The 71677-nt window shown below is 46.6% G+C and overlaps 1 protein-coding gene across 1 annotated transcript; it reads right to left on the bottom strand.

The window, feature by feature from the left end:
- Window positions 1–21961: 21961 nt before the first annotated feature.
- On the bottom strand, window positions 21962–63802 carry ADAMTS8 (ADAM metallopeptidase with thrombospondin type 1 motif 8). Its single transcript, XM_060251223.1, has 9 exons — window positions 63155–63802; window positions 36825–37064; window positions 34887–35019; window positions 33103–33270; window positions 31996–32294; window positions 30403–30586; window positions 27608–27777; window positions 27031–27206; window positions 21962–23687 (listed from the first exon to the last, which is right to left on the bottom strand). The coding sequence occupies exons 1-9, from the start codon at window positions 63800–63802 to the stop codon at window positions 22958–22960; spliced, it is 2748 nt and encodes a 915-aa protein (XP_060107206.1). The 3' UTR covers window positions 21962–22957.
- Window positions 63803–71677: the final 7875 nt, after the last annotated feature.

Genomic DNA, 71677 nt, shown 5'->3' with positions numbered 1-71677 from the left:
TTTATTTGCAGAACAACAGTCATTTCTAAGCGAAACACTGAAGACTTGTTCCTCCTCTGTGTCAAGTGGGACTTTGCTTGAATACAGCATATTACCCAAGGGCTGCTTTCATACAGTTAATGTCAGATAATGCACTTTCAATATGCTTTAGTAATCGTTTGCAGCTTGCAAATAATTGCTAAAGTGCATTGCAAGTGTATTATCCAACATGTGTGAAAGCAGTTTCACCTTTATTTGTTGTCATTACCTTCATAAACATATCTTCATCCTTTACCTCTCCCAGTCATCTCCCAGTTTGGTGTAGTGGTTAAGTGCACGGACTCTTATCTGGGTGAACCAGGTTTGATTCCCCACTCCTCCACTTGCAGCTGCTAGAATGACCTTGGGTTAGCCATAGCTCTTGCAGAGGTTGTCCTTGAAAGGGCAACTGCTGTGAGAGCCCTCTCAGTCCCACCCATGTCACAGGGTGTCTGTTGTGGGGGAGGAAGATAAAGGAGATTGTGAGTCACTCTGAGATGCTGAGATTCGGAGTGGAGGGTGGGATATAAATTCAATATCATCATCATCTTCTTCTCCTCCTCCTCCTTCCCCCACCACGTGGTCTCCCCCACTGTAAACATTTCTCATGGAGTAGCCATCAGTCTTCTTGCCTTACTGAAGACCTTGCCCATGGAAGGCGTCATATTAATCCTAAATTATAAACCAAAGGGAAACAGGTTTTGCTTCTTGTATCAGGATTGCATGTGTTGTATTGATCATTGGCCAAGACAGCAACCAGAGACTTCTTTTTCCATGACGCAGGAAAGCATTAGTGCCTTCCCTGCATCTCTGTCCTTTTCCTGAGATGCTCAAGTAACATTGCAGTATTGGAACATGCCATTCCCTCTCGGATACTAGAGCATCTGCCACACTTTACTGTGTTTGAAACCTTGGCGTTATGAATTAGGTCTAGCAGTTGTTAATGTCAAAGACTATTACATTGAGGGATGATGAAGTTCTATTTGGATTTGGGTCCAGAGCCTCTTAGACAGTACATCACCCTTTGGTGAAAAAAAATAAATCCTGCTTCCTTTTAGGTGCAGTCTCAGCTTTTTCCAATGCCGTTTCCATCATAACAAACATCGGAGCCCTATGCAAGGATTACTGCTTTTTGTTGCTTCCCTTGAGGAATGTTTCACTGTTCCTGTGATTTATTCTGGAAGCTTTAGAGTCCACACGCTCCAGTTCACATTCCTGAAGGAGGATTAACTAACGTCAAACCAGCTTTCCTGTATCTTTCATGCATCCGTATTGATGGGTGGTGCTGGCAGTTTCAGGTTGGGAAATACCTGGTGATTTTGGTGTGGAGTCTGAGGAGGGCTGGGTTTGGGGGTGGGAAGGTACCTCAGCAGGGTATAATGCCACAGAGTCCACCCTCTGAAGCTGCCAATTTCTCCAGGGGAATTGACCTTGTTTGTTCAGAGATAAGTTGCATAGCAGAGGATCTCCAGCTGCCACCTGGAGGTTGTAGCAACAAAGAGCATTTCTTTGAATTATTTGAAGTGCAAGAATAAGCGGGAAGCATAGTGCTGTGGAATAAGTGAAAGGTGCATTAAGTTATGGAGAACAGAGAAGCCAGAAAAAGCTGATATGCAAAACAGGACATTAGACCGGTTTTGCCTGTTGCTATACAGGTTGAGTGAAATAAAATTATTGGATGTCAGTTGGATTAATATTATTACCTTTGATGGAATATCACTAAATTTGAATATGATAAACACCGGGATTGAAATTTCTTCTTTTTTGATACCTGTGTGCTTGGACACATTGAGGACAATAGTAAAACTTTATTATTGGCACTGAAGATTCCTTGGTGTATTATTGGAAGAAATTGGTTGATGTCTTTAAGAGGCTGTTTGTACGCGGAGCCTTTGGGTTTTCTCCCCAGTGTCACCTGGAGGTTGGCAACTCTATTAAATGATGGATGCCTTAATGACATCAAGAAATGCTTTGCATGCGCAAATGAGCCGTCATAACACCAGAGGTGGAACGTTCATATCACCCTCACCCGTAATGTTTTTCAGCAACATCACTCCATACACTAGGCAGCTGGCTAGTAACTAAGGGAGAGACATCGAATGAAGTCCATGAGAAAGAGAGAGGGTGTGTGTGTAGTGGTTAGAGCATCCTACTAAGAGAGCCAGTTTGGTGTAGTGGTTAAGTGTGTGGACTCTTATCTGAGAGAACTGGGTTTGATTCCCCACTCCTCCACTTACAGCTGCTGGAATGGCCTTGGGTTAGCCATAGCTCTCGTAGGAGTTGTCCTTGAAAGGGCAACTGCTGTTAAAGTCCTCTCAGCCCCACCCACCTCATAGGGTGTCTGTTGTGGGGGGAGAAGATATAGGAGATTGTAAGCCACTCTGAGTCTCTGATTCAGAGAGAAGGGTGGGGTAAAAAATCTGCAGTCTTCTTCATCTGGAATACCCAGATTTGAATTCTGGTCTGCCATGGAAACTTTCTAGGTGACCTGGGGCCAGTCATACACTCTCTGTCTAACCTACCTCACAGGATTGTTGTGAAAATAAATAGAGAATAGGAGAACTATATAAATTCTCTTGAGTCCCTGTTGGGGAGAGAGGCAGAGTGTAAATGAATGGAATGAATAACATGTGTGAAGCAGCTCTTGTGCCAAATGCCAGATTTCTTTATACTTTTCTTTTCATGTAATCCATTTGGATTGATTTTGCCCAGCAAGATATCCTAGCAAGTGACACTGGTTCCTTATAGTGGGATGGCTGACCGGGAGTGAGTGGGCTGTACCACTTCAGACAGGCATTTCTGAGTTCTTATGAAAAAGACACTGTACTTAGAAAACCAGCACTTCAAAGGGAAAGATTTATTTCTTTTGAACTCTGTTGGATTTATTGAGTAAACACACCTGAATTGTAGGTTTGCCAGGTCTGTATTGGAAAAAAAACCTGGAGAGTTTGGGGGGTAGATCCAGGAGAGGACGGGGTTTGGGGAGGGGAAGAGCCTCAGCATGGTACAATGCCATAGACTCCACCCTTCAAAGCAGCCATTTTCTCCAGGGGAGCCGATCTCTGCCAGCTAATTGGTTGTAAAAGCCGGAGATCTCCAGGACCCATCTGGAGGCTGGTAATCCTATGAATCATTAATAAATACTATACCTGTACAGAAGTGTTTACTGGCCATATGTCAGGGATATCGCATGGATCGATTCGGCTTTGGAAGGAGAATATCCTGTTCATGTTCTCTTTTAATTGTCCAGCTTGACGGCTCTTGATTAGTTCTCTGAACAAGATACAGCCTTGAAGAGAGACTAGTTTTCAGGAAGAAATGCATTTCCATGTATTGTATACACTAGTTATATTTTTACATTCCACCAGTGGAATCTGAGAAATCTCTTTGGCTCAGGATCAGGGTATAAATAGAGTAAAACAGACAATCATGTAATGGTCCAAAAATAAAATCTAGCCACTGGATGACCTGAATAATTTTGGGGCAATTGTGGAGATGGCCATGTTACACAAGTCAAGCTCACGTGATCTGAAATGCCTGCATTGATAAAATAAGTTATGTCCAGTGGGCTGATTCTGACTAAAGATAACGCTGCATAAAGGTTGAATGTATGAGCTAGAATACACTGATTTGTGGGCCAGAGTTTACAGCCATAATTTTTGTTGCCAAGTTGAGGTTTGTTGGCATTATTCATCCGTGAGCTTGCTACATGCATGGCTCTTCAAAGCTGGTTACTAATCTGTGAATTGCAATAGATGGTGCTAAAGGGTCAGCCCCTGCTGTTCTTTTCCTGCTGTCCTCTTACAGTTGGATAGTAAGATCTAAACAAGCATTTTCATCTCATCCATAAGAACATAAGAGAAGCCATGTTAGATATATATATATATATATATACACACACACACACATACACACTGTGGCTAATAGCCACTGATGGACCTGTGCTCCATATTTTTATCTAACCCCCTCTTGAAGGTGGCCATGCTTGTGGCCGCCACCGCCTCCTGTGGCAGTGAATTCCACATGTTAATCACCCTTTGGGTGAAGAAGTACTTCCTTTTATCCGTTTTAACCTGTCTGCTCAGCAATTTCATCGAATGCCCACAAGTTCTTGTATTGTGAGAAAGGGAGAAAAGTACTTCTTTCTCTACTTTCTCCATCCCATGCATTATCTTGTAAACCTCTATCATGTCACCCCGCAGTCGACGTTTCTCCAAGCTAAAGAGTCCCAAGCGTTTCAACCTTTCTTCATAGGGAAAGTGTTCCAGCCCTTTAATCATTCTAGTTGCCCTTTTCTGAACTTTCTCCAATGCTATAATATCCTTTTTGAGGTGCGGCGACCAGAACTGCACACAGTACTCCAAATGAGACCGCACCATCGATTTATACAGGGGCATTATGATACTGGCTGATTTGTTTTCAATTCCCTTCCTAATAATTCCCAGCATGGCGTTGGCCTTTTTTATTGCAAACGCACACTGCCTTGACATTTTCAGTGAATTATCTACCACGACCCCAAGATCTCTCTCTTGGTCAGTCTCTACCAGTTCACACCCCATCAACTTGTATTTGTAGCCGGGATTCTTGGCCCCAATGTGCATTACTTTGCACTTGGCCACATTGAACCGCATCTGCCACGTTGACGCCCACTCACCCAGCCTCAACAGATCCCTTTGGAGTTCCTCACAATCCTCTCTGGTTCTCACCACCCTGAACAATTTAGTGTCATCCGCAAATTTGGCCACTTCACTGCTCACTCCCAACTCTAAATCATTTATGAACAAGTTAAAGAGCATGGGACCCAGTACCGAGCCCTGCGGCACCCCACTGCTTACCGTCCTCCACTGCGAAGACTGCCCATTTATACTCACTCTCTGCTTCCTATTACTCAGCCAGTTTTTGATCCACAAGAGGACCTGTCCTTTTACTCCATGACTCTCAAGCTTTCTAAGGAGCCTTTGATGAGGAACTTTATCAAAAGCTTTCTGGAAGTCAAGGTAAACAACATCTATCGGGTCTCCTTTGTCCACAAGTTTGTTTACCCCCTCAAAGAAATGTAACAGGTTAGTGAGGCAAGATCTTCCCTTACAGAACCCATGCTGAGTCTTCCTCAATAACCTGTGTTCATCAATGTGCCTACTCATTCTGTCCTTGATAATGGTTTCTACCAACTTTCCCGGTATTGAAGTCAGACTGACTGGCCTGTAATTTCCTGGATCTCCTCTGGAACCCTTTTTAAAGATGGGGGTGACATTTGCTACCTTCCAGTCCTCAGGAACAGAGGCAGATTTCAATGAAAGATCCATGCTTTGCATATAGAAAGCCCCCAGGTTCAAATGTTGACATCTGCAGCAGGAAGGATCTCCTAGGCTGGTACAAATTACATGTCACCTTTTCCATAGTCCTTCTCTGGGATACAACTTGTGCCTGGTGTTCAAGAAGAGATTGGATTTATACCCTGCCCTTCACTCAGAGTGGCTTACAATTGCCTTCCCTTCCTCTCCCCACAACAGACGCCCTGTGAGGTAGTTAGGCCTGAGAGAGCTCTGAGAGAACTGCTCTTGAGAGAACAGCTCTGCGAGAACTGTGGCTGACCCAAGGTCTCACTAGCAGGTGCATGTGGAGGAGTGGGGAATCAAACCCAGTTCTCCCAGGTTAGAGTCTGCGCACTTGGCCACTACACCAAACTGGCTTAGTGCTGGGAAACTCCCAGGCATGGATGGGCTTGATTTGACAGGAATAAGCCTGGCAATCCTGGGAGGTTTTTTGGGGGGTGGGGTGCTGGCATGGAGAGGAGAAGCCTTGCCCAATGTGGAAATGTCACTTGCAGGTGAAGACCTGGAAGTGACATTGCTACATTGCACAACATCATCTCCTTCCCAATGTTTGCCCCCACTGCCACATTGAGTGGTGTCAGGGAACAGGAGAGCAGGAATGGAAGGTTGCCCCTCACAGCTGGCAATCAGGTCACCGAAGCACAGATCCAGTTTAGATCAGGATCATGTCATACAGAAAAGGGCATCAGCCCAACCCTTCCTCCAGCTTTTTTCCCAACCTACAAACCCAGGGTTGTTATTTGATCCACTGAGGAGAACTATATGTATAATACAGTGGGTTCAACGCATGGAAGAGACAAGGTGGCAGTGATCATAGCTCTTTTATTAAGTACAGCATGGCAATGGCTGAACTCTAAGACTGGAGAACTGGGCCAACGGGGCCAACTCTATACATTGCAAGGTTCCTGTACAAGGACGCCATTGGATCATTCAAACCAGCAGGGGACCTGTGATTGGAGCAGGGCAGCAGGGATTTGGATCCTACTGCCCATTGTTCCTGAGTCCCCAAGCTCAGTCCTAAAGGCTCCAATGAACCAGGCCGGAACATCATTCATTATACACAACCTTAGTCCCCATACACAACAATATGTACCCTATCAGTGCCTGTGGAGCCTTCAAGGAGGAAAATAGCACCCACCTCTGGGTTGTTTCAGGATGGGAAAACAGCACTGGTGGGAAAGGCTGAAGACTATGGGTGACTGTTAACCCTTTTCTTCCACTTTTGAGGCCATCAGGCAACTGAGTACTGAGGTGCTGAGTATAGCCAGGGGTAGGGGTTGGACCACTGCTCACCCTCCCATGCACATGTCTGATTCTTCAGACCCAAGGAGGATCTGGGAAAAGTGCAACCTGTCATTAGACCCTCTGTTAGACTTGCTGGGAAAGATTTCTGCCTGTTGCATCTTAGACAACCACTGCTGATCAGAGCAGACAGCATCAGGCTACACGAACCAGTGATTAGTTTCATCTCAAACGTCTACAGAGTGTTTGGGAAAAGACAAGGGGAGGTGGATGGCATGCAGAGAGAAAGTGGCAGGTGAGAGAGGGATTACAAGGCCACTGTCTCATGGCAACCAGGTGTCCAAGGCTACAATAAAACCTTTGAACATCTAGCTTCTCTCAACAAGGAAGGCATCTACAACTCTTTCATCTGATGTGGAGGAAGACAAGGGTATTCTGTGCTGTCAAGTCACTTTTGACTTATGGTGACCCCATGAATGAACCTCCAAACATCCTATCCTTAACAGCCTTGCTCAGGTCTTGCAAACTGAAGGCCTTAGCTTCCTTTATTGAGCCTGTCCATCTCATGGTGGAGAACAAAGTTGGAGTCCAGTGGCACCTTTAAGACCAATGTAGTTTTATTCAAGGTATAAGCTTTTGTGCATGCCAGTATCATAATGCCCCTGTATAAATTGATGGTGCAGCCTCATTTGGAGTACTGGTACAGTTCTGGTCACCACACCTCAAAATTACAGCACTGGAAAAAGTCCAGAAAAGGGCAACTAGGATGATTAAAGGGTTGACACTTTCCTTATGAAGAAAGGTTAAAGTGCTTGGGGCCCTTTAACTTGGAGGTGACATGATAGAGGTTTACAAGATTATGCATGGGCTAGAGAGGTTAGAGACATAAGTACTTTTCTCCCTTTCTCACAATACAAGAACTCATGGGGACTCAATGAAATTACTGAGCAGTCGGGTTAGAACTGATAAAAGGAAGTACTTCTTCACCCAAAGTGTGATTAACACACGGAATTCACTGCCACAGGAGGTGGCGGTGGCTACAAGCATTGCCAGCTTCAAGAGGGGATTGGATAAACATATGGAGCAGAGGTCCATCAGTGGCTTCTAGCCACAGGGCATAGATAGAACTCTCTGACTGGGGCAGTGATGCTCTGTATTCTTGGTGCTTGGCGGGGGGACAGTGGGAGGGATTCTAGCATCCTGGCCCCACTAGTGGACCTCCTGATAGCACCTGGTTTTTTTTTTTGGCCAGAGTGATGGACAGGATGGGTCATTGGCCTGGTCCAACATGGCTTCTCTTATGTTCAAAACTTTATTGGTCTTAAAGGTGTCACTAGACTCCAGCTTTGTTCTGCTGCTTCAGACCAACACAGCTGCCCACCTGGATCTATCTCATGTCAGGTCTTTCTTTTTTTCCTCCTGCCTTGAGTTTTTCCCAGCATCATTTCCCCAGTGACTCTTGTCTTATGATGTGACCAAAGTGCGGTGGCCCCCAAATGACCCCCTTTTTTAAAAAAAAGAAAAAGAAAAAAGGAAACAAAGTAATCTTAACTGAGGAAGTCTTTATTCACAGCGAAAGACTAGCATTATAATGGTTTCTAGAGATTAAAGGAGGAAAAGATAAAAGTTTTTATTGAAAAATAAAGTCAGAACATTTATTTTTGTCAGCAAAACTGGACTGGAAATCGCTTTCTGGTTGCCATGCTGGACTATACTGATACGCTGGCTGTACAATTAAGCAGTTGGGAAAAAGGCACAAGATTTCCCTACCCCCACAAAGGAGAAAGCGGGTGAAGCAGCTGCTTTGCCTATCAGAGGTACCCTCTCCCCCTCACCCTGCAAAAGGCAGCTATTGTACACAAAATAAATATCTTTTATAAGAGGCTCAGTACGATGCTACAATCCTTCATTGAAGGGAAACATATATACATATAAAATCCCATATATAACTTACTTTACGTACGTTGCCATAAATGCTACATGTTCTTAAAACCAGGGCAAAGGCTGGATTCACATGTGCCACTTGAAGGAGGGTTTAGCCCACCTCTCTGCTGCCAGTGCGCACATGTGAAAAAGAGAAAGGCACTTGAATACAAGCTGAGCCGAGCTGTCTGAATGAGGCATTCCAAAAGCAACCTGTGGTTAGAGCGAGGCTTGTGTCAGCGTAGGCTGAGTTGGGGCAGGGCCCCTGACAGGGTCCACAATTGCTGACACCCCCACAACATGTGCCTCCCCTATGACCTGTCCATCAGCCCTTCCCTGTGCTTCCTCTACGATCCGTACATGTGCCTTTCCCCACCCATTCATTTGCAAGCGTTCCACCAGCCATGCTTCCAGCTTCCCAATGTGGATGGGAAAGTGCACATGCCTGTTGTGCGACAGTGGCGCTCCTGAGAGCCACAGCAGCCACACTACAGCAGCACACACCAGCTAGTTCTGTCTTGTAATGGACCTGAATGTGGCACAGGCACCTGTGAGCACAGGCAGTGGGAGGATTTGTAGGAGAGAAACATGCTCAGTTAGATGGACACATGAACCTGCACAAATGAAGCCACCTTAAAGTGAATCAGACCACTGGTCCATCAAGGTCAGTATCATCTACTCAGGACTGGCAGCAGTGAGGGGGGCCTGTGGGTGAGTGAAAGGAAAGGGAAGCAGGAGAACGACCTCGTAGTGGGCAGAACGGGGCCCCTTGGCCCATCTAGGTACAGACCATGGCCAACCATGCTTAATTTCCAAGACTTGTTGAGCTTTAGGCCAAATTGGACTATTCAGGCTGTAGTGCAAAATGAGTTTAAGGAATGAGTGGCCCCATACAAACAGATAGAGGGGAGGTGTAACTTCTTTACTCAGCCCATCCATATGTTGAGGTCAGGAAGGACGTTTGTCTCCCTTAACAGTGACCCTCACTTTTCCAAGGGGGCTTTCCTTACATCGTGAGATCCTCATTCGTGTTTTAGTCAAGGGGTAGCTGCTGATTCTTTTCCTTCTTCTTCTGCAAAGTACAAGCAGAATTAAAGATCCAATTTGGTCTTTAGAAGATGCGGTTTGCAGATGGTGGTTAATTTTTTTTTTTTTTTAAAAACCAAGTGTGGGCTGGACCAGCTACCATGGTAGACACAGCGCTGTCCTCCCTGATTCTAATTCTGGCCCATGCTTTTCATAGGGTTACCATGTTTTGAAGAGCAAAAGAGGACGTATTTCCAGACCGACTGCTTCAAACAAGTGATCACCATGACAAATCTCCTTTTAAACACCCCTACTATTTAAATTGTGGCAATTGCTACTAACTTGGAATATTCCTAACCTTCCAACCAAAAAAGAGGACATTACACTGATAAAAAGAGCCCAAAAGAGGTTGGGCACCCCCCCACACACAAAAGGAGGACATATCCTCTAAAAAGAGGATGTCTGGCAAATCTATATTATGACATTAGCTGTATTTCTGACACAGCTTCAGGGAAATGTCAGGCTAAAATGCCTGGCATATTCCAAAGAGGTGTTAGTTACAACGCAGAAGAAAAGACGTATGCTGTGATCTTTGAGTTTGGAAGCACATTGCTGGGGAGACAAATGAATAAAGGAAATGACAATGATGGTATCCAGTATCCTCTAGGGAGCGATGAAATTTTGTTTCGCTATGGATAAGTGGACTTTCTATGTAGGATGAAGACCGGCATAACATCTTCAGCATGACAGAAATGGTTTAAATACACTACCTTGAAAGATAGAGTGTACTGAAAAGAGCTGGGGGGGGGGGGGGATTAATGGTTCTGCAGTTTCCCAGCAGGCCTGAGGAATGCTGGATGTGCTGAATGCCTATTAGCTAGCGCCTGTGAGGTCATTAACATACCTCTCTTCACCTGTCTGTCAGTCTGCTACGATTGCTTCCGCAACATTTACAGGTTTTGTTTCTTGTTTTACTGAAATGAAGGATGGACCTACAAAAATGCAGAACAGGCAGAGTGCTGCTTTGAGAAATAAAACAGGTAAGGAGACTGCATGAAGTTCAGTGGGAGGTGTAGGAGCTTGATCCAACTTTTAATGTACAAGATTCATACGCATGCAAAGAAAGCTGCAATGCCAGATTCACTCCCAGGGAAGAAGACTCCACAATAACTGCTCTTTAGAATGGTACGTTTGTCTTCATCTTCCAATGTATTGGGATCCCAATTATCAGAACCTTGGTTAAACAAACCCACTCGTTATTAACAGATTGCTCTGTAACCTAACTTCAGTGAGTATAACTAGCCATTGCTCCCCAGCCCATTCTGTTTGTGCCAATGTTCCGAGATTCCCTCTGCAGATAAACGAAATCTTGCTATCGTTATTAGAGACAGTCTGAATTTCCTCAGGGAGGAAAGGAAAAACCAGCTCTACTCCAAATGTTTCATCTGGCCTTGAGTTTCTCGAAAGGGGTAAACCAGAGAAAATCTGGGTTAGAACCCCCCCCCCCCCCACCCAGTTCAACCATCTCATATTCCCAAAGAGACATTGTGTGGTTTGGGTTCATCGTTTGTTTAACTGAAAATGTATTACACTGATAAATGATATCTGCTAAGAAATACTACGGTTGTACTTGGAAATGTTCTGCAACTCACAAGCAAAGGGAAGGTAGTTGAAGACAAAGTCATTGTTTCTTGCAAACCAGTGAGAGCATCCAAGGATTCTCTAGGATGGCCTCTCCAGGATATCTGAAAGAATGCAAACCACAAGTCCAGTGGTTTGGCTCAGCCATCTAACCCTCGGTCATCTGGAACTCTATCTCTTCTGCAGCTCCCTTCGTAGGATAAGGAATTCCCTTGGCTTCACAGGATTTATCCATATCCTGCTAAGAGGAGATTGGGACTTCTGCGGCTGGATGTCTTGGGCCCACAAAATTAAAATAGCTGTCTTATGAGGATAAGTTTTTCTGGCCACGATCCACGCCATTTCCTGTTTCTGGTCAGGACTGTCAAGCTGCCTCTTGCTGTTTCTTTTTGAAAAGAATTTATGCTCCAGGTTGTATGTAGAGCCTCGAAATGCGACACGTGCAGCCAAGTTTTTATGTCGAGGCACAGTTCAGATTTGGGGCAAAGATTTAGGACAGCCTCCTCCCCCCTCCTTACCTAAGCTGAAAACCTTCCGTGTGGCGTGGTTTTTACAGAAGTCGCCCACTCGAAGTTTTCTGAAGGGTTCAGAAATGACTTTGACGGGGGAGTGGCCATAGCTCTGTGAAAGAGCCCATGTTTTTGCATATGGAAGGTCCCAAGTTCAATCCCCAGCACCTCCAGCTGAAAGGATCTAAAATCTCAGGGCTGGGGAAGAAGCCCATCTGAGACCACAATAAGCTTTACAACTGTAATTTTTAAATTTAATTTAATTTTATTTATATGCCGCCCTCCCCTGACGGGCTCAGGGCAGCTAACATGCAGAGCAGACCAGTGCTGCTTGCCTAGAATTGCAAATCTCAGCAGCTGAAAGAGAAAAGCTTTTCATTTATTTATTTAAAACATTTCTTAGCTTCCTTTCTACCTTGCAGAACTTAAATGGAGCTCACACTGTAAACAGGCTTGCCTCAGGTGACCTGGTGAATTCCTAGCAGAGGCAAAATTTGAACCTGGGACTCTTAGTCAACATACCACATATTGGTTCTTCACAACTGCTACCAACATATTTTAGCCTATAGTCCTATCCACCACCAGGGCTGTTCCACTAGGGTGTCCTTTAGGCAATCGCCAGAACCATTGCTGAGCGGCCAGTCCTCAGGGAAAAGTTTCCCTTGGCATACAAGTGAAATTAAGTGGCATTCTTCATGCTAAAATGAAGCTGAGAACACCCTCTTAAATAGGGTTGCAAACCTCCTGGAGGGGGGAGGGGGGAGACTTCCAGATTGCATCAATCACTTATTATTTAAAACATTGATTCCACCTCTACTGGAGAAAATGGCTGCTTTGGAAGGTAGATGGCATGGCAATATACCTAAGGTCTGCCCACCTGCCTAAATCCCACTCTCCCAGGATCCACCTTCAAATCTCCAGGTATTTCTGAACCCACAGATGGCAACCCTACAACACACACGGAGAGAGAGAGAGAGATGGAGGGAGTGTGCAGAGCTGCTAGATTTGCCATCTGCAGGAAACGGTCGCCCTTCCCTACATCCCACCCTGCTGCAGGCTGCCAGAGCACATTCTGCACCGTTACAGACCCAGAGACGGTGGAATTCCATTGCTATTTCCTAAGAAAGTGCCCAGTCTCACAATGTCTCAGCAGCCAGACATGGAGTGACCTTCACTGCTTGGCCCCATTAATTCTACATGTGCTCCAGAAATATTGCTCTCAGTTCTCAGTTCCAGAGTAAAAACAGAGACAGACAGAGGAAATAGGACAGGGGTTCCAGCTCTATTCATAGTGGCAGTCTCTCACCATTGGACATGGTCCTGCACTGTTGCAGCTACGGTTGCCAACCTCCAGGTGGGGCCTGTTGTTCTCTGGGAATTACAACTGATCAGACTGCAGAGATGAGTTTCCCTAGAAAAACTGGCTGCTTTGGCGAGTAGACTCTATGACAGGGGTGGCCAATGGTAGCTCTCCAGATGTTTATTTATTTATTTACATTAGACGTTTATCCCGCCCTCTCCGCAAGCGGACTCAGGGCAGCTTACAACAGTCGTTTACGCAATTTAAAACAATAAGTCAATAAAATCTATAAAACATTAATACAATTAAAATTTAAAAACTATTCCACGGTGCTGTACCATTACTATGTTGGCAGTTCTGCTTTTCAGACGGTTGGTCACCGGGAACTCTAGCTGATGTCAGGTGGCAGCTCTCTCTCAGTTTAAGCATCGAAGACCTGTCGAAACAATTCGGTCTTACGGAATGTAAGAAGGTCCCGCAGGGCCCTTATGGCCTCCGGGAGAGCATTCCATAACTCTGGTGCTGCCACTGAGAAGGCCCTGGCTCATGTCAAACGCAACCTGGCCTCCTTTGGTCCAGGGGTGGACAGCAGATTTTTTGTCCCTGAACACAGTGCTCTCTGGGGGATATATGGGGAAAGGTGGTCCCGCAGATAAACAGGTCCCTGACCATAAAGGGCATGACCATTGGCCATGCTGCCTGGGGCTGATGGGAGTTGTAGGCAGAAAACATCTGGAGAGCTACCATTGGCCACCCCTGCTCTATGGTATCACGTCCCTGCTGAGCTCTTTCCCCACCCCAAAGCCCACCCTCCCCAGGCTCCATCTCCCAGATCTTCAGGAATTTCCCAACCTGAAGTTGGCAACCCTGTGGCCTGGAAGGCAGTGGTGGTGTAGGCAAAGTGGACTGCCCCACTTCAACTGCAGGTGGCAGGATGCATTTTAGAAGGGCTCCTTGTGCTAAAATGTGTCTTGCAAACACAAATCCAGCAGGGCAGAACTTTTTTTTCTTGCTGTGTTAGTTTTCTGTTTTCAGAGAGGTACTTCTTTCCTTCCTAATATGGAATGTTCCAAACTAGAATTCCTCCACCTGGAATCTGATGTGGTATGGCCCATTCTGCTCCCTCAGTTGCTTAAAAACACAGACCAAAGTCCGCTCCCAAAATCTCCTGGTATTTCCCAACCTGGAGCTGACAATGCTTTCCCCTTTGCAGCAGACCTCAAACTAGGGTGGTCAGTCTTCGGTCTGGGCAGGGGTTCCCCCAATAAGAACATAAGAGAAGCCATGTTGGATCAGGCCAACGGCCCATCAAGTCCAACACTCTGTGTCACACAGTGGCAAAAAATTTTATATACACACATACACTGTGGCTAATAGCCACTGATGGACCTGTGCTCCATATTTTTATCTAAACCCTTCTTGAAGGTGGCTATACTTGTGGCCGCCACCACCTCCTGTGGCAGTGAATTCCACATGTTAATCACCCTTTTGGGTGAAGAATTTTGGGGGCTCCAATCTGTTGTCCACCAGCTGACTGATGGGGAAGCTCCACCCCTGAACAGCTCCCTCCTGCATCAACATCAGCATGATGATGTCACCGAAAGTGACACCATGTGCTGAGAACGTCACTCATGGACGCTCTAGCATTTTGGTCAAAAACTTTATGGTTACCATGGAGCCTCCAGGAATGGACCAAGGAGCCCCCTACTGGTAGGAAGGTAAGACCTGGCAACCCTACCCCAAACCTTTCTTGTAGGGTTGCCAAGTCCCCCCTGGCCAGCGGTGAGGATGGAGGGGTAGGGTGATCCAGGCTGGGAAACTTCTGAAGAAGAACTGCAGATTTATACCCCACCCTTCTCTTTAAATCAGAGACTCAGAGCGGCATACAATCTCCTTTATCTTGTCCCCCCACAACAGACACCCTGTGAGGTGGGTGGGCTGAGAGGACTCTCACAGCAGCTGCCCTTTCAAGGACAATCTCTGCAAGTGCTATGGCTAACCCAAGGCCATTCCAGCAGCTGTAAGTGGAGGAGTGAGGAATCAAACCTGGTTCTCCCAGATAAGAGTCCACGCACTTAACCACTACACCAAACTGGCTCATTGGAGCTTTGGGGATAGAGCGTGAGGAGGACGGGAGCTCAGTGGAGTACAATGCCACAGAGTCCACCCTCCAAAGCATCCATTTTGTCTATAGAAACTGATTTCTGTAGTCTGGAGAAGAGCTACAATTCCAGCGGATCTCCAGGTCCCACCTGGAGGCTGGCATCCCTACTTCCTTGTTGATTCATGAGGAAGCACTGCAGCATATCCCTTGGTAGGGCAGCCCAGCTCAAGAACGTATATAATAAGCTGATCTGTTTACAGGTAGGTGGTCCAGCTACAGGGGAGAGGGAACAGGTTGGCTTGTTTGTCTCTTTGCCATGGATGCCGCAGCTACCTGCTGAGGAAGCAAACTGAGGCGCTATCTCCCCATGTGGCTCTAATTAGAAAAACATTTAATTAAAAATGACAGTGAGAGGCAGGCAGAGAGTCAGAGAAACAGCAGTAATCATTTAGAGCCTGCTGGCTTTCCGTCAAAAAGCCAAATGCACACAGAGCGAGGGAAGAAGACCAACATGTCGGAAGGGAGAAAGCATCAAACTGAAATTTCTGGACTATTCCCTACTCTTCGATTCCCAAACCAGTTATTCCTCAGGATCCTTGCAAACTAGGGAAATTCCTAGAGATTTGGGGGTGGAGCCTCAGAATGGTGGGATTGGGGAGGGCAAGGACTTCAGCAGGGTATATTGCTATAGAGTCTACCCTTCAAAGCAGCCATTTTCTCCAGGGGGACTGAACTATCTCATCTGCGGATGTTGTAATTCTGGGATATCTCCAGGCCCCAGCTTCTAAACTGTCCCAGGGCCCATGGGTCTCAGTGTCGGAGACAGCTTTGCTCAAAAAGGTGAAAGTTCACTGGCTGATTGGGTGTCTTCTCTAGGGCCAGACAGTCTGGGCTGGAGGGAGATATTTTGGCAGTTCTGCCTGGCTTTGGCAGGGATCCTTTGTTGGGAAGGAAGAGCCCCCGCCTGGGGGAGACCAGCCGCCTGCTCGGCAACCAAGAGCCAAATGGGAGGTACAGGATGGGCTCTCAGCCGTGCTGAAGATGAATGAGGAACGACAGGCAAGGCGAGAGGCAGAAACAGGATCCTTCTTAAGAGAGGGCTCAAACTTCAGTGGAACTCAGATCAAATACATCGTGCTTTTCTTAATGTCCAAGAGAATCCAAAATCAGATTTTGTATTCCCCCCCTCCCCCAGTAAAACCAGCATATTGTGGGGAGTTTCACCTCAACTGTGATATCTGGAGGGCTTTATTTTGGGATATCTGAGTTATTTTGTATTCTCCGGACAATAGGTAGCTTTCTACAGTGCCAATAATCCTAAGAACACCCTTTCCTAGCAGCAAACAGCCACTGAACAAAATGGGACTTGAGAGCAGGATTCTGTTTTCAGAGGACTACTTTTCCTGCTTCTGAACAGGATTACCAACAGGCAATGTCCTAGTTGTAAACCAAAGCCCAGAAGGCTGCTGGCAACAAGATAAGAAGGACGTGGTAAAGAAAAAAAAAAGCTTTAAATGGTACAATATGGGGTTTAAAGTAGGGTTGCCAGGTTCAATTCAAGAAATATCTGGGGACTTTGGGGGTGGAGCAAGGAGCAAGGCTGTAACAAGCATAACTGAACTCCAAAAGGAGTTCTGGTGATTACATTTAAAGGGACTGCACACCATTTAAATGCCTTCCCTCCATTGGAAATAATGAAGGATAGGGGCACCTTCTTTTGGGGCTCATAGAATTGGACCCCCTAGTCCAATCTTTTTAAAACTTGGAGGGTGTTTTGAGGAGAAACACCAGATGCTATGCTGAAAATTTAGTGCATCTAACTCCAAAAACAGCTCACCCCCCGCAGAGCCCCAGATACCCATGGATCTATTATCCATTATATCCTATAGGAATCTGTTTCCCCAGCAGACTTTTCCCTACCCTCCTCCCCTTGCTGATGACCCTGAAGTAGGGGGAGGGCCTCCAAACTGGGGGATCCCCTGCCCCCACGTGGGGATTGGCAACCCTTGGTTTAAGGGCTGAAGTGTAAACATAAAGGGTTCATTCATTTGGGACTTCAGGATAGCTAGCTTCTGAGGGGTGCCCATTTCAAGGAACTGCCCTGGAGATTTGGGGGCAGTGCCCAGGGAAGGCAGAGTTAGGGGATGGGCAGACACTCAGCAGGAATATGATGTGATGCCATAGACACCCCCCCCCCTTTTCCCCAAGCTACCATTTCCTTCCAGGGAATTGATCTTTGCAGCCGGGAGACCAAATGTAATTCCAGGAAACCTCCTTGCTCCATGTATCTCCCAACACTGCCAATGTGGTTGTAGAAGGCAAATATGGAGCTGAGACTTTGCTTTTCCATTACATGTGGAGTCTTAGTGATTTCAGGAAAAGTCGTTAATGCGAAGAAGAGTATATTGGATTTGTACCCTGCTCTATACTCTGAATCTCAGAGTGGCTTACAATCTCCTTTACCTCCCCCCCCCCCCACAACAGACACCCTGTGAGGTAGGTGGGGCTGAGAGAGCTCTTGCAGCAGCTGCCCTTTCAAGAACAACTTTGCGAAAGCTATGGCTGACCAAAGGCCATTCCAGCAACTGCAAGTGGAGGAGTGGGGAATCAAACCAGGTTCTCCCAGATAAGAGATTAAATTTAGATTTAATCAATGCCTTTTCACACTCTTTAGGGCTTTGGCCACTGGAATTGCTTATCATATCACACCTACTGCTGTAAGTGCTATAGGGAGGGCTGCAGAATCCAGCCTCGGTTCCAAATGTCCCTGGGGAGCTGGCAAGGCGTTCAGCAGGACAGTGCAGATACTTCCTGGAATTCAGCATAACTATTTCTGTCCTGAACAGAAACAGATGATGACAAGAATACTCTAGAAGGGCTGCTGCATCCTCTACCACACACCCTTAATCATGACACAGAGCAGAATTTTCCAGCAGGGAAAGGGAAGAGCTGGTGCAAAGGGAGCAGCTACACTATAAGGACAAAACAGAAGCAAAGCAGTCATCACAGGAATAAGAACCAGGAGGGGCTGTGGCTCAGTGGAAGAGCATCAGCTTTGCATGCAGAAGGTCCTGGCATCTGCAGTTAAAAGGATAGAATAGCAGGTGATGCAAAAGAACTGAAACTCCAGACAGCCGGTGCCTGCCGGCCAGAGGAAACACACACACATGAACACATGAAGCTGCCTTATATGGAATCAGACAATTTGTTTATCAAGGGCAGTACTGTCTACTCAGACTGGTAGCAGCTCTCCAGGCTTGCAAGGCAGAGGCCTTTCCCATTATCGACTACCAGACCCTTTTATCTAGAAATGCCACAGATTAAACCTGGGGTTTTCTACATGCCAAGCAGATGTTCTGCTCTGACCTGAATAGCTCAGGGTAGCCCGATCTCATCAGACCTCAGAAATTAAGCAGGGTCAGCCCTGGTTAGTGCTGAATGGGAGGCTACCAGGGAACAGGGTTGCTATGCAGAGGCGGGCAACGGCAAACCACCTCTGAATGTCTCTTGCCTTAAAAACCCTGTAGGGGTCACTATAAATTGGCACCGATTTTACACTAGACTTGTTCCGGGTAGAGAGCCCTTTTGCTCCCAGGGCTTCTCTCCTCCATTTTCGCACAAGTTGCCCCGGAGCTGCGAGTTGGCCCGCTGCTTTTCCACAGCAAGCAGAAACTGCTTGTCAGAGGATCTTGCTTGCTGCAGAAAATTGGCGGGCCAACTTGCAGCTCCAGGGCAACTTGTGCGAAAAAAGAGAGAAGCCCTGGGAGCAAAAGGGCTCTCTACCTGGAACAAGTCTAGTGTGAAATCAGTCTGGGTGTGACTTGACTGCACTTTCCACTACCACCACCACAAGATATTCTACCATGGACATCCCTCCCTCCTTAAGAAACCAATGCTCTAAGGCAGGTTTCTTGGGCTTAGGAGCAGTTTTACGAAGCAAGGGAAAATCAGTATGCCTTAGAACCTGAAACACAGACAGGATGTCCTTAATGTTTTGGTACAAGAGCATAATTCTTATTTTTAAACCCATTTTTAAAAACCCACTGCAGTTTAGCTAATCTTGAGCAAAAAAAGTTTGCAGAAGAACTCTGAAATCCGTGCCAGCTTTCTGCAAACTTGCCAGTCCCCTGTTTGTCTTCGAGTTACCCCGATGAGCCATCTTAAAACAGATCTGTCGGCTTCATCAAAACAAATTCCCTTTTACTGAAATGGAGGAGAGTTTGCAAGCTGCATTCTGTATTTGTCACTCTCGATTAAGCCAACAGCAAAGTCCTGATGGTCAGAAGCTTTTATTTCTGGTAGTAAAAGAACCCGCCTGAATTTCCAGCGCTGAGGCTTGGCTTGCTTCTTGAGCTCTCAGATTTGGAACCGTGCCATAGAAGAAAGAGATGAAATGAAATCTTGCCTTATTAACAAACTTCTTTGATCACTGGGATTAGCGACTGATGGATTGGAGAGTGTACAACACTCCTTTTATACTAAGCATGCTCACTATTAATGACGGGTGAGCTGTCTTGGACTTGACTCAGAATGGGCCCAGTTCAAATGAGTTAATTTGGGTTCAGGCTAAATTGTGCTCCAATTAACTCTTTTGTACCTGGACCCAATTAGGACTGGGAAAGCGAGGCCTCCTTTCCCCAATTTACAACAGCAGGAGGAGACTTCATAGAGGGCTCCTCTCTACTTTGCAAGGATAGATTTGGGAGAGGAGTTAGGGAGCTAGAAGCAGTGGAAAGAAAACCCCCAAATCGAGCTCACTGAGGATTGTGCCTGTTATTTGAGGGGGCTGGGGCTGGTATCCCCTCGATGGCACAATCTGGTTCTATTAGATGCTTTTATCCAACAGAGACCAATGTCGCACTAGCCTTCCCTCGCTCTCACTCTCCTCTTTTCAGTGGGGCTTTTGTCGGATTTCGCACAAGCTGATCTGAGGCTGCAACTTGCTCCATCTCTTTCACGCAACAAACAAGATCCTCTAAAGACCCGTTTCTGTTTGCTGCATGAAAAAGGCAAAGCTGTTTGCAGCCCCCAGGGCAGATAGTGTGAAATCCAACGGAAGCCCCACGGAGAAGAGGAGCGTGAGACTGGCATAAAGCTAGTGGGAAATCGGTCAGAATCTTGCAATGATTGGAGCTGCTATAATTCCATTTATCCCAAATATGGAGCAAACTCAGTTTGCAGAACATGTGCCATTTTAGAGCTGAGGATATCAAGGACCCCCAAATGATACAGTAATTTGTTTTTAAGGACAGATAAGCCAGTATTAAGAATATAGGTTGTGTAAACCGAAATGCTGAGCATATATAATTTTGATTTACTTCCAAGGAATATGGTTAGGATTGGGAGATAGTTTTCAGGAGCAAACTAGCAATTTTTAAGAGGTAGAAATGTGTTCCAGATAACATTTAGGTTATGTAAATTTTCTTATTGTCTCTGATCCTATTTAGCACCATTATTTCTCCTGACAGCTGCAATTTCAGATCCGTTTTTTAAACTTTGGTTGCTGCTTGTCACATAGGGTTGCCAGGTCCCATCTGTCTAAGTTCTAGTAAAAACTAGCACACATAAAATTGTTGTTACCTTTCCCCAACATATAAGTTGGATTTATTAATGGGGGAGGGAGTTTGCTGGAATCATTTTTGAGCAGAATGCTATCATGGCGATGGTAGCTATTGTTAACATTTCTTTGGTATAACAGCAGTAATAAGGTATTGTATTGCCAGTTCCCTGTTCTGTGGACCTCGAATCAGGTGAGAAAGCAGACTGAAGACACAAAGCATTTAGTAAATTTGCAAGCAAAATAAGTTGGTGGATTCTGGAACTATATGTATAAATACTGACACATCCATATGCACTGCTGAAACTGGACAAGCTCCTAACAGGTAACAAAGGACTCGATAGACAGGGGTCTAATTTCCTTTTCTTCTTCTTTTTGGAGAATAATCTGCTTATCTCAGTATATAGCTGGCTAAATAGACAATGGCTTGGAAGCAACAGTGGAGGTTGTATAGATAAGGAAATGCTCACCTGCTCTTAGCTGGAGCCAACACAAAGTGGCTCATGATTCCTTTCTTTGTGGGGGTGGGGTGCATTACACAACAGAATCAAGGCACCACACACTGTTTTGGATCAACTAGCCTCTGTCAATTGTGTCTTGTGGGCGGATTAGAGGAATTATTTGCTAACCTTACTTCCTGATCCATAAACCCCAAACACAAAGAGGGTTTCACTTGTAAGCTACCAGGGACGTTTCTCAAGGATGCTATCACCTGGGAATCACTTCAAAGGACCAAAAGCTACCCATAGTTAGGAGTTTCTGTAATTGAGTCCCAAATGTTGAGCAGAGAAGGCAAAAGGAAGACAAGGATATCCTACCATCCCCCTAAAATTGGGGAGGGAAAGCTGGTCTTCCAGGTGGCCCGAAAAGTACTCCAGTGTCTTCTTCCCCCTATGGTTTGCATTTACATCGCTTTCTACTAGACAAGGGCAGGATAGCCCATTGGGCACTGTTCTACAGTTGGACATTCTTGGTTTTTACAACACACAGCTGGTGGAGATGAATTTTGAAGGGGAAGACCAATGTACAGTGGAAGGGGCTTCTTCTTTCCTCTTATGCTGTTGTCCTGCTGAAAATTTCCACACCCGAGTTGTTGTTTTTTTTACCACTGCTGCGCAAAATTATGATGTGTAACTGCAGTGTGGTGGGATGGTATATTCAGCATGACAGCAAAAGGGGAAAAGGTTAAAAAAATGGTCCCCACTCTCATATACTGGTCTTCCCCTTCAGTCCCAGCAGAAAGAACTTGCTAAACACAAATTCTCACACACACACCTTGAAAAAAAGAATGTTCTTCACTTCCCCAAATGGTGGCCATTACAAAGCAAGAAACAGAAGGACGGATCACGCTCGCCATTTTGGATCTCCAAAACCCTGAGGGAACTGAACTGGCAAATATGAAGATACCGTTTCCTCAGACACGCTGCTTTAACAAAGAAGGAAAAAATGCCTGATCGATCAGCTTCAAATCTTTTGATCAAAGTTTCTCAAAGCACCGGCCAACTGCGGCCCACAGCTTAATGAACTCCTCACAAGAGAGACATTCTCGCATGTACCTTTGAAGCATTGTCTAAGCCTTCCTCTAATCCTCGTGAAAGCCTGTGGAACAGGTTTGCCTCAGGAGCTTTGTTTGGCCGCAGTTTAAAGTGCAGCAGCAAAGAGTTGGGAAATCTGTTATTTGGAAGGAGACCCTGCTGACCGGGAGGCACATGGAGTACTGCGACCAGACTAGGGTGAAATGACTCACACCAAGTCATCTAGAGACATTATTGTCCAAGACAAAGTCTGGCTCATAGGTCCGTGGTAGATCACTGCTTTTCTGGCAACTGGAGATGCAAACTGGTAACAATCAGACAGAGTATCTTTGTATCTGAAGACTGAATCGGTTTTCTTAGATGATGTCCCTCCAATAAGCCCCAGGGGAGGAAAAAAAAGACTTCCTGGAGGTGATCTTTGGGAACAGTCCAAGACACATTTCTATTTCTGCTTAGATGTTAAATATAAATCTGCAAAAAAATAACATTTTTAAATGTCAAAAATCCCATGCTTTACCCCCCCCCCCACCCCGCACTGAGGTAGATGTCTATTTGGAGGAAGACAAAGCAGAAAATGAGTGGTTGTTATTTGATACCTGCTACCCTTTCAAACAGGTCTACCCAATAAGGTCCTGTTCAGGTCTATTTGTGTACTTTTGCCTTTCACCTACATCCTTGCTTGGCAACACCAAGCTCGGTTGGGGTTAGGTTAGTAGTTAGCCTATCTTACACATGCCTCGGATCACGCCTTGGCCCACGCTGGGCCTCAGCACTCTTGCTGCAGCATGCAGACGGCAGTCGCTGACGGCGGTCGTGGGGACCTGCACTTCTCCAGGGCGGTGATTTTCCCTGTGTAGTCAATGCACAAGGCGTTCCGCGTCCGCACACCCTCTCCGCATGTTCGGGAACAGGGGGACCAAGAACCCAGTTGCCAGATGGGGCACGGGAGATCACTGCAGGGCTTGATACCCTCCGGCTTGAGGGCCTCGTCACAAGTCGATGAGGCCTGCCCTTCCACATCCAGGCATTCCACTGTTCGTCTCTGCCAGCCCGAGCCGCAGGATTTGGAGCACTCAGACCAGTCTCCCAGCACCCACTGTGAAGTCAGCATGGGCTTAATGACATTGGACGTGCTCTTCTCCTTGTTCTTCTTATTGTTGAAATGGACATCCTTGGGGATAAAGAAGGTGTACTTCACTTTGGGAGGGAGTGTCTCGCTGGAAACTGTCAGCAGTTGGATAATAAGTGGCTCCGGGAGCTGCTGGAAACTCTGGAGGCGTTCCACGGTGGTCAGGGAGCCGCTGTACTTTAGAATGACCCCCTTCACCAAAATGTCTTGCTCCATGGCCGAAATGGCTCCGTTCAGGAGGTATTTGCCATCCAGGGTCTTTAAAGCTAAATAGTTGCCGTCGTGTCTCATCCTGCGGTGGCTGCGCTGCTTGACATCAATGTTGGTCGCTCCAGCAGGGACTGTGACAATGTCATTATACCCGAACCTGCAAACAACAAAGAGATGGTTAAGGTCCTCTCCATAATCAGTCAGCAAACAAACTTGTGTTGTTCAGACTTTTACTCCATGCCAAACATGGGCTAGTCTATGTATTCACTTTTTGGAATCTAGAGCAGAGATGGGGAATGCCTTTAGCCTATATAGACCATTTCTGGGCCGACTAGTACTCAAAACAAGTACAGCCAGTGCCCATAATAGGCAAGCAAAAGAGGAAGCCATGTAAATAAACTGAGAATGCAAAAGCAGAAGCTCACGGCTGGATACTGCAAATACTATTTGACCACACCTGAAAAATCACTTGTCAAAAATACCATATCCAAAATACAATTTGAGTGCACACAAAGTTGCAAAAACAAAGCCTGACCCGAATAAAACAGTCATTACAAAATGCTGCTCCAATTTGAAAGGTGTGCGTCTCTCCATATTTAAAGAGCAAGCGCTCTATTTTGGCTCCTGCGCTCACGTGAAATTCAATGCGGTAAGCTGAAATTTTCTTGTAGATGACCAATAATTCCAGATGTCCCAAAATAAGTCCAATGGTCCAATGCAGGGATGGGGAATAGTGGCTCTCCAGATGTTTTTTGCTTACAACTCCCATCAGCCCCAGCCAGCATGGCCAATGGCTGGGGCTGATGGGAGTTGTAGGCAAAAACATCTGGAGAGCCACTGTTCCCCACCCCTGCTCCAGTGCAATGGTAGACTGTAAATGAACCATTTCCCAGAATATTTCATCAGGCACAAATATAATATTGGGACTAACTTTCCTTTGCATCCTCGGCTCCCCTTGGGAGCTCGCTCAGCCGTAATGGCCGCCGCCGAAGCCTTTCTTTTCCCACCTGGTTGGATATGGCCATATAATCAGCCCACCTCTCATCTCAGAGCATATGTACAATGTGGACTTAAACTGTTTTAAAGAATAATTTTCGCTTACTAGAACACCTAAGAAACTGTAGCTACATGAAGGGGATGAGCCATCTCTATAACAGAATGCTGAACACAATCAGGATTCCTAAGAAGGTGGGAGTCAGGAAGACATTAACATCAGTACACAGTGTTGCTATATACCTTACGTCTGTGTGTGTAAAATTCTGTCAAGTCACAACTTACTTATGGAGACCCCAGCAAGGGGCTTTCAAGGTAAGTGAGAAGCAGAGGTGATTTGCCATGGCCTTCCTCTGCAGCATCTTCCTTAGGGGTCTCCCTTCCAAGTACTGACCCCACATAGTTTCCAAGATCTGATGAGATTGGGCTATACCAGGGGTGGCCAACGGTAGCTCTCCAGATGTTTTTTGCCTACAGCTCCCATCAGCCCCAGCCATTGGCCATGCTGGCTGGTGCTGATGGGAGTTGTAGGCAAAAAACATCTGGAGAGCTACCGTTGGCCACCCCTGGGCTATACCAAGCCACGTTCCCTCCCATGCTATAGTATATACGATAAAAACCCTAAAAATACAACAGATGCTAGAAGCTCGGGAAAAGTTCCCCAAGAACATCAGAGCCCTGTGGGACTTGCCACAGTTCTGCAGGGCTTGCAAAACTGAACTTTTCTGCATAGCATTCAACAACTAAAGGGGAGACAGCTGCAAAGCCAAAGGTCTGGTAACGCCATTGCACCAGCATTACGAACACCAAGACCACCAAAGATTTGTTAAGATTTGTAATCTATTGATTTTATTGTATATTACTGTTTTAATATAGAGCCCTACGGCGCAGAGTGGTAAAAGCTGCAGCACTTCAGTCAGAGCCCTCTGCTCACGACCTGAGTTCGATTCCAGCGGAAGCTGGGTTTTCAGGTACATATGAACATATGAAGCTGCCTTCTACTGAATCAGACCCTGGATCCATCAAGTCAGTACTGTCTACTCAGACTGGCAGCGGCTCTCCAGGGTCTCAAGCTGAGGTTTTTCACACCTATTTGCCTGCACCTTTTTAGTTGGAGATGCCGGGGATTGAACCTGGGACCTTCAGCTTACCAAGCAGATGCTCTACCACTGAGCCACCATCCCTCCCCGAGCCGGCTTCAGGTTGACTCAGCCTTCCATCCTTCCGAGGTCGATAAAATGAGTACCCAGGCTACTGGGGGGAAAGTGTAGATGACTGGGGAAGGCAATGGCAAACCACCCTGTAAAAAGTCTGCCGTGAAAACGTTGTGAAAGCAACATCACCCCAGAGTCAAAAACGACTGGTGCTTGCACAGGGGACTACCTTTACTGTTTTAATGCTTTATATTTTGTTGTTTTTATTGGTTGTTAGCCACCCTGAGCCCATAATGGGGAGGGTGGGATACAAATTTAATAAAATAAATAAATAAAATATGGAAACAAAGCAACAAATTATAAATCGATGGTGTGGTCTCATTTGGAGTACTGCGTGCAGTTCTGGTTGCCGCACCTCAAAAAGGATATTATAGCATTGGAGAAAGTCCAGAAAAGGGCAACTAGAATGATTAAAGGGCTGGAACACTTTCCCTATGAAGAAAGGTTGAAATGCTTGGGACTCTTTAGCTTGGAGAAATGTCGACTGCGGGGTGACATGATAGAGGTTTACAAGATAATGCATGGGATGGAGAAAGTAGAGAAAGAAGTACTTTTATCCCTTTCTCACAATACAAGAACTCGTGGGCATTCGATGAAATTGCTGAGCAGACAGGTTAAAACGGTACTTCTTCACCCAAAGGGTGATTAACATGTGGAATTCACTGCCACAGGAGGTGGTGGCGGCCACAAGCATAACCACCTTCAACAGGGGTTTAGATAAAAATATGGAGCAGAGGTCCATCAGTGGCTATTAGCCACAGTGTGTGTGTGTGTGTGTGTATATATATATATAAATTTTTTTTGCCACTGTGTGACACAGAGTGTTGGACTGGATGGGTCATTTGCCTGATCTAACATGGCTTTTCTTATGTTCTTAAATACAGTTGTTGTTTTTTTAAAAAAAATGTCTTTCTGCATTGTACTTCTCTAAAACAAACAAATGCGCAATGTATATTGTTATCTGCTTTGGGAAACTGCAGTAGGATGAACTACATCAGAGGACGGCCCATAAAAATAGCCAAGATTGTCCTAAGGCTTAAGTAATGGTAGGTCATGGATTTTTGAGCATGTGGTACATGAAAGCAGTATGCTCGTTTAGGATCCCCATGTCCTTTGTCACAGAGCCAATGCTGAAGTAGTCTATGAACTCACACAAAAAGATCCTTAGAACTAGTTCCAACAGCTTCCTAAATAAGGAATCGGATCAGTCATCGATCCCCAGGGCATTCTACACCCCCAGCATCCTCCACTGAATAGCAGGGTCAGACTGAGCTGTCCCAGCAAATCTCTTACTTGGATTTGTTGAGTGAGCCAGATATCTTCCTGCAAGTTGAGCCGTTGCCGCCGCAAACTCCACACTTGTCTAACTTCTTGGGTGACCCAATGATGTGGTCACAGCCAGCTTTGATGCATTGACCATGTACGCAAACAGAGAGGGTCTCAGGTCCACAGAGCGTCCCATCAATCACCTGATACAAAAATGGAGTAGCATAAGGATCAGAAGTCTGATCACATCGCAGTTTTAATATACCATGACTGCTGAAAATCTGCTTTGGCTGGAACGAACATTCGGTTTTATCCTGCATTGTAATCCATCTGGAATTCTCAGCCGCTTTTCTCTGCAGTTTCTGCACAACTGGGAGAATATTTAAACCTTCCAAATTTGTGGGAGGGGGCCAATATCACGGCTCTAGACTACAGAATTGGCACCGCCAGGGCGGATAAGAGACTTCTGCATTTTGAGTAACATGCACGTACACAGACAGCAGAGGACTCCCAAAGGTGCTTACGAGTGCCATGAGTGAAACATTTTGTTAACGCTGCTCACAAAGGGAGACCTCAGCAGCAGCTACTAAGGCAGAGCTCTTACTTTTGTCTCAAACACTTTGAATTCGTTTCCCCTTTTCGCCCGGCAGAACAGTTTGCAGCGATCACGAGGCGACACCCCTGAGTACATGGGGACCCACTCCTGTCCATGCCCATCCAGCTCCGTGCTGTTGCTGTTGTACTTTTCACACTGCTCCTCTCGAAAACTCTTGTCTGCAAAGAAGAGCAAACAGATCCCAGAAAGGCTCAATGAAAAGAAGTGTTGCTCAGGTTCTCTAGGACAGTGGTTCCCAACCTTTTTGGCACCAGGGGCCGGTTTTGTGGAAGACAATTTTTCCATGGACCAGTGTGTGTGGGGGTGCTGGGGTTTTTGCCACCCCAGGCTGCCTGCCCACACCCCATCCCCGGGGGTCTTGAAATGAGGGGTAGGTGAGGGTTGCTGCCGCACCGCCCCTTCCGGGTGGATGCAAGAGGTGGTGCTATGGAGTGAGGCCATGCTGCCTGGGCAGATGAAAGGGGCAGTGGGGCTGCTCTGCTCACTCCAAGGCTGCCTCCCCTACAAGGGGGAGGTATATTCGGAGCGAGACCATGCTGCCTCTTCCATCTGCCTGGGTGGGTGAAAGGGGTGGTGCAGCACCTCTGCCTTGCTCCGCAGCCCATTTGCTAGCAGGCCACAGATCGGTACCAGTCCGTGGCCCAGGGGTCGGGGACCCCTGCTCTAGGACAAGAAATCATTGAAAGTTACAGGCTTGAAGCTTTGGAAAGCTGCCTATTGTTTGGCCCACTGCTTGTAACATTGGATATCTTACACTCCAAATGGTGTGTGTGCGTGTGTACCCAGAAAAGCATCCATGTGGTTGCACTACAGGGGAGTCAGCATGCATGTCCGCTACATCTGATCCTCACTATGCAAGTGGATAGAATGATTCAACCCCCAGCTATGCAACTGTGCTCCATGAAACCACAGTGCAGTGCTGTGCAATGCTGTGCAGTGCAGCTCTGCTTTGTGGCAGCAAACTCAGCGGCTCTAAAGCCTCATCGTTCTTCAAAACCTGTTTTGTGCACCCCAAGTTGCATTCTGCAACACACCAAACTAATTGAACGGAAAGCAGCCATCTGGATGCATGGCTTTGCCAAAGCTTAAGCATGCATAATTTCCCTGCTTTCTTACAGCTACTTGAAAAAAGAGGAATCCATATGGACTTCCATGGCAAAAGCAGCAGTTCTTATATTGCTGATAGTAAACGTTTTGGGCATATCTGCTACCCCACAGGCTTAAAATAGTTTAGAACTCAGTTGCTGGTCCCAGGGAATCCAGAGAACTGCAGTTTGGTGATTTATTTTCAAGACTTAGGTGCCACCACCACTCAACTGTCAGGTTCCTTAGGTGGCAAACAGCAGACATAAAGGGTGTTTTTACATTCAGTTTGATCCAGAGTTTTAGAGTCTTCAAATCACCTGCCACTGTTCCGCTTAAATTATTTTCCTTTTAAATTTAAGTGTTTCAATTTGGGGAGGGGGGGTGTCTCTGATCAGAGGGTAGCCGGAATATCAGTGCTTAGTTAAATGTATACGACTGCTTGGAAATCGTGTCAACACTGCAAAAACAATACAAATTTAAATCACTAGATGAGGCAAGCAATGATATGTAAAAATGTCAAGTGCTGTCAATTCTCATGCAAATCATTGCACCTTGTGGTGGCTTTTGGAGGAGTCTTTTAAAACGCAGGAAAACTTTTACGATACAAGTTTGAAACGCCCGTAGAGAAAAGACCAGACCAAAACTAGTCTCAAGAAAAACACTTTTGCAGTGGTGTCGAAACCCATTTCACTGAAACAAATGTAAATCTCTCGGGAAACAATGATGCAAAACAGTTATAAGAATGTTATGTAATGTAAAAGGTGAGTTTACAATGTGGAGATAGAGAGTCGCAAACTGCCAGTGTAAAAACACCCAAAATCTATTGCTTTTCAAAACAGTTTCAAACCAGAAGCAGGACAAGAAACGAACAGCCATAAATCAAGCAAAAACAGGATTCAAACTTATAAAACCAGGACCTGAAGGGGAAAAGAGCTGGAGAGGGGAAACTCCAGAAATAGATAGAAAACAAACCAATATAATAGATCAAATGTTTGGACAAATTAAGGAAGATTTGATCTGATGCCTGAAACTGAGAAGCCCAAACATCAGGCAGCCGGTCAAGAGGCAAATGCTCCGTAAGTGAGAAGCCAGTACAGGAAAAGCCCTGCCTCTGATAGATGTCCACCTCCCTTCCGAAGGTGGAGTCCCACAGAGAAAGATCTTGGCAAATACCCTGAGTAGTTGGGCAGTAACATACAGGAATAATAGAGGTGCAGAGTGCTTAAGTATTTCCAATGTAAAACTCTCACTATCCTCAACAAACCACAGTTCCCAAGATTCTTTGTGTGAGGGAGGAGAATGATGTGTTACATTGGCAGGGCGGTTTTTGCGCAGGAACGCAGCTCCAGCTGGCTTGGAGTCAGGGGTGTGGCCTAATATGCAAATTTCCTGCTGGGCTTTTTCTACCAAAAAAGCCCTGTGTGAAACAATGGTGCTGTCAGAGGGTGTGGTCTAATATGCAAATGAGTTCCTGCTGTTTTTCTATTTAAAAAGCCCTGTACATTGGTATAAAACTGACATATGTTTGTAGAGTCAATATGCCCTTACAGTGCAAGAACAGATGTCTGACAGCCAGATGTTTGGCTCTTTTGCAATGACTTCCTCCGCCTGAAGGGTTTGTTTTGTGTGTGGGGGGATTCTGGCCCTTCTTTCCGGAGCCAATAGGAAGCAAGCATAACTAGTGAATAGTTGATTACCATTGGGTGGGCATTCATCAGTGTGGCATGACTGATATTTGATCCTTTGACCCTCGCAGTACTTTCCTCCATTCCTAGGCATGGGGTTGTCACAATCTCTGTAGGAGAAATGGACCCCTCCATCACATGTTCTGGAACACGGCCCCCATGGGCCCCAGGAGCCCCAGTTTCCATCCACTGCAGGCTGTAAGACACAAATCATTGGGTTACCAAATCACTAAATATGCAAACAGATGTATATAACTTAAGAAGTCTGCTGTGGACATGCATTTGTTGTCATTAAACACAGGTGCCAGATTCTTCCCATGGTTGCACACAGGGAAGAACCTTTGTATTCCTTAATGGAGGAGAAGCACCTGGGTTTTGGCCACCGTGGACTGGATGGACCTCTGGCCTGATTCAACATGCCTTCTCTTACGTTCCTATGTCTGAGGCAGTGATGCTAGGTAGTCTTGGGAGTTGGGGGGGGTAACAGTGTGGAGGGGCTTCTGGATTTCTGGCCCCACTGGTGGGTCTCCTGATGTACCTGGCAATCATGTCTGTTTGTCTCTTGCCTTGAAAACCTTAGCCCTAGCTATGACTTGATGGTGCTTTCCACCATTAGGGCTTACATTATAAAAATAAAAGGTTCAGGAAGTCTCTGTTTTCTGACTTAGTGCCTTTAAAAATTGTCTCAGTGAGTCTTTTGAAACAGAGAATGGAAGATGGTGGGGTTTGGGGTGGGTAGGGGTTGCCTAACTCTCCCCTTTCCTGTTGGTCAGGTACTCAGACATTCCCTAGCCACCATTTGCTCAGCTCCCATGTGTGGTGGTGGCAATGATGAGGAAAGATTACTCCCTTGTACTTTTTCTTCTGTTTGTGGGAAAGCAGGTTGGGTGGGGTGATCATTTTGAGTTAACAACAAAAGGGAAAGGGTTAGGTACCCCCTTCCTCCAGACTCCCCAAGCTATTTTTCATTTAAGAACCATGGAACTATTATCATGTGCACTTTGCTCTATCAATGGTCTATAAGTCTATCAATGGCTACCAGCCATGATGACTGAGAGGAACCTCCACATTCAGAGGCAGTAAACCAGGAGGCCAGGAGGCAACCTCGGGGGAAGACCTCAGCCTCTGTGCCCTGTTGTTGGTCCACCAGAGGAACTGGTTGCCTTTGCGTGAGTCAGGATGCTGGACTAGATGGACCACTGGTCTGATCCAACAGGGCTCATCATGTTTTTATTGAGGAAGGCCTTGGCCTCTCTGCCCTGTAGTTGGCTGTCCAGAGGAACTGATTGGCCACTGTGTGAGGTAGAAGGTTGGACTAGATGGGCCATTGCTCTAGTCCAGCAGAGGTCTTCTTAAGGTCCTTAGCAGGGCTTTTTTTTTTTTTTAGCAGGAATGCACAGAAACGCAGTTCCGGCTGGCTTGGTGTCAGGGTGTGGCCTAATATGCAAATGAGACCTTGCCAGGCCTTTTCTACAAAAAAGCCCTATGTGAAATAATGGTGTCATCAGGGCTAATATGCAAATGAGTTCCTGCTGGGCTTTTTCTACCCCCAAAGCCCTGGTCCTTAGTCTGAGAAAGGATGTCCGCTTTTCCTGGTGAGGTTACCTGGCGTGTCGCTGTGTCTCCTGCCACACAGTGGCCATCCAAACACATCTTGCCTGCTCCGCAGGGCGTCCCATCTGCCCAGGGCAAGCTGCCATTTTTGGTGTGGCACAGGTGCTCCCCAGCCTCCACCTTGCACCAGAGCTGAGAGCAGATGTCCTCATGGGTGGTGTTTGGGCAATGTCGAAACTCTTTGCCGAAGATCTGCTGGCACTGATGGTCCAGGTTGTACAAGGGTACCTGTCCAGGAAGGTCCGTGGGGAGGGAAATGGGCTTGGCAGGTTCATCAAGCAGACAGTCACCTGGAAAGGGAGAAAGGAATGAGAAGGGTGCCGGAAAGGCATGAGCAGGATGAGAAGACTGGAGTCCAGTGGAATCTGTAACCTAAATGCGAACAGCAGGCCAGATGCTGTGGGTAGGCGACAATGAGAAAGGCCAAGATCCATTTGTACAGGGCAGCTTCAAACAGTTTACTGCAAACTCTACAGAGCACAAACAGTCCTCCATCTTGATTTCCATACAGTTGCACAATGTTCAGCATGTCTGAACCTTGGGATGTCTCCGATATTTATGGGAGAAACATGAACACATCCCAGCAATTCATATATGGAAAGCACCAAGGGATGGGCTGTAGCTCAGTGGCAGAGTCTCGCTCGCCCGGGACTCTCCTTTCTTGTCTTGGGTTGTTTTTGGCTGGTGGGTGGTGGCATATGCTAATGAACATAAGAAGCTGCCTTATACTGAATCAGATCTTCAGTCCATCAAAGTCAGTATTGCCTACTCAGACTGGCAGCGGCTCTCCAGGGTCTCAAGCTGAGGTTTTTCATGCCTATTGCCTGAACCCTTTTTAGTTGGAGTTGCCGGAGATTGAACCTGGGACCTTCTGCTTACCAAGCAGATGCTCTACCACTGAGCCACCGTCCATAATGAGTTATGCTAATGAGTTTCACCACCTATTTTTTTGTACAAAACGACCCCTGGTTAAAATACATACAAAACCTAAAACACTCCTTAGGAAGGACATGTAAATATGTCTGGACTGACCATGGGCTACAGGCAGCCTTGGACTGGCTGGCAGATATTTTGAAAGAGTACCAAGACCATGCCTACCATGCCCTCCATCCAGAAATTCTGTGATGTACATGGCACTGCACGGGGACCAAGGGAAAGTCTTGTTTAAATGGATAAAGAGAGAGGCCATCATGTGGTGCTTTCCTAAGTTGCCAAAGAGCCTCTCGCAGATCTTGGAGTCATCATGGGGCATGCTGAGAACGTGCCCTGAAACAAAGGAAGAGAGAAATTTTGGAGGTTACCAGATTCTTCTTTCCTGAACCCATCTTCAGAGGAGAGTCAGTTTGGTGTAGTGGTGAAGTGTGACCTGCTAAACCCCAATCTCATTAGATGTCAGAAACTAAGCGGGGGGGGGGAGGAGTTGATACTTGGAAGGGAGCCCACCAAGGAAGCCTCTGCAGAGGAAAGCCATAGCAGATCACTTCTGCTTCTCCCTTGCCTTGAAAGCCCCTTGCTGGAGTCTGCATAAGCAATGCTCCCTCTAAGCTGTGGAGTCTTGTGAGCAAAAACTCTATTTCGTGAGCTATTGGTATGAAAGTGGTGAGCAAGTGATTTGGCTGCTGCATTAATTAGTTTGCTCTGGATTCATTCTTCCTGAGCTAAGATAAAAAATGTGTGAACTGGAGGTTAAAAAACTGTGAACTAGCTCACACTAACTCAGCTTAGATGGAACACTGCTCATAAGTCACCTGTGACTTAAGGGCACTTTATAGACAATATGCTATCTTAAGGAAGAAAGGTGGTATGAAATAGCCTGCTCTTGTTAGATCTCAGAAGCTAAGTAAGATGATTACTTACGTGGGGGATCTAAGTAAGAAGACCCTGCAGAAGAAGATCATGGCAAACCACCTCTGCTTCTCACTTGGTGGGTTGCCATAATTTGACTGTGACTTAATTGCATTTATGTACATGACGTGCTATTTTACAACCAAACAAGGAAAAAACTTGAAGATATTGAAAAGTACACTATTGCCTATTGCTTATTATGGAAAAACTGCAGTGCTGCAAAGGAGCTCCAGAACTCCAGAAATAACAGAGCATGCTCAGTCCCTTCTATTGTAGCTGCTGCCCTTCCATGCCCATAACAGCTACCATAATGACTCTGGGTTGGGAAATATCTGGAGGTTTGGGGGTGGAGCCTGGGGAGGGTGGAGTTTGAGGAGGGGTGGGACCTAGGGTTGCCAAGTTTGTGTTGGAATATACCTGGAGACTTTGGGGGTGGAGCCAGGAGAGGGTGGGATTTGGGGAGGGGAGGGGCCTCAGCATGGTACAATGCCATAGAGTCCACCCTTCCAAGCAGCCATTTTCTCCAGGGGAGCTGATCTCTGCCAGCTGGAGATCAGTTGTAAAAGCGGGAGATCTCCAGGCCCCACCTGGAGGCTGTCAATCCTAGACTGGGACCAGTCCTTAGATGGGAACAATGTCATAACAGGCTGCAATCATACACACTAAATACTCCACTTTCAGGACACTTTCCAACTGGATTTTACTGTGTGAATGGGCAAAATCCAGTTGAAAAGTGCATTGAAAGTGGATTATTTTGTGTGTGACAGCAGCCATAGACTTTCCCCTCCAAAGCAGTCATTTTTTTCCATGGGAACTGAGCTGTTTAACCTGGAGATCAGTTGTAATACTGGGAGATCTTCAGGCTCACTTGGAAGTTGCCAACCTCTAACCCAGTGAGCAAATGTTGGTGCTTATGGATGGTTTTGTTGCCATGAAAACTTGTGATCTCTCAAACCAACAACCTTACAATTCGGGATAGGGGTTCTAGTACAGTGAAACTGCTATTTGCACTGTTCTGGGCCGAGAATGGGAGTTACCTAGTTCATGGGCTAAGGTATAGGCAGCCTGGAGGCCCTCGTCTTCGATCACAGAACAGCTTTTGTTTCTGTCACACATGGTGCCGATCTCAGCCACTCCAAGGGTACTGCAGCTCTGGTGTCCACAGAAGTCCTGGAAGGAAGGGCAGTGATAAAGATGAAGGAAGCTGCAAATTAATATCAGCAATTGAAGGTTTGTAGTAATCAGGACTGGCCCATCTCAGGATTTAAGGTATTTAAATAGCAGCAAATGGTTATTATTTCATTCTGTTTGTTTGTTTTTTAAATTGTTTTTTTATTGATAAGTTTTTACAAAAATCAATTTATCACATCACAGCACAGTATAAAAAACTGTAACAGGAAATAAGGTTAAAAAATTCAATATGTTCTATTCAGGGTTCCTTCTAAGCTGAGTGAGCGTGAGCTAGCTCACAGAGTTTTAGCTTCCAGCTCACACATTTTTGACTTAGCTCAGGAAGGATGACCCCCAGAGCACACTAATTTATGCTGTAGCTCACAACTTTAATGCCAGTAGCTCACAAAGTAGAATTTTTGCTCACAAGACTCTGCAGCTTAGAAGGAACATTGATTGAAAAAGCCCAGAAAGAACTCATTTCCATATTAGGCCACACACCCTGTTGCCAAGCCAGCCAGAACTGCGTTCCTGTGCATTCCTGCTCAAAAAAAGCCCTGGTTCTATTACATTTTCAAAAAGTTATTGAGGAACAGCTTCCTATTGAAAATTAGCTCCTAAATTTACTACGGGTCATTTTAAAGCACTGGTGCTTCCAAAATGCCATTACACGAAAGTAATGCAAAGCTAGAGCAGTAAAATACAAATTTCAGTAATATACAAATTTCACATAATTGGAATGACGAACCGAAGCTCTTGGTATTACTGGATTTGGGGTAATCCAAGCTTTCAGCTTGGTGCTCCTCAGATGTAATGACAGAAATCATTTCCATGGGATTGTAAAAAAAAGTTAGGTCCAGATATCAGATTCTTTCTCAGATATTTAATTTAATAAAACCCAGGATATACATTTGAAGATCAGTCGAAGCCAAGTTCTTATTCTAAGATCGAATGTGAGAGACCCTCTAAATTGGTCTGTGACCTTCACTTCAGACAAAAATTAGAGGATGCTGTACAATATTAATACAGCAGAGTATGGTAGAGTAAATAAATGAATGAATATTTATAAATATTTATAGATAATCTCAATTTTTAGATGAAAGATCCTCTTTTAACCTTATAGACCCTACTCTTAACCCCAACAACCATCATTCTTCTTTTAATTTAAGAGTTTCTACCTATTAATAAAAACACATTCTCTTAGCAGGAGCTTTATTAAAATTTAGTTTGGTTTGGCCAAGACTCAGTTACAACAGTCAGTTAGATCTTAGTGCCTTTAATAATTGATGTTTTATGTCCTGTTTCTATAATTCTCTGTCTGCTGTCTTGCAGAAATCCAGGTCTCTAAGTAGAATGCTTGAATTTGATTTTGAAGAGATGGAATCAGATAACTGGGATACTTCTATTGAAGGGCGAGTGACAATCTGCCAGTTTGTAGATTTAATGGAGGGTGAGGCAAGTAAAGGACTTGCTTCATTCTAACTTGCTTCAGGTGCCAAAGGCTGTCTTTGGAAGACATACATTGGGTGTGTACTTGATAGATAACTCACACACATCAGTGTTAAAATGGAATCTCTCATTCCCATTTTGTACATCTTTTAGATTTGCAAATAGCCACTAGGTTGGTCACCTGCAGAAAATTAGGTTCACCTCCAGATGGCCATGTGGACTTGATACCTGATCCACTGAAGAACAAGACACAGAGCTGGCAGTAATTAAACTGGACTATCAATATGTTCCTTTCTGCCTCCCCCCCTCCAGTTCAGCACTCAGGATGACTTTGAAGGAGTCAAGCATTACCACACCTGTCTGGTCAGCAGAATTGCTGTGTCGTAATGTTCTGGATGACGATCACTCGCAGGGTTGAAGTGCTGCTGCCAGTTGCAGAAGTTCCGTAGTGTCAGCCCTCCATTGTCAGACACCTCCGGTCCAGCCTTCTTGTCTTCTACCACCAGCACCTTCACCACTACCAAGTTGATGGAGTTCTTAAGGCTGGGGTGTTTGTAGATCTGAGCAGCCACTGACATCAGGGTGAGTATGTGATTCTGAAGAACAAGGAGAGGTGAGGGACGAAGGAAGTCAATGTTTCTTGGACAAAACGTCTAGCAGATATACAGCAATTCATTACAAAAGTTATGATTTTCACAATCTAGGCCAGGAGGAACCTTGAGAAAGTGCAGTGTTATTGAATATGCGTTACAAAAAAAGAGAGAGAAAGAAATAGCTTTTCAAAGAAAATCCTTTGCATCCCCATAGAGTACACTGAGCACTCTGTTTTGACAATGTTAGGTCTCAAATGTGGAGCAGCCAGTTAGATCATTTTTATAAGTTATTTCTGGTTCCAAGCTATTTTTATAAGGTTTAGTCTACATTCTAGCCAAGGAGCAATTTAAAGTTCCAATGCATTCAAACACACACACACATGTACACACACACCCTGAAGTGTCATATATATATTTATGCCAGAGCTGAAAAGGAGCACCGCTAGAAGTAGATGCCAAGGCCAATCAGAGGGGGTGCCAAAAGGGCCATTTGGCCAGGGGTTCAGGCTGAAAGGAGGGCTCACTGCTCTCACTGCTTAATATGTTGGCATTTGACAGCTCGTTCTTATGCTCATCCCTTTCAGATGAAAATATGACATGCTCTCCCAGTTTAGAGCTACAAATTTAATCATAAGCCGAATAAATAATAAATCATTTCATCATTTAAAACGTCTGTCATGGCTAAGAGTCTCAAAATAGGGATGCCAGGTCTGGGTTGAGAAATATTTGGAGATTTTTGGGATGAAGCCTGGAGATGGCAGGGTTTGGAGTGTACCTCGGTGGGGTGTAAAACCATAGTCACTCTTCTGAAGGTGCCATTTTCCCCAGAGGAAATTATTTCTGTAGGATTGGAGACCAGCTGAAATCCCAAGAATTTTAAGGCCCCACCTGGAGGAACTTCGTGAAGTCTTTCAATGATGAACTTTGAGTGTTTTTTAATGAATGGTGTATTCTCAGGGGTCATTTCATAGAAAAAGAGGTGCTGGAGCTCATCAGCACAACTCATTTGCATAACTCATTTGCATATGCCACACACCTCTGACATCACCGGAAGGTGTACTAAATTATATCAGCTCATCATCTACCATGACACGCTTCTCAAATTATAATTGTCATAATAAAACCCTGCTCCCATCATCCTGTTAAAATTACTTTCTCCTATGTGACCACAGTGGCATGAAGAAGATTTCCACCAATCTGCTTTATATGTTTTGATTATCTCCCCATTTTTTGTGCAGGAAAAATATTAGAAAGGTTGTCAAATCTTATGAGTTCAGCAAAATTCTCACCTGGGGGGGGGGGCGGGGTTGAACAATGGAGCCTATGGCGGGGGGGGGGGAGAAATAAAGAGCACAATAAAATTTAGAGGTTTCGGAGCTCTGCTCCTATGAGTTCCTGCCCAAAATGAGGCCTGTATTGGTTTATGCACTTTAGCATTAAGAGGTGTACTATGAATCTTTATAATATTGTAAATTGCATTTATCAAGTATGTTGTTGATGTGACTTAACCTCAGTATCTGTAAATAATATATAGGAACTGATGTTTCAACAGCTTTACACTGTTAGTATATTTCGCTATTATTTCCAGTTTGGATTGTTGCTAGCCTCCAGGTGGGGCCTGGAGATCTCCTGTTTTTACAACTGATCTCCAGCTGGCAGAGATCAGCTCCTCTGGAGAAAATGGCTGCTTGGAAGGGTGGACTCTGTGGCATTGTACCATCCTGAGGCTTCTCCCCTCCCCAAACCCTACCCTCTCCTAGATCCACCCTCTCCAGGTATTTTCCGACACAGACCTGGCAACTCTACACCACAGTTCTGTGGGGGGAGAGGTCTGTGGGGGAGTGATGCTCTGTATTCTTGGTGCTTGGGAGGGCAGCAATGGGATGGCTTCTAATGTCCTGGCCCCACTGGTGGACCTCCTGATGGCACCTGGTTTTTTTAACCTCTGTGTGACACAGAGTGTTGGACTGGATGGGCCATTGGCCTGATCCAACATGGCTTCACTTATGTTCTTATGTCTGATGATGTTAGGGAGAGGAGTTTTCGACATAGGAAAATGGGGGGGGGCAGTCGATGTTTGCTTGTGACCACTTCTTTGCTAAAGTGCTTCTGAAATAAAGTCTTGGCTAGAACCCTGGTGCTCTGGTACTTTCAAGAGTGCTACGATTTGCTCTGGAGTTTTGAATGAAACAATGGAGGGCAACGATTGGCTGCTGGTGTTGGGCTGCCTAGTGGGAATGTCTGTTTGTTTCAGCACAGGTGCCCTCATGCTCTAAAATCTTTCCATGCTGGCATGCAAAAATTTTAAAAACACAGGTGAAACCTGCCCTTTCTGGGTGGGTTTGGGTGGTGGTAATCCTCATGGTGGAGGAAAAGGAAGAGGCTAACTTGTGAATTAATTTCTCTATAAAGAAAAAAAAAAGGATGGGGAAAACTAGTTTTATCATGAACCACTGGGGGGGGGGAATGGGACCAAAGAAGATGATGAAGAAGATATTGAATTTTTACCCTGCCCTTCACTCTGAGTCTCAGAGCGATCACAATCTTCTTTAGCTTCCTCCCCCACAACAGACACCCTGTGAGGTAGGTGAGGCTGAGAGGGCTCTCACAGCAGCTGCCCTTTCAAGGACAACTCGTACGACTATGAGAGCTATGGCTGACCCAAGGCCATTCCAGCAGGTGCAAGTGGAGGAGTGGGGAATCAAACCCAGTTATCCCAGATAAGAGTCTGCACACTTCACCACCACACCAAAATAAAGCACACGATTATATCATCCCAAAACCATCCCCCCTCCCCCTGCCTGTCCGTGGAAAAATTGTCTTCCACAAAACCGGTCCCTGGTGCCAAAAAGGTTGGGGACCAGTGCATTAGAAGGTTGGAGCACCTTCTCTTTGAGGAAAGGCTGAAGAGTCTGGGAATTTTCAGTTCAAACCCGGTTCTCTCAGATAAGAGTCCGTTCATTTAACCACTACACCAAACTGGTTCTCACAGCACTGGGATGTTAACAAAGTTGTCTGGACACAAGAAAGAAAACCCAGTAACATCAGGAAATGAAAATGGAACTTTAAGGCAGTCTGGAAAATGCCAGGCTCTGGGCAACTTCTGATTAGTATTTGTTAATACAGAAGAGAGGCATTTGTACTGGTAATAAGCATCCTTGCCAATGTTAATTTCCAGTTCTACATTCAAACATCTGAAGCAAGTCCTTATTTAAACCCTGGCTTGTGGAAGCGGGGGTGGGGGCTCCTCTTTAAGAGATGCCGCAACCAGCAGTGTGACAGTGTGTTGACATTCTGGGTAATGCGCAGGGGATACACACCGATGACATATTTGTGAATGGGACGTGTTCCTTCAGCCCATTTACGCACACTTGCCAGTGTTTACCCCACTGCACCTTCTGCTTGGATTAAGGAGACAGAATGGGGATGACCTCATATGTCAGCCTTTCCAGCAATGCTCAAGGGCTGATGTTAACATCTTATCAGCGAGTCAAAATTCCGGCTCCGTTTGGCACCGGCTCGTGGAATCATGTTATGAGACAAAAATGCAACAATTACACAACGACAAGCGATTGAGAAATGGCCACTTCGCTTTCCAGGCATGCTGCCCACCGTAGCCTTTTTGCCTCCATGACCTTAACATCAAGGTTTAATGAAGTTGCACAGGGCTGGGTGGAGGACCCAAGTCCTGCCTTTCCTCCAGCTACCTCCTGAAAGCCCACGCCTGCTGAAATCAGCCACTGCAAGAACAGAATCCGGGCCAAGTCATGTTATGCTCTTTGCTTTGCTCCAGAATGAACTATAGCCACCGCTAGGAAATTAATCATAAGGGTAAAGGCAGAGGGGAAGCAGCCTGCGGGTGCTGCCACCCAAGGGCGGGTGCCTGGCAAGAAGGTAGGATTTACTCATGGACAGGGGTGGAATTCTAGTAGGAGCTCCTTTACATATTACGCCACACCCCCTGATGTAGCCAATCCTCCAAGAGTTTACAAGGCTCTTTTTTGGTAAGCTCTTGGAGGATTGGCTACATCAGGAGGTGTGTGGTCTAATATGCAAAGGAGTTCCTGCTAGAATTCCACTCCTGATCATGGAAGATAGAAGTTTATACCGTATTTCCTTTCAGCAAGCGGACTCCAAGCTGTTCACAGCTTGACAGGCAAAGTAGAAGAAGAAGAAATCAGATTTATATCTTGCCCTATACTCTGAATCTCAGAGTCTCAGAGCGGACACAATCTCCTTTACCTCCCCCCTCCACAACAAACACCCTGTGAGGCAGGTGGGGCCGAGAGAGCTCTCCCAGAAGCTGCCCTTTCAAAGACAACTCTTGTGAGAACTATGGCTGACCCAAGGCCATTCCAGCAGCTGCAAGTGGAGGAGTGGGGAATCAAACCCGGTTCTCCCAGATAAGAGTCTGCACACTTAACCACTACACCAAACTCGTTCTCAAACAAAGACAGATAGTGTGAGTCTCCCTCCAGCTGACAGGGTTGCCAATTCCCAGTTGGCGGCAGGGAATCCCCTGGTTTGGAGGGCCCCCCCCACTTCAGGGTTATCAGAAAGTGTTGTGGGGAGGTGGTGGTGTTGAATGTCTGCTGGACACTCCATTATACCCTATGGAGACTGGTCCCAATAGGGCAAGGGTGGCCAACGGTAGCTCTCCAGATGTTTTTTTGCCTACAACTCCCATCAGCCCCAGCCATTAGCCATGCTGGCTGGGGCTGATGGGAGTTGTAGGCAAAAAACATCTGGAGAGCTACCATTGGCCACCCCTGCAATAGGGTATAATGGAGAATCAATCAGTGGGTATCTGGGGGTCTGGGGCCCCATTTTTTGAGGTAGAGGCACCAGATTTTCAGCATAGCATCTGATGCTTCTCTTCAAAAAAACTCCCCCAAGTTTCAAAAAGATTGGACCAGGGAGTCCAATTCTATGAGCCCCAAAAGAAAGTGCCCCCATCCTCCATTATTTCCAATGAAAGGAAGGCATTTAAAAGAAGAAGAAGAAGAAGAAGATAGAAGATATTGGATTTATATCCCGCCCTCCACTCCGAAGAGTCTCAGAGCGGCTCACAATCTCCTTTACCTTCCTCCCCCACAACAGACACCCTGTGAGGTGGGTGGGGCTGGAGAGGGCTCTCACAGCAGCTGCCCTTTCAAGGACAACCTCTGCCAGGGCTATGGCTGACCCAAGGCCATTCCAGCAGGTGCCAGTGGAGGAGTGGGGAATCAAACCCGGTTCTCCCAGATAAGAGTCCGCACACTTAACCACTACACCAAACTGGCTCTCCAGTTTGGTATGCAGTCCCTTTAGATGTGTTGGCCAGAACTCTCTTGGAAGTTCAATTGTGCTTTTCACAGCCTTGTTTCTGGCTCCACTCCTAAAGTCTCCTGGCTCTATCCCCAAAGTCCCCAGATATTTCCTGAGTTGGACCCAGCTACTCTACTCGAGCAGAAAACAGCATGGGAGTAGGTGAGAACACAGCTACACCCCTATTCTTGTACCTGCTCTCTGCCCTTCCTACTTTCCCTGGGTTGTACCTAAAAGCACAGGTGCAAAGGGAATTTCTAGGGTTGAGAAATTCCTGGAGACTTGGAGGTGGAGACTGGAGAGGGAAGGATTTGGTGAAAACAATACAGCAGATCACATCTAATTACTAACTCTGGTCAAACAGTTTCCCCAGTGGTCATCTCAAGCCAGCATTAAAGCATTTCACAAGAACCCCTTCTCTGGCTTATCCAAAGGTTCTCAAGAAAGATCCCCCACTAGGTTGCCAATCTCCAGTTAGGGGCAGCATTCAGAGCGAGGGATTAACACAGAGCTAGTATAAACCTATTTGCATAATTACAGTTTAGTATTATGGATAATTGACACACTGATAATCCATAAAGTTTCTGCATTTCAAAAATTAGGTGTTGCAAGTCTTTTGTCACACACAGTGTCACAGAAGAGGTCCTAAATAAACCTAGGGGCTAGAGTAGCTCGGCCTATGCCCACAACCTCCAGTAGCTGTTGGAGGCAGAGCCTGAGAGGGTCACTTCCTGTTAATCACCCAGAAGTGATGTCACTTCCTTAGGGTAGGGTTGCCTTCTCTGGGTTGGGAAATATCTGGAGATTTTGGGGTGGGGCCTGAAAAAGGCATGGGATTTGTAGAGCAACTTCAGTGGGGTATAATACCATAGAGTCCGCCTAGAGATACCATAGAGAGGTATGATACCATAGAGCCATTTTCTCCAGCTGAACTGATTTCATGAAGATCAGTTGTAATAGTGGGAGCTCTCCAGCCATCACCTGGAGGATGGCAGCCCTACCTTAGTGCCATAGGTTTGGCACCCAATATATAGAGAAGTGATTCCTCAAACATGTGGACCCCAGCCTGTGAAGGATTATAAAAATTAACACCAATAAGCAGTGCTTTTTTTTGTAGCAGGAACTCCTTTGCATATTAGGCTGCACACCCCTGATGTAGCCAATCCTCCAAGAGCTTATAGTAGGGCCTGTAATAAGAGTTCTGTAAGCTCCAGGAGGATTGGCTACATCATGGGGGTGTGGCCTAATATGCAAAGGAGTTCCTGCTACAAAAAAGCTCTGCCAATAAGAAAGCTTCAGCTTATTCAGCCAACATGGCATAGCAGTGTGTTAGAAGGCAGGAAACCAAATTTGAATAGCTGAGGTGTAGCGCTCAGCAGGTGACCATTCCAAAGCACTGGGCCACAACCAGGAAGCCCCAGATTGAACTACTACTCCTGACCTGACAAGCAAAGCTGATGCATAGGCTAATATGCAGCAGGGGTTAGCAATCTTGTGGAATCAAAGAGCCAAACTACATCAACGTTCAGAGCAAGGGATTAACACAGAAGTCCCTCTCTCTTGGTGTAGCCTACCTCAGAGGGTTCCGGTAAGGAACAAAATGGAGTCCCTGTTCTCTACGTATGCCATTTTGGCTTCCTTGAAGGGAAGACAGGATGTAAACATGCAGAAGGAACTAAATGAAGAGGTGTAGCTTGGCAACCCAGATTGTAGGCACAATGCTGTCTGGATACTTCCCTTGACTGTGAGGGTTCCAACTATCCATGCAATAAATTAAACACAAGACAGCAAAGACATAAACCAAATGGTGCAAACAGTTATTTAGTAGAAACGAAGAGGTCATGTTCACTTGTTACGCCATCTGGTGTCTATTTAACCTCCCATTTTCCATCACTTGCTCCTTCACAACACAAGACAGGAGGTTGAGCTAATGCCACAATAAGAACCTTGCTGTGTTGTGATGAAAAACAGCCACCCAGGTCAAGATGTTCATTTGGCCGGCATAGCTGCATACTTTACACTGCGCTGGAATCTTGAGGGCTCAGGAGATTGCACAGCCATGTTTTCTTAGATGAGCTGGCTGGTCGCTGAACTTGTGGTGGGGCAGGCAGAGCCATACAAGGCAACCATATGGGGTTCTGGATCGTTTTATGAATCTAATTTTTATCCCCACTTTTCCCCTCAAGGAGCTTGGGGGTGGTACACATAGTTCTCTCCTCCTCCATCTTATCCTTGCAATAAACTAGGGTTGCCAGGTCTCCCCTAGCAACCAGCAGGGGGCGGGGAGGCTTACTGGTGGCAAGGGAGACCTTCCTTCCTTCCTTCCTTCCTTCCTTCCTTCCTTCCTTCCTTCCTTCCTTCCTTCCTTCCTTCCTTCCTTCCTTCCTTCCTTCCTTCCTTCCTTCCTTCCTTCCTTCTTCCCTCCCTCCTGCCCGTCAAACATCTGATGCTCATGTCTCTCAACTCTCAAACATCTGACATTTATTCTATGTGGCTCTTATGTTAAGCAAGTTTGGCCACCCCTGAGCTAGAGACTAGTTCTATGTACTTAGCATCTGACAATGGGAACTTTGATTCTCAAAAATTATACCCCGGGAATCGTGTTTGTCTTTAAAATACTACTTCCCCCCTCCCCACTTTAAAGCACTACTGAACTCAAAACCATTCTCTTCTACTGCAGACCAAACATGGCCATCCACCTGAAACCAATTTCAGGTACTGTTGCTTGCATTTTTTTCTCGTTAACTGGCAGTGGCTTGCAACAATAATATGAAGACTTTCAGTGACTCAGTTCCACCTGATTAATAGTCTGCAGTGTGTATATTTCTGCACAAATCATGACTCATCAAATGGTTCTCGCCTCCTTGGCATCCTCTTGGACCTCCACTTTCCCTTTCTGTAAAAGTCAATGGAATTAATTCCCTCGGCATGTCTATGAACTGTGTCCCGAGCCTGCTGATGACCAATGGCTGAAATATTCTTTGCAAATGAGCCTATTATTTATAGCTCAGTGGTGGTGCAGATGTTTGGCATTCATTTGCAATATTTAGTCCTTGTTATCTCCAGTTTCTGTGGGTTGAGAAAGATCTCTGCTGGTGGGTCCAAAGATGTAGACTGTTGTAGGTGTTCAGCACACCGCATTTTGATCATCCCAGGAGGATCACTTTTGAGAAAAACTGGTTTGAATGGCTTCCGCTTTCAGCAGAAACCACCTGTGCACTGCTCTGGTTGTTCACTCCCCATTGGGGGGCGTTAGCAGTAGCACAACTAATATCAGAAACCTAGTGATAGAATAGCATATCAGAAAATAGCAGCAGCTGATGACCCTACAAAAAAACAAGCTAGACTCAGAAATTTGGACCTATTGATTCCCCCCCGTCACCACATCATGGTCAAAAGCAGGGGTGGCCAAACTTGTTTAATGTAAGAGACACATAGAATAAACGTCAGATGTTTGAGAGCTACAAGACACGAATGTTAGATTTTTGAGAGCAGGCAGTCCGGAAGGAAGGAAGGAAGGAAGGAAAATAGATGGGGAGGGAGAAGTAGGAAGAAAGCAACTTTAACTTTAAATATATTCTCCAAGCTGCTGGCTGTCTTGGCTTGGAGAAGTGATTTAGAAAGAGAAATGCCTTCTCCAAGCTGGCTGATGGGGTGGTGGGGGCTCTGAGAGCCACACAATATATGTGAAAGAGCCACAGCTTGGCCACCCCTGGTCAAAAACATGCTGAAATAGCACTTGACCTGACATCTAAAGGCGTCAGGAGATTTTCTGAAACCCAAAGCCAGCCACCCCATGAGAACCATCAAGAGCAATTCTGAAAAATAGATTTGCAAAAAATTAAGGCGCTGAATAAACTTTTGGTCAGAGAAACCTGCAACGAGGTGGTTGGGAAATTAACGCTAAAAGGGCAAGGGGTGTGTACAGGGAGACCCTGATCCAGATGGCCCAGGCTAGCCTGATTGTGTCGCATTTTGGAAGTTAAGCAGAGTTGGTATTTGGACGGGAGACCACCAAGGACGTCCAGGGACACACACTATGCAGAGTTAGGTAATGTGGCAAATCACTTCCAAATGTCTCTTGCCTTGAAAACCCTACAGGGCGGCCTTAAGGTAGCTGTAACTTGACAGTACTTTACACACACTTGTATGGAAGATGGAGGCAAGAAGGAGTGCCATTTAGGCATGGCTTTTTTTTTTGCAGCATGAACTCCTTTGCATATCAGGCCACACACCCCTGATGTAGCCAATCCTCCAAGAACTTACAGGGCTCTTAGTACGGGGGCTACTGTCAGCTCCTGGAGGACTGGCTACATCAGGGGTGTGTGGCCTAATATGCAAAGGAGTTCCTGCTACACAAAAAAGTCCTGCATTTAGGAAATAAGGTGAGGGGAAAAGAAAGCTAATTTCTTAAGAGAAAAAAAAAGTAAAGCCACACTAACTCCTTGTGTTTACATCAGTCTATATGCACCTTGGCTGAGACTCTAGAGCGGGGGTGTCAAACTCATTTGCTATGAGGGCCGGATCCGATATAAATGAGACCTGGTTGGGTCAGGCTGTGTCAGGCCAGGCCATGCTTATACCTATTTAAGATTAGGTTAGGGTTGCAAGTCCCCCACAGCCTCCGGCGGTGGACTGTTTTTGTGCGCAGAGTGTGCACAGCATGAGTGCGCATGGCATGCACCAGCAACTTCGCATACCAGCTGCTCTAGGAGCTTCTGAGAAAACTCTATGGTTTTCCCAGATGCTCTAACAATTTGGGATGGAAAACTCTATGTACCACCAAGGGAAAACTCTATGGTACTACCAAGTCTATGGTACCATAGAGTTTTCCCTTCTAAGTTGCTAGAGTGTCCGGGAAAACCATAGAGTTTTCCTGGAAGCTCCTAGCATGGCTGGTATACAACGTTATTGGCATGATGACATCAGTGTGAGTGATGTCATCATGCTGGCGACATGCGGGCTGGCGGGTTGGGAACCTCCAACCTGGAAACTTGGCAGCCCTAGATTAGGTAGCAAAGATATAAACTTTATAGAGGACACAGACAAACACAATTATATATATATACACCCACACACACACACACGGCTTTTTTTTTTTAGCAGGAATGCAGTTCCGGCTGGCTTGGCATCAAGGGGTGTGGCCTAATATGCAAATGAATTCCTGCTGGGCCTTTTCTTAAAAAAGTCCTATGTGAAACAATGGTGATATCAGTGGGTGTGGCCTAATATGAAAATGAGTTCCTGCTGGACTTTTTCTACTATATATAAAACCCTAAAAACATGCTTAAAAAGTTAGCACTTGTTGGTATTAAAGGTGCTTTCTTTGTATCTCTCCCATGGGATCCAGGGAACTGGGCAAAAGAAGGTCCGGCTCTTTCCTTCCTTCCCCAGGGGATCAGGAGAGCGAAGGAAGAGAAGCTTGGCTCAGTAGATCTGTTGTGTGATTGAGAGGGACTGGAAAAACAAGCTTTGCTGTCTCCTCTTCCTCTCCAAGGGAGGAACCTCAGCCAATGGAGAAAATAGATGTTTTGCTCTGTATCTCCTGTGTGACTGAGCAAGCCTTGCAAAACAAGCTGTTATGCAGATGGAAGCAAGAGATAGGGAGAAGGGAGCAGATGACAGCCAGTTGCTCAGGGGCCTGATAGGAACCCTCCTGTGGCCGGATTCGCCCCCCGGGCCACATGCTTGACACCCCTGCTCTAGAGAGCCACCAGCAGTCCAGATGGACCATATTGGGCTAGTCAAGGCACAGTCTAAGTCTAATTCCATCCTTATTGGAAACAGAATTAATGGCTCTTGCTGAAGTGAGTGATGCCATAAACACACAGCCTTCCTGTCAGGAAATCCAGCCGGACTAAGTTGCAGCAAATCAAAATCAGGCAAAAATTCAATGTTGGAGCTGCACTGCTAACAAAACAATCATGTGCAGGCCAGAAAAGGGTAGAGTTTTGCAATCAAGTTTTAAAACACACACGCACGCTGGAAAGGCTACATTTCATTTTGCTACAAAACGTGTATCTTGTACCTTTCTCTGAACCAGCTACAAATCTTATTCTTCTAGTACACTGTACTGGTAGAAAGCATCCAGGCCCACTTTCTAAAGATGCTTAGTGGGTGTGGTGTCTATAGGTACCATGTGCAAGGGCTCTGTCATTCAGAAATGATACAACACTGATGTTATACACAGAACCACATCCGGTGCCTTTCTGTAGATGCCTTTATCAGTCATGAGTGTGCCTGAGAGAAGGCTAGGGGTCCCAACCCCCCCGCTCTACCGGGGGACCCCAGGTTTCCGAGCCTCTTCCCCCGCTCCCCCCAAAAACGGAAGCGGGGGGAGAAGCAGCGTCCTCCTGCTGCTGCTGGCGGCGTCGGGGAGGATGCTGGGGGTGAACAGCATCACCAGCGGGGGTTGAGGGGGCGAGGCCGCCGCGCCGCTGCACTGCACGCCCAAGCGCTTGCATCCGAGCAGCGCCCCCTGGGCATGCAGCCAGCAATGCGCCCTCACCCTGCGCGCCCCTGCTCGGCTCACCCGCTACGGAGGCTCCAGCTCCGCTCCCGACCGCTCAGGCTCCAGCGCGGAATGCGGCCCAGCCAGGTGACAAAGGCAGGCGATTGGACCCCCGCTCGGCCCGCCCACGGCCACCTCTTCCTCCTCCTTTTCGCGCCTTCCCCGCCGGCCCGTGCCAAGTTCCCTTGTGCGCTGCCGTGCCAAGTGCACCCTTTGCGCACTGCCCGGGGCGAGCCCCGCGTGTGCCCGGTCCGGAGCAGGTAAGACCAGCTGGGCTTTCCGGGGAGAAGGGGGACACCGGGCCTGGCTGGAGGCGGCCGCCAGCTAGCGATAGGTCTGCCCGGGCCACGTGGGGGGTGGACTGGGGCTGGGCGCCTGGCGTGTAAACAGAGCCTCGGGCAGAGGAAGAGGAGGAGGTGGCTGCAGGCTGCTGTCTCCATGCGGGGTTGCCAAGTCCCACTCAAGAAATATCAGGGGATTTGGGGTGGGGGGAGCCAGGAGCAAGGGTTTGGCAAGCACCATTAAACTCCCAAGGGAGTCCTGGCGCTCACATCTGCACGGACCTCAACGCCTTGGAAATGCCTTCCCTCCATTGGAAAGAAGGAAGCAGATAGGCGTGCGGAGAAGAGGCAGCAGCGCTCGCCACGCTCCCCGGCGCCGTTTCCCCCTCCCCCTAGCTCCACCCCAGTGTCTCCTGGCTCCACCCCCAAAGTCTCCTGGCTCCACCCCCAAAGTCCCCAGATATTTCTCGGGTTGGACTTGGCAACCCTAGAGAAGGCTGGATCTTAGGGTTGCCAGGTCTGTATTGGAAAATACCTGGAGACTTTGAGGGTAGATGCAGGAGGGGGCGGGGTTTGTGCTAGGATTGCCAATCCCCAGGTGGGGGCAGGGGATCCCCCAGTTTGGAGGCCCTTCCCCCCACTTCAGGGTCGTCAGAAAGCAGGGGGAGGGGAGGGAAATGTCTGCTGGGAACTCTGTTATTCCCTAAGGGGATTTATTCCCATAGAAAATAATGGAGAATTGGTCCGCAGGTATCTGGGGCTCTGGGGAGGCTATTTTTTGGGGTAGAGGCACCAAATTTTCAGTATAGCATCTAGTGCCTCTCCCCAAAATACCCACCAAGTTTCAAAAAGATTGGACCAGGGGGCCCAATTCTATGAACCCCAAAAGAAGGTGCCCCTATCCTTCATTATTTCCTATGGAAGGAAGGAATTGAAAAGGTGTGCCATCCCTTTAAATGTGATGGCCAGAACTCCCTTTGGAGTTCAATGATGCTTGTCACAGCCTTGATCTTGGCTCCACCCCTAATGTCTCCTGGCTCCACCCCCAAAGTCCCAGATATTTCTTGAATTGGACTTGGCAACCCTAGTTTGTGCATGGTGCAATGCCATAGAGTCCACCCTTCCAAGCAGTCATTTTCTCCAGGGGAGCTGATCTCTGCCAGCTGGAGATCAATTGTAAAAGCGGGAAATCTCCAGGCCTCACCTGGAGGCTGGCAACCCTACTGGCCGCACAAAACTGATCACTGTAGTCTGGTAAGGTTCAGGAGGGATGGCTCTGTAATACTAATACGATTCTGCTTGTTTGGAATCACTGCCTTGGGGAAGGGGAGCAAAGCAGCCAGCCAGCCCTGTTTACCAGACCATCTTCCCAAGCCCTGGTGCTTTTTCTTTTTTTCCTGCAGATGTCTTGGCTCCCACCTCAAATTTAGCACCTCCTTCCATGGTTTGAAGTGTGAGCCAGGAATCTCCTAACACCAATCCAGGTGGCAGCCCCAGGACGCTGCAGGCAGCGCTTGGGCATAAGGCAGCTGGAAAGGTTGAGGACTCCCCATCTGGCGCTTGATGTTTCTTTCCTGATCAGGATTCTGTCTGCTGATAGCCTCCAACATTTCACAGATGGAAATACAGAAATGCACACAACGCCTGTCTTCTCAGACTGAGCGCGAGCGCCCAAGCTTCCCGCAACTGCAAAGTGCTGAAGGCTCTGCTCCATCTGGTGCAGCCCGGCCTTCCTTCAGTCAGCAACAGGACTGTTTGCAGAGTCATTGGGAGCATTTCATTCAGAGCTGGCCCTAGACTGTCTGGCATCCTAGGCAAGGCCAACTTCTGCAAGTGCTATCAATCATCTCTAGGAATTGTCAGAAAGTCTATGGTTTTACCATAGAGAGGGATGGCATCACTTCTGAGTTTTTCCTGGAGAGACATCAAGCCACTGGTGAGAGTAGGGTTGCCAAGTCCCCCACATCCAGTTTTCCTTTTCAAATTGCTAGAGAATCTAGGAAAACCATAGAGTTTTCTTGGAATCTCCTAGAGTCGATGGTGCAGTGACATCATCGCGCCAGCGACATTGGGGGAGGATCCCCCTGCTGGCCCAATATGGGCTGGCGGGTTGGGAACCTCCCAGGTGGGGGAACCCCCGCCCAGCCCAGGAACTTGACAGCCCTAAGTGAGAACCCCCCACCCATGTCCTTATCCCTTTGGCCTCCTGCTTGTGGCCAGGCAGGGCCCTGTTTCTACGCTTCCCCTTTCAAAGGATATGCTTCATTTAAGATGATTGTTCTCTCCTGCTGTCTTTAGAAAGGCAGGCCAGATTGCGGAAGCAGGCTGGAAACTATTTCTAGGTAGGAACAAGGCCTGGGCCAACTAGACATTACAGGGGAGAAACAAGCAGCAGTCTCCCGAAGCATTTTTGAAAATGGAAAGCTGTTGCTAGTTTGAGGTGAGATGCTAGTCTGAGGTGAGAAGCAGAGAGGGGAGGTGCTGTTTCTTCTGCTGGCCAGCTCCCTGCTTAGGGTTGCCAACCTCCTGGTGGGGCCTGGAGATACACTGCTATTAAAATTAAACTCCAGATGACAGAGATCAGTTCCCCTGGAGAAAATGGCTGCTTTGGAGGGAGGACTTTATGGCACTGTAACCTGCTGAGGTTCCTCCTCTCCCTTATCCCTGCCCTTCCCAGGCTCCACCCCCAAATCTCCAGATATTTCCTCGCCGAGAGCTGGCAGCCCTAGAAATCTTCCTCCTTCCCAGTTTCTTCATTCACTGGGCAAAGAGAAATTCCACACCCTGCCCACCTCTTCCGTTTTTTATCACAGCTTCCTGAGCTGTTTTTCATTTTTCAAAAATTGCTGAGAGATTATTACATGTATCTTTGGTCTGGACAGCAAAATCCAGGAGGTGAATGCTCACAGTAGCACAATGCCTAGCGATGTGCATGGCGTCTTTGTTTGGTTTTTCAAGAGAAAATGTCCTAGCAAGGGAGTCTAATAGAGTAGAACACATTACAGACTCCAATTTGTTGTTGCAATGATTAATTCATTGATTCTCCCCCCAAAAGAACTGACCATAGATATCTTATTTGTAACCTACTTTCTTGTAAAGCTCCCTAAATTCAGACCCAAACTCATTTGCCTCCTAGATTGTTATTGTCCCCAAGAATCTCCTCTGTCACTCTGGTGAACAAGGTAGAAAGATTTCTCAGAATCCGCTTCAGGAGTCTGTCTCACCATCTAGAAACCCAGATGTCTGAAGCAAGTAGAACGCTCCAGCATAAATCATTGTTTAAAACATGTAATTCCCAAAAATAAAATTCTAGTGTGCTGCAAGCAGCAAATTAATTAAGGCTTCTGGTTGGCCCAAAGTAACCATCCACAGAAGAGGTTGCCTGCCACATCTCTGCCTGATCAGTTGCCTCCTTCCAATATTCCTGTGCTGTGGGTGGGTAAGCCTGCTCTATCTTGGCATCAGCTACGAGTAGAACATCCATACACTCCTGGTACAGAGCAGAATTAGGAAGCAATCCCAAGCATGTCTGCTCAACAGTAAGGCCCATAGTATTCAATATGGCTTACTTCCAGGAAAGTGTTTTTAGTACTGCAGCCCTAGCTACCTCCAGAAGATGCTGACTGTTGTGTCTCTGTATGCATCATGGTTCTGGCCATGTCTCCTTCCAATTAGAAAGCTTGCCTGGAACAGTGACTCCTGTGGAGAGGTGGGCTTTGTCAAAGTGTGGGCTGTTCTTACTCAATCCAGCAGTATGTTTATTTTGAGCACAGCAGTGAAATGTTCCACGGCTAGTCTGGGCAATGCTGACGTAGTAAATATTTTGTCTTGCACGTGAAGCGAAGTCACCTGTTTGTTTTAAATGTGAGACGTGAGCAATTGTTCGACAACCCGACAATACTGTTGCAAGGGCCCGCCTGCTGCTTTCCTCAGTCCTTGGAAATTACACACAGGTCCCTGGCCTTCGCTGTCGGCATAACAATTGCACACTTGTGCGCTGCATTTTTCATACCAGAGCGCTTCATAATCAGTGGCTGCTTCTGCCAGCAGACGCTTCAGAGGCGTATTGCGGCAGCTGTTTAACATTACATATATCTTCAGGGAGGAAGTCGAGAAGAATCTTGCATCCACTTGTGCGGAGGGAATTGGTTACAGCCAGACCATAACTGTTTTAATTGCAAATGTGCCTTTTAATCTGCATATTAATTTTGGGTCTCTGTCGTGAAGCCAAATGGCCCAAGCAGATGCAAGAACAGGGTTGAAGCTGCCCTGATCAATCTACAGCTACAGGCAAGGAAGCATCTGTTCAGGGGTCATTTCGTAGAAAAAGAGGTGCCGGAGCCAATTAGCACAACTCATTTGCACAGGGCTTTTTTGGTAGAAAAAGCCAAGCAGGAACTCATTTGCATATTAGGCCACACACTCTGATGCCAAGCCAGCCAGAATTGCATTCCTGTGTGTTCCTGCTCAAAAAAGCCCTGTATTTGCATATGCCACACACCCCTGACATCACCAGAAGGTATACTAAATTATATCTGCTCAGCATCTACCTTAAAATGCTTCTTGAATTAGAACTGTCCTAATAAAACCTTACTCCCATCATACTTTTTAAATTACTTTCTCCTATGTGGCCACAGTGGCATGGTGAAGATTTCTATCTGTCTGCTTGATATGTATGGGTTATTTCCTCATTTTTTTGTGGGGAAAAATATTAGAAATCTTAATCTTAAGAATCTTAAGAATTCAGCAAAATTCACACAGGGGGTTTGAACAATGGAGCCCAGAAGCAAGTTTTTTTTTTTTTGAGGGGGGCAGTGTAAGAAAGAAAAAGCACGATAAAATTTAGAGGTTCCAGAGCTCTGCTTCTGTGAGCTCCTGCTCAAAATGTAGGCTTCCCAACCCTCCCGCCCTGGCGGGGGACCCCAGGATTTCCACCCTATTCCCCTGCTCCCCAAAAAAATGGAAGCGGGGGAAGGGGGGGGAAACGGGAAACGGCGCCGGGGAGCATGGCGAGCCGCCCGATCCTGGAGCGGGCGAGGCTGCCGCGCCGCTGCCACCCCCTCCCCACCCACTGCAGCTGCTCCTCCGAGATGGGCCCACATGGGCCCAGATGAGATGAGCAGCCAAGAGCAGCACAGGCAAAACCAGAGAAAAGGAGGGCGGGGCAGGCCAGGAGCATGGCAAGCCGCGAATCCGGGCCACACCCCTGGCCCGCCTCCACCCTGCCCTCCGATTTCACCCCAGACGCGGAGCCCATCTCGGAGGAGCAGCCACGGCGAGCGGAGAAGAGGCGGCAGCTGTGCAGCTGCGTCACCCGCTCCGAGACGGGGCGGCTCGCCATGCTCCCCAGCGCCGTTCCCACCCTCCCCCTAGCTCCACCCCAGTGTCTCCTGGCTCCACCCCCAAAGTCTCCTGGCTCCACCCCCAAAGTCCCCAGATATTTCTGGGGTTGGACTTGGCAACCCTATCAAAATGAGACCTGCATGTGTCCATCCAGCTGCCTTGGAAGAGTAGTCCAGACACTGCCTAGATGAATCTCGACTCTCCTTTCATAGGGATTGCAACAGGAAGATTCTGGGCCTAACTTGTTTTGAGCTGTGTTTCTTCCCCCCATTACCTGACTACAGTTGCCAATCTCCAAGTGGGGCCTGAAGATCTCCTGGTATTGCAATTGATTTCCAGACTACAGAGATCCGTTTTCCTGGAGAAAATGGCTGCTTTGGAAGACTGTATTGCAATACACCTAGGGTTGCCAATCCCCAGGTGGGGGCAGGGGATCCCCCGGTTTGGAGGCCCTCCCCCCGCTTCAGGGTTGTCAGAAAGCTGGGGGAGGGGAGGGGAGCGAAATGTCTGCTGAGAACTCTATTATTCCCTAGGGAGATTTATTCCCATAGAAAATCATGGAGAATTGATCCGTGGGTATCTGAGGCTCCAGGGAGGCTATTTTTGGGGGTAGAGGCACCAAATTTTCAGTATAGCATCTAGTGCCTCTCCCCAAAATACCCCCCAAGTTTCAAAAAGATTGGACCAGGGGGTCCAATTCTGTGAGCCTGCAAAGAAGATGCCCCTATCCTTCTTTATTTCCTATGGAAGGAAGGAATTGAAAAGGTGTGCCGTCCCTTTAAATGTGATGGCCAGAACTCCCTTTGGAGTTCAATTATGCTTGTCACAGCCTTGATCTTGGCTCCACCCCCAAAGTCCCCAGGTATTTCTTGAATTGGACTTGGTAACCCTAAATACACCCCTTCCCTCCCCCAAACCCGCCCTTCCTGGGTTCCATTCCCAAATATTCAGGAATTCCCCAATCTGGATTTGATTCCCCTCCCAGAACTGTGTGTGTGTGTGTGTGAAGATACTTGCAGCAAACCTTCTCGTGAACAGACAAGTTTTTGTTAAGTTGTAAAAAACACCCAACAACAGCTTAAAAGTGAGAATTCTCACAAAGGAGTGGGATTCTTTTTGGAGATGTTACGTTTTCATCATTCTACTTTGTTATTTACATAGCGCTTTCCCTAAGTATGTAAACATTTTCCATTACTAAAGTACTAGGACAAACACTACTTATCAAAACCTGCTTCCTGATTCTGGGTGCCAATTCCAGGTGGGAAAATTCCTGGAGATTTGGGGGTGGTGCCCGGGGAGGATAGAGTTTGGGGAGGGACATCAACAGGGTTCATCCTTCAAAGCTGTCATGTCCTCCAGGGAAACTTATCTCTGTAGTCTACTGATCAACTACGATTCTGGGAGAACTCCAATCCTCACCTGGAGGTTGGCAGCCCTGATATATTCCTTTGTGCCAGCTACATTTTTCAGACAGTTATCTCCTTGTGATTTTTCAGACAGCCATCTCCTTCTGACTTAGGACAGTCCATTCAGCAAAGAGAGAGTGACCAGTTCAAGATCACCCAGTGAAATTCCATGGTAGAGTAGCTGGGACAGCCATTTTTCTGAGAGGATATTTTCAGGCAATATTCATGAGGCAACCAGGTCGTGTGAACTGCCAACGCTTACAAGATAAACAGCAGCTACATCCTGCACAAACAACATTGACTGGAATGTCACCATGAGGTTCTACCTCCGTGTCAAATAACGGTTGTGGGAACTGAGGAAATACAGCCAGGCCAGCTCTTTTTCAGACAGCTTTCCTTCTCCTGTGCTGTCTTTTTGTATGTGGGCCGCCTCAGAACGCAACTCATGACCAAGGCTCCTGACCTTTTCATGTTTAGTAATTAAAATGTGACCAGGAGGGGAGAGAGAAAAGAACTGTGTAAACATGGATGCTTCTGACTCAATGTTTCTGTGACATGTGTAGTCAGACCAGACAGGCATGGACATATTTTCCCTCCATCTCACCCAGCAGTACCAGTACAGATGTGGGTGGGCTACTGGAATTCTGCATTTTTGAGGGTTTTGTTTCTTCCCTAATTTACAGTAGGGTATCGTTGCTAATGCTTGCCCCAGGAAATGTAAGTTCAAACACAGACTCATTTATGCTAGAGGCTAGGTTTCCATCAAGGAACAGTGTGTCAAGTGGAAGCACATTTATGATTCTCATGCGTCCCTTCCTGGAAGCCTGTAATATGGAGTGACAGTTGTGGATGTGTTTAGACATGTCACTCTATCCCTCCAAGGAAGTGTGGCTTCTGCCATCAGCAAAAGCAGGAGAAGGAGATTAAATTTATACCCCATCCTTCACTCAGAGTCTCAGAGCCACCCTGAGCCTGCTTTGGTGGGGAGGGCGGGATATAAATAAAATAAAAATAAATAAAAAGAGCAGTTTACAATCTCCTTTCCCTTCCTCTCCTCACAGCAGATACCCTGTGAGGGAGGTGGGGTTGACACAGCTCTGTGAGAACTGCTCTAGAGAGATTGGCTCTGAGAGAACGTGTGACTGACCCAAGGTTATCCAGCTGGCTGCATGTGAAGGAGTTGGCAATCAAACCTGATTAGATTCCAGGCTCTTATCTACTAAACCAAACTGGCTTTCTGTGGTAGTGGTGGTGTAACAATTCGGGTCAGACTGGAGATGTGGGTTCAGGTCTCACTCTACCACGGAGCTTATTGGGTGCATCTGGGTCATCACCATCACTGATATAAGTCATCCCTAGCTCTGTTCGCAGGTAATGGGTGGCCTACTACTATTTAGAAATAATAAATCCCCTACCTCACAGGGATGTTGTGAGTGTAACGGAGACGTGAGGAGCAAAGGATGCCACCCTGAGAGCTCCTTAGAGGAAAAGTAGGAGTGAAAAATGCAATAAACTGATTGATTTCTAATTGAGAGTATTTGGCTTTCCCAAACTACATTTGCCAGGGCTGATACGTGGGGAAACCATGATACTTTAAAAACTGGGTTTAAATGTATAATCTGATCCCCTCCCCCTCCTGACTTGGATCAGAGTTATTTTTTTAAAAGCTTTCTATTTCATTAATGCAAATATGAAATTTATGTTGGCTAGAATTTGCCATTTGAAACATAGGCCTTCTGATTCCTAGACCCCATTTCTGTTCTTTGCTGTGTTGGATCTTGGGGTGCCAACTCTGGGTTGAGAAATTCCTGAAAATTTGGGGGTGGACCCTGGAGAAGTTGGGACTTTGGAAAGGGGAGGGAATGGGGTATAATACCATCCTCCAAAGCAGCCATTTCCTCCAGGGGAATGGATCTCTATAATCTGGAGATTATAATAGTTTGTAATAGCTGCTGTCAGGAGATCTCCAGGCCCCACTTTGAGGCTCGCAACCCAGGGATTCAGAGCATTTGAGCATATTGTGCAAGTGACTTGTAGAGTTGCCAGTCTCCAGGTGGTGCCTGGAGATCTGATATCACAACTCATCTCCAGATTACCAAGATCAGTTCCCCTGGAGAAAATGGCTGCTTTGGAGGGTGGACTTTGTGGCATTATACCCTACTGAGGCCTTCCTTCCCCCAAACCCCGCCCTCCCCAAGCTCCACCCCTGCAATATCCCAGAATTTCCCAACTCAGAGTTGGCAGCCCTATTAAATGGGTTCATTACTCAACCATGTATGAATCCTTCCTTCCTACTGCCATAACAACTGGCTTGGGAGATACAGGCTGTGATCACATCTACTAAATAATGCACTTTCAATCTACTTTCAATGCACTTTCTAACTGGATTTTGCCAGTTTACAGCAGTACAATTCAGTTGGAACATGCATTGAAAGTAGTTGGAAAGTGCATTGTTTATAGGGTTGCCAGCTCTAGCTCAGGAAATATCCATGGACTTTGGGGGTGGAGCCAGGAACAAGGGTATGACAAGCATGACTGAACTCTGAAGGGAGTTCTGGCCTTCACATTTAAAGAGACCACATGCCTTTTAAATGCCTTCCCTCCATTTGGAAACAATGGTGGATAGGGGCACCCTCTTTTGGGGCTCATAGAATTAGACCCCCTTGTCCAATCTTTTGGAAACTTGGGAGGTGTTTTGAGGCGAAACACCAGATGCTATGCTGAAAATTTGGTGCCTTTACCTCAAAAAAAGTCCTCCTAGAGCCCCTGATACTCACAACTGCTTAAAAAAATAAGAAAAGGGGAATTTTTTTTATTTTTTTGGAAATGTTCTGTTCTTTCCCAGTGTTTGTGATTTGTATTGTGACCTGTAGATATCACACTGCTGTAGACAATATTCCAAGATTCCATTTGGATACAAGGGTGTTATTATAGAGTTTTGGCTCTAACAGGGACCCTATAGGTTGAGCCAGAGTTCACCCTAGTGAGTTGCCTATCAAAATTGTCATTCTCACAGCTCCACCCAGCATATTCTATTCACCCAATAAGAAAATGACCCTGAATGTAAGATGAACCCTGTAAAAAAGATTATACACAAAAGGTTTTTTATGACTGTACATAACAGTAACTTGTGTGCATATTTAAGATGGCCAGCTCTTTTTCTTGAAGCCATATGAGGGGCAGGGAAACCCTACGCTTCCTTTCAGTTAAATAGGTAGATGGCATTTTACAGGGTGGTATAATAACAAAAAGTAGCTGTCTTGGATGAGATTGCCAGTCTAAATTTTGATAGCAGGGGATACAATAAATGGAATGAAGCAAAGGCAGAGAAGTGATGGTAACAAAATGAGTATGTGCAAATGCGGTTATGTATACTTAAGACTATTCCTTTCAGTTGGAAGTGAAGACTAGAGAGTTAAGCTTTTTGTAGTTTAAGCAGATGATTCAACAGTGAAATGACATAAAATAAGTCATTACATGGTCACTTCGTGACACCATGTAATATGTCCCCATCCTTGGGTAAAGTTTAGAGAATGAGGAATGGCTTAAAACAATTTTTAAGATGGGAGTGATCCTACCTAGAAGGTCTACTCAGAAGTGGGTTCTGTGAGTAGAAGTAGGCTAAGTGAGGCTTACTCCCAGGAAAGTGCCAGCAGGATCGCAGGCAGAAACATTGTATACAACACAGTCTAATCCTTGTTCTAGAGCTAAGGCTATGTGACCTAGGGGCAAGTCCACAAGTCACCAATTCCATAACAGTGTACACTAAAAGGGAATCCCTCTAAACTGTAAATTCCATCTCTACCATGTGTAGTCTGGAAATATGATGGGGCCTGGCTGAATATTTTAAAAAGAGTAAAAATCATTTTGAAAAAGAGATCACAAGTTATGGTGCTGCTCATTCCATTTTCACTGCTGCAAAATGTTTTGATGGATTTGTGTATTGAAAAATTATGTGTGTGTGTGTAGGGGAGAGGGAGAGAGGGAGGGAGAGACTTTTCAGATCAAAATCTTCAACTACTGTAATTCCTCAGTCTTAGATTCTGCTCCTAGATTAGCAATTCTGTTTACATTTCAGTCTATATGAATAAAACATAAGGGAGACCACGTAATGTGCTGTTTCTGCTATTCCACCTACTCCATTTGTACAGGAAAGTTATTCCCCCACCCTCAGTCTTATTTGTCCTGATCTCCTTTTCGGTATGAAGTCCTCAGACAAAATAATTCTCATCCTAAAAACATAGTGACAGACAATTAGCAAGGAACCACAAACGCCCATGTGCTTAGCAGAAACCACTGGAATGAACACTGCACATCTGTTTCCCTCTCCCTTTTAATATGATGCCCTTGATATAATTGCATCTTAATTTAACCTATGAGAAAGCAGCAGCTCCATCAGAAGCAAAAGTGCGTGTTGCACACATATCCAAGGGCTACAGTCTTCCCCTTTGCAGTTTTGATTTGGACATTTAGATGCCCTATTTGGATTTACTCATAGAACTAACTTCTGACATTTATAGATTTCCTGGATCTTACCCCCCACCCCCGCTGAATAAAGGGGTGTCGTAACTTTACAGAACTGAGATCCAACTCAAAAACTTGTCCTCTGGGCCAGAGATGACATGAATCCAAGTCTGCCAGATTCTGCTAACCTCCCCAGTTCTGCTAAACAAAGTTATTTCTTCAATCCAAGGGCTCTCCAATGAAGCAATACACTGCTGAGTATTATCTAAGAGGCAGAATCTTGAATGAGGTAGATAAGATTACATGTGACACATTAGTATTTGTTATAAGGTTACCGCATCATGGGCTTGGTTTCAGAAAAAAAAAGTTGCTGTGCTAGTCTCAGCCAAAAAGAAAAATGGGAAATAGGTAAGCCAGACGTATCATTGTACAGGACAAAATTCTGTTAACCTGACAGCTTTCAACTTCTACAGAATGCTTCAGGAGCCACAAGGACGAGGGGGGGAGGGGAGGCGGGGAATGAAGTCAAAGCAACCATCTTTACAGATTAACTTGCAAACATTCTGTGCCACTGAGGTGGCTGCACATTCCCAAAAGCTACACATGTTAAGATAGGGCAGAAATGCACGCATGTTACCAGAGACTTGTGACTGCTGCAAAAATTGGCATCCCGGTGTCAAACTCTTCCTCTGAACCTGTAGGCACTAGTGTTCCCTCGAATCTGAGTTAGTGTGAGCTAGCTCATAGATTTTTTGGCCTCCAGCTCAGACATTTTTGTCTTAGCTCAGGAAAAATAGAACAAACTCATGCAGTAGCTCATAGCTTTAATGCCAGTAGCTCACAAGGCTCCGTGGCTTAGAGGGAACATTGGTAGGGACACACAGGGCTTCTTCACATTGCATATTTCCTAGATCCAACAGGCAATAATGAAGTCAGAGACTGGATATGTGTGACATGATGTTGCATTGCGCAGTGTTAGTACACATTACGGGGGATTTGGTGGAAAAATGAATGCAGGGACGCCACTTTCAGAGGCAGCCCTGTGTCTGATAACAAATGGCTTTGCCCTGGTGTCAAATGGTTTTGCCCATGGTGTCAGAGAGGTTATCGCACAAAGATTTTCCCTACAGGGGATCAGTGGAGAACTTGACACAGGGATGCTGCTTTCAGCGGCAGCCCTGTGTCTGATAACATATAGCTCAGCGGTTAAACAATACACAGCCTCAGAGAGATTATTCCACAGAGATTTCCCCAGCTCTGGTTCCTACCCACCTCTTTCCCTGGCATTCTTATCAATACTAATACTTATACAGGGCCTTACAGGGTTCACCCACACCATCTCAGTAATCGTTGTAAGAATCCTGCAATGTGGAGCTGTATTATTTTTGTTCCCTACCTACAGGTAGGGGGCTTAAGGTGAGAGGCAGCAGCTTATCTAAGGCTACCTAGGCTGTTTCCACACAGATGTTTTGCTCCTTCTTGACTTCCTTGCCACAGGGCTGTTTTGGAGACCATCTAGGCAACATCACCCCCCCAAAAAAACTTCTACCCTCTGAGCACTCCCTGGATTTGCCAAAGTCTTTCCCAAACCTGGTTGGTGTGATCTTTTTTTTTTTTTTTGAGGGGGGTGGGAAAGGTCACAATCAATGTTCCCTCTAAGCTGCAGAGTCTTGTGAGCAAAAATTCTACTTTGTGAGCTACTGGCATTCAAATTGTGAGCTACTGCATAAATTAGTGTGCTCTGGGGTCATTCTTCCTGAGCTAAGACAAAAATGAGTGAGCTGAGCTGGAGGCTAACAATCTGTGAGCTAGCCCACGCTGGAGGGAACGCTGGTCAGCACCATTTTTCTTGCCTCTGCCCCCCCATGACTACCATCCCCTCCTACACTCTTGGTGGGCTTTAAAAATCAATATGGACATTATCAATTTGTTTTTAAAGCCATGAAAAGTCCTTGGATGGTGCAGGGGGCGGGGGTGGGATAAGGAGGGGGGGGGAGGCAAGGGAAGTTACTGCATAGACAGCTTGTTGCTGTGGCAGCTACGGAAGGAACCTGGAAAGCCATTGTTGTGCGGAAGCAGCATTGGTGAGTTCCAGACATAAGCAGGATTTCCTGGTGCCCAGTTCACACAACACTGGCCACTGCACTATACCAACTTCACTGCACTGGGCCACTGCGGCCGCAGTCCCGCTAACTAAATTATGCTGGTTCAATGCACTTCCCAGCTGGATTTTACTGTGGGAACTGGCCAAATCCAGTTGGAGAGTGCGTTGAAAGTGGATCGAAAGTGCATTATTGAGTGGGGGTGATGGCAGGTGTTCCCTCTAAGCAGAGTCTTGTGAGCAAAAATTCTACTTTGTGAGCTCCTGGCATTCAAATTGTGAGCTGCTGCATCAATTAGTGTCCTCTGGGGCCCTCTTTCCTGAGCTAAGACAAAAATGTGTGAGCTGGAGAGGCTCCAAATCTGCGAGCTACCTCAGGCCAGCTCAGCAGAGAGGGAACGCTGCTCCCAAGTGTCCCACATCCCTGGAGAAGCTGCAGCAAGCACCCGCTTTAAGCCTCAGCAAAGGCAGGAAGGAAAGAGCCCCTTCCCTTACCCAGGGCCCGCCCTAGACTGCCTGGAGCCCTAGGCAAAGCTAACTTCTGTCGCCCCCCCCCCCCCCCACCCCGCAGTGACAACACGAAGTCACACGGGGCACCCATTTTTGCACCCCCCCGCGCAGGTTGGCGCCCTAAGCGACGGCCTAGTTTGCCCCGTGGCAGGGCCGGCCCCCGCCCTTACCTTCAGCTCCTGGCCATAGAAGCGGCCCATGGAGGCGTCGGCGACCAGCAGGGTCTCCACATAGCGAGCCTCGGACGTGAAGCGCCTGGGTCTGCTTCTCTCGCCGCCTTCGGGCACGTCCTGCGCGCCCCGGTTCCCCCAGCCCCGCTTCTGGAGGCGGTGAGCCTGCAGCAGAGGATCTCCGCGGGGGTCCCCCCGGGGCTGCAGCAGGTACTTGTCCCCGTCGACCACGAAGGAGCCGTGGATGCCCTGGCACAGGCTGAGCGCCACCAGCGAGTCCGGCTGCGCGTTCACAGTCCCCGAATAAAAGCACCTTCGCACCGTCCCCGCGTCCTCCTCCTCGGCGAGGAAACTCCCGGCCGGCTCTCGCCTCCCGACGTGCTGGATCTTCAGGCCGGGCGCTAAGAAGCTGGCGTCGGGGACCAGCCGCAGCGCAAACTCCTTCCCGAAGGCGGCCAGCGAGAAGGCGACGTGCCCTTCGCCGTCCAGAGGGGATGCCGTCCAGACTGGCACCACCTCCTGGAAGTCTGCGCTCTGGGCGGGCGATGCCCAGGCACGGTGGAGAAGCATCAAGAAGCAGCCCAGGAAGGGGAAGGGGGCGCGAGCAGGTGCCAGCGTGCCGGGGAAGGGCTGCCGGGGAAGGGGCATCGAGGCCAGGATTTGGGAACCTGCAAATGGCAGCAACTGAGAGAGAGAGAGAGAGAGATTTGCAAACTCCCAGCTGCTTTAGAAGTTTGCAAAACGCAGGCTTCTTGCAGGAGAGGGGGAAGACACAAGAGAACAGCAGCAAAACTGTTGTACAACCACTCTGCCCAAGGTTAGTGCCTTTTGATAGGGAAGAGAACAAAAGCTCGACCAGAAAAAGAGAGAGTGATGAGCTCTCTGTCGCCAAAATTTAGCAGCAGGGCAAGGGAGAGTTGGAGAAAAATCCTTCTCCCTAGAAGCTGGCTGCGGACTGGCTTCTGGTACCCGATCTCCACTTATTTTTTTTCCCTTTCTTTCCAAGGGAAAGATGTCAGATCATATGAAATTGTAGCAGCACCAGCATAGAAAATGAAAAAAAAAAAAAAAGCAGCGAGTTGTCTACTTGGGAGAAAGAGCGTTGAGCTGCAAAAAGCGCTGGGGGGATTCTGATTTCACTCTCTCTCTCTCTTTCTCTCTCCTTGCCCTCCTCTTCTCTGAGTGTTTCTCCCTAGGAATCTCTCTCTCTCTCTCTGTCTCCCCCTGGGTAACTCCTTCCAAAGACTTTGAAGCACCAAAGAGAGCTGCGGAGACCTCAGTATTTATACTTTCTTCCCCCTGCTTTGACATAAGAGGTTTATTTTTGATCTCTCTCACTATTCCCCATTCCCCTCCCCTGGGACCCGGAGAGCAGGAGGAGGAGAAATGAAAAGGGGGGGGGGAGTTTTTGGATGGGAGTCGAAGCCAATCAGAAGCCAGGAGGACCCGCCTCTCTTGTTTAAGTGTCAACGCAAACATTTCTTCCCCCTTTCTCCTATTCTCTTGGCGTTAACTCTTTCAGTGCCTTTGATCAACCCGAGCTGTGTTCATATAAACAACAAATTACATGTCAAGGATTTCTTTTCATCTGTAATTCTGCACCACCTTGAGTTTAGGCTGCCACCTTCTGCTGTCTTTTGGGGCTTCTAGGGGCTGGTATGGGGAGGGGGTGTGGATTTGGCAAAACAAAAAAAATCTCAGTCTTCAAATGAACAGAATACAGTTTAGCAGTTGCTTATCTTTGATGCTTCCCCCCTCCCCCCAAAAAGTTCATTGTCCCAAAAAGAACAGTCAGTCACTAAAGAAAGTGAGGAATTCTGTCCTATTGTACCAGTTCAGTAGTGAAGAGGATTCATGAAGGTTTCATCTCAGAATTTCCTTTGGGGTTTTGTTATATGGAAATAAGTAGGACATAACTGGATACACACACACAAACATCTGTCTCTGTGTTTTTCTGCTTATCTATTTACCAATTGCATCCAACACTAGGGTTTTTTTTCACCCATTTCTTTTTCACAGATGATATTGTACAGTTCCTTGTGACTTTTTGTGAAAAGAAAATATTAGCTAGAACGAACTTCTGTCCAATGTTCCCTCTAAGCTGCAGAGTCTTGTGAGCAAAAATTCTACTTTGTGAGCTACTGGCATTAAAGTTGTGAGCTACAGCATAAATTAGTGTGCTCTGGAGTCATCCTTCCTGAGCTAAGACAAAAATGTGTGATCTGGAGGCTAAAAATCTGCGAGCTAGTTCGCACTAACTCAGCTTAGAGGGAACACTGCTTCTGTCCCCAGTACGTGAAATATCAGAAAGACCAAAAGACACACACACAGAATCCTAGATATCTCCCAGCTGCACCAATGAACATTGTATGTAATCAGTTCAACAAAACCCCTTAAAACAAAGTTCCCTCTTTTGCACAGACCCCATCATCCTGGCTCTCTTGTAGGGTGTCTTTGACTGTTCACTTACTGCCCACTGTGTAAAATACTGATTATGTTTTTGTTCCTATCTAGTGCTGATGGAGTTGCCAGAAATGCCTTGCTTTAAGAACACAATGGCCATCCCTTAATTTGTTTTCTTGGATCAAGTAAAGCTCTCTGCATTCCCCATACCCTGGTCAGTGTCAGGAGAACAAGACTAGGATATCAGTGGTTTTCCTTAGTTGTGTGATCTGAAATCTCTCTGCTTCACTGCAGGGAAAATATGATGTATACCTGCTTCCCCACCCTCCTTCAGTTTCTAGACACAGGAAACTCTACTGTGCTGAGCCATAGAGAAGCCAGCTTATTAAAAGACTGAGGGAATTCTTTGCAGAAGAAGACTGAAGATTTATACTCTGCCCTTCTCTCTGAATCAGAGACTCAGAGCGATTTACCATCTCTTATATCTTCTCCCCCCACAACAGACACCCTGTGAGGTGGGTGGGGCTGCGAGAGCTCTCCCAGAAACTGCCCTTTCAAGGGCAGCTCTGCGAGAGCTATGGCTGACCCAAGGTCATTCTGGCAGCTGCAACTTGAGGAATGGGGAATCAAACCCGGTTCTCCCAGATAAGAGCCTGCACACTTAACCACTACACCAAACTGGCTCTCTTTTATTTGCTGGGATGAAAAGGAAGAAAGAAAATGCCTTCTTAAAGGCCAGTGTCCTATGCACTGGATAGATAGCCTTTTCAGTTCAAGGATTCTTTCCATCCCGGTGAGTCTCATTATTGTCCTCTTCCCACCAGCACAACTTTTGCATAGTGACAAGAGCGAACGGTTCCTCATTAACTCCTACTGTTTATTAGGGCAGAGCTTTTTTTTGTAGCAGGAGCTTCTTTGCATATTAGGCCGCGCCACCCTGATGTAGCCAATCCTCTAAGAGCTTACAGTAAACCCTGTAAGAACAGCCCTGTAAGCTCCAGGAGGATTGGTTACATCAGGGGTGTGTGGCCTAATATGCAAAGGCGTTCCTGCTACAAAAAAAGCCAGGGGGGTCAGTTTCCTCCATTCTGCAGTCAGCCAGGAGGTGCAATGGATCAAGCCCCCCGCTGCCCCAGCCCTCACTTTTCACAATGTGCTGTTTGAAAGCCTTAATCCTGAAAATATTTGAAAGGATAATATAAGCCATGTTTTGACGTTTCGGATACCTGCTTTTCTGGAAGTGGGGAAATCGGCTTTATGGCAGAGGTTTGCAGACCCACAAGGGTCAATATTTAAACACTGTTTACTCCGGACAAATATCCGTGTGTGTGTGTGAGTGTGTTTGTGTATGGCGGGATATTTATATATGCTTAATCTCTGTTGAAAAGTCCCCTCCATATACTCAGACACACACCAGCTGTGTCTCTAAATAGCAGCATGTTATCCAAGGGGCAAAGTTTCTAATTACTACATTTCCTTTTATAAAGTATGGGGTTTTTTTGGTTGCAAAAAGAGAAACTCCCTGACCATCCATTGATGTCCTCCTTAACCATGCCAGATGAAAGAAATAGTCAGGGATGGTGTAGTAAGTTGTGGCAGGAGTCATTCCTACAAGCACTGAAATCTATGGCATAGTGCAGTTTGGCTCAGTAGTTAGGTGCGGGGACTCTTATCTGGGAGAACCAGGTTTGATTCCCCACTCCTCCACTTGCAGCTGCTGGAATGGCCTTGGGTCAGCCATAGCTTTCGCCAGAGATGTCCTTGAAAGGGTACCTTCTGTGAGAGCTCTCTCAACCCCAACCACCTCACAGAGTGTTTGTTGTGGGGGAGGAAGGTAAAGGAGATTGTGAGCTGCTCTGAGATTCAGAGTGGAGGGCAGGATACATGTCCAATGTCGTCTTCTTCATCATCATCTGTCCTAGAAGTGAATTTGGGCAGACATGGTAAGAGGATGATCCCAATGCTGTAGCTGAAGGTGGGGTTTTCAGATCAGGAAAGGAAAAGATGGGAGCTGGAGACAGGGTTGGCAGGTCCCCCCAGCCACCAGCAGGGGATAGGGGGTAGAGTGGCCAGATCCAGGTTGGGAAATTCCCGAAAATTTGGGGATGGATCCTAGGGAGAACTGGGACCTCAGTGGAGTAGAATGCCATAGAGTCCCCCTCCCAAGCAGCCATTTTCTCTGTGGGGGCTGATCTCTGTAATCTGGAGATGAGCTGTAATTCTGGGGGACCCCCAGGTCCCACCCAGAGGCTGGCATCCCTACTTGGAGACCACATGGGAGCAGGTTGGTCTAACTCAGGAGGAAGTCCAAAAGGAGAGCAAAGAGCTGCAGAAGTGTAAGATGAACAACTGTGTAGCCAACCAGGAGAATTACTGCAGTCATCTGGAGCTGAAGATAGAGAGAGACCTGATGCTGGGGAAAGAGGCCCTCTGCTGGTGTAATTAGCACAGCAGGATAGCTCCCATGAACAGATAAGGTGTAAGACTTTCAGTCAGCACAGACAGATGTCTGGCTTGTAGATTAAGTGCTGTATGTTGTAATTGCAGATTCCTCCAAGGGTGTGTCAGGTGAGCTGTGAGATATTCAGAAAAGAAGCATTTTCTTTGTGTGTGTGTGTGTGGGGGGGGGTGCAGTGGGCTTTAAGACGCTGTAGATGAGAGCACCTTTAGAACAACCTAAAAAAATGAATCAGAGGGAGTCACTGATGCAGCAGGAGCAAACCGTGCTTTGGTGTGTGGGAGGTGGAGTATGCTGTGCATACGGAAGTGCAGCGATTCTGCTCACTTTGCCCTGCGCAGAATAACACGCTCTGTTGGAATGGTGCAGAAGCAAAAGGGCTGTTAAATCCAGCATAGCCAAAGAGAGAGATTTCACCTCTCTGTCTCTGTTATCTTTAATGTTCATGGTTCTGTTATCAGGAATCCCCAAGTTCATGGGCAATTATAAAATTAAGATAATATTAATGGCAATGGCACAGTCAAAGTAATGAAGCTTATAAAAAGCAACAGCAAAACCCAAAAAGCATCAGTAAGCAAAATCCAAACAGTGGTACCAGGAGCTGATAGGATAGGATGCACCAGCACCCTTAAGCTTTGCAGAAGGCCCTTATCTTCCCCAAACCCAAAGAGAATTATTCTGTGGAATCTCAGTAGGTCTTGTATCTTGATGCCATCAACCTGGCCTCCAAAGAGAGAGTTATTCTGAACAGGCTTCTGTGATGATTTAGGTGGGCTGGCGGTTCCTATAGGAGGAGATCAGAATAGGCTTTCTACATTCCAAGCCAAAGAGTGCCATGTGCAAAGAGCAGGTACCTGTATCGCAGATATCTGCTTTGGATAACTCAAGCCAGCCAGCCAAGCTGCTGGTTAAAGGAGAAGCTCCTTCCCAATATCTCCAGGATCACACTAGCTAGTTTGGCTCTGATGGCCGGATCCTTCCAGTTCCCAAACAGAGGGAAGAGGTGTGTAGGATTATTTGCTGAATTTTTTTTGTTTCTGTACTGTTTATTTTTTTTTAGTAATTGCGAGTTGGTGGCAGTTTACTGTTTTTCTCCTGTGTATCATCCCAATTTTAGTATATGTGCTCCCCAAGCAGGCATGCAGTTTACTGTTTTTAATAAAACTGATTAAGGTTGTTTGTTAGCTGCCTTGAACTTTGTAGGAAAATCCTACCTGTTTTTTTTTAAAAAACAAAACAATAAAGGCTCCAGAGCAATCGTAGTTCCCAGCATGGAGCTGAGAGAAAAGGAGAGAGCAGGAAGTAATGTCAGCAGGAGAAAAGGGTCATAGTAATCCCACCAAGAAACCTGTCGGGTGCATCAGTCTGTTCAGACATGACCAGTAAAACAATTGGTTGTCATTCTTGCTGTCAACTCACAGCGGACACATGGCGACCCTGGAGGGTTTCCAAGGCAAAAAGCATTAGGAGGTGGTTTGCCATTGCCTGCCTCCACATCACAGCTCTGGTATTCCTTGGAAGTCCCCCACCCAAATACTAGCCAGAGCCGACCCTGCTTAGCTTCCAAGATCTGATGAGATCCAGCTAGCCTGAGCTATTGATGCTGCCCAATCCTGTGCAGTAGAAGCGATGGTGGTGTGGAAAGTGGCGGTGGTGGTACTGCGTATCCCTGGAAAAATCAGGCCTGCCCTACTCCCCTGCCTTCTGTGCTATGCATGCTATCGTTGCAGGGGAAGGTGGTGCCTCCCCTCTTCCTTCTCTACCAAGTAGTCAGACGGTAGGCAGTAATGATGCTGCATGTCATTCAGGGCTTTTTTTGTAGCAGGAACTCCTTTGCATATTAGGCCAACACCCCTGATGTAGCCAATCTTCCTGGAGCTCACAGTAGGCCCTGTAAGAAGACCCCTCCAAACTCTTGGAGGATTGGCTACATCTGGGGCGTGTGGCCTAATATGCAAAGGAGTTCCTGCTACAAGAAAAGCCCTGATGTCCTTGTTCATTCTTGACTCACCTGCCCAGGTGAGCAATGATGGGTTATGGGACCAAGGCAGGAGAGTGAGGGCAAGTGATAGCTGCAGGACTTAGCAGCAGTTGCTTATTTCTTTGCTCTGGCAAGCAATGGAGAAGTGGTGGAAACTAGCAGCTTTAGAACATGGACATTTGATTAGAAATCCATCAGCTGCTAGTTTCCACCACTGCTAGTTTCCACCACCACTAGCAGTTTCAGGTTGGCAAATTTTATGCAGAAGTTTTATGCAGTCTGATATTCAGACAATATGTTTTAAAATTCATTTTTGTGCATGCTCTGCATTAAATGCTGTACATTTTATGATCTGTGGTATAGGCGGCTTGACCCTCCATTACACTGTGAAGATTTGGGTTGAGTTCTCCCCCTTCCCCCTTTCTTTGGTTTTTTTGCTATATAACCATAGAGTTTGTCCAAAACCCGCTGTGCGGTGCTGGCAACGTGATGATGTCACTTTTGCGTAATAATGTCACATCAGGGATATTGCACAATTATGTCCCTATTTGGGGGTGGGGTTCCCCTGCTGGCCAGCTGGGGGGGCAGTGGATTGGAGCCCCCCAGGCCGGGGGCGGGGTCCCTGGCCGGACCAGGGGTCTGGCAACCCTATTGGTTACAGAGGGTAGCCATGTTGCTCTGCAGTAGAACAGATTCAAGTCTAGCAGCGCCTTTGAGGCCAACAAAGAGTTTCAGGTGTCAGCTTACGAGTGTCAAAGCTCACTTCATCAAATACAGGAGAGGAGAAATGGAGAGCTGAGCCCTTTTATCCCACTCATCCCTCCCACCTTCTGACTACATCTCCGTTTTTGTTCCGCTGTGTCTGATAAAAGGAGCTTTGCCTCTTGAAAGCTTACACTCAGAAGCTCTTGTGAGTCTCTAAGCAGGGACAGTCCTAGACCGCCTGGCGCCCTAGGCAAGGCTAACTTCTTGCCCTTCCCACTGATAATGTCACTGACTGAGTCGCATGGGGGCACCCAATTTGGCTCACCCCAGAAAGCCAGCACCCTAGGCAATTACCTAGTTTGCCTAGCAGCAGGGCTGGTTCTGTCTCTAAGGTACAACTGGACTCAAATCGAAAAGTGCACTAGGTTTCATTGCTTTTGTTTTCTTAAAAAAAGAGAATGTTAAGCAAGAATGACGTATTCTGATGTCACTCGGCATCTTCCTCCCCCTTAAACTGCTGGCTTAAACCACTATGAAACTTTGGAGTCGTGGTCTTGATACTCAGGAACCTACCAATTGGACCGTACTTATTAACTATCTGAGCAGACCCAGGGGAATCATGACGCCACCTAAATGTTGTTCACTGGTTTTAAGTGATGTAATTCTAGATTTTGGATACAATTACTGCATTACATTATGGCTTATCGTATGGTTTTTTATGTTGTAACCCACCCCGAGCTGCCTTGGTAGGAAAGGCGGGATAGAAATAACACAACAACAACACACAATACATTATCATCATCATAATCATCTGTTTATTTATATTCCACCCATTTCCCATAGGGCTCAGAGTGGAGCACAGCATGAATAATAAAATCGCAAAAACAATCAACATAATAATAAGCATAACAGTAAAAACCAATTATGATTATTTCCAGTGCAAGCTATTTACAACTGCATATCTGCAGGGCTTTTT

Source organism: Heteronotia binoei, chromosome 12 (assembly GCF_032191835.1).
Source record: "Heteronotia binoei isolate CCM8104 ecotype False Entrance Well chromosome 12, APGP_CSIRO_Hbin_v1, whole genome shotgun sequence".
In the NCBI taxonomy this organism is placed as follows: Eukaryota; Metazoa; Chordata; class Lepidosauria; order Squamata; family Gekkonidae; genus Heteronotia; species Heteronotia binoei.
The sequence above is the reverse complement of the archived record's forward strand: the minus strand, read 5'-3'. Positions and strand labels throughout refer to the sequence as shown.

Bases quoted from the DNA above. Each gene is read 5' to 3' on its own strand.
- ADAMTS8 (XM_060251223.1), bottom strand. From the start codon at position 63,802: ATGCCCCTTCCCCGGCAGCCCTTCCCCGGCACGCTGGCACCTGCTCGC. The intron at 32,295-33,102 runs GTAGGCATGGTC...CTCCCTTTCCAG, and splicing joins ATTTCTGGATGGAGGGCATG to GTGACTGTCTGCTTGATGAA. The intron at 27,778-30,402 runs GTAATCAACTAT...TCTTCTTTGCAG, and splicing joins TGATGAATGCCCACCCAATG to ACAAGAGTTTTCGAGAGGAG.